Here is a 72,089-nt window from a genome sequence, read left to right on the forward strand (position 1 = left end):
CGCGAAAACCTGTGACGCCCACAATTTGGATGCTAGATGAAAAATTTGAACTGAAATGTATTGGTGTCGTCAATACCTATCGATTGATCCAAAAATAAATTTTCCACGCCCACTCTAACGCCCATAACGCTTAAATCTGTCTACCGCCGGTAGGTGGCGCATTTTAATTTCGCTTTGCTGCTTGCATATCTCCATTTCCCTTTGAGTAACGGGTATCTGATAGTCGAGGTACTCGACTATAGCGTTCTTCCTTGTTTTTACTACCTTTAAAGTTATATTTTTTAATGCAGATAACAACATATTCATACCAAAAGCCCATAGAGGTGTGCCATATCGAAATCCGAGTCCTTTTGACCAAGTTATGGGCCTTAAAGATGGAAAGAAGGCCCATTTCAGTAAACCTTCGCAAAATTAAAATCAATGACATAAAAACGGTCATATTTTTTACTACCTTTAAAGTAATATATTTTAATGCTTATAAAAACACAATCATTCCACAAGCCCGTAAAGGTATGCCATATCGAAATCCGAGTTCATTTGACCAAGTTATGGGCTTTTAAAGATGGAAAGAAGGCCAATTTCGGTTAACCTTCGAAAAATTCAAATCAAGACATAGAAACGGGTATATTTTTTACTACCTTTAAAGATATATATTTTAATGCAGATAAGAACATAATCATTCCACAAGCCCCTAAAGGTATGCCCTATCGAGATCCGAGTTCATTTCACCAAGTTATGGGCTTTTAAAGATGGAAAGAAGGCCCATTTCAGTAAACCTTCTCAAAATTAAAATCAATGACATAAAAACGGTCATATTTTTTACTTCCCTTAAAGTTATATATTTTAATGCAGATAACAACATAATCATTCCACAAGCTTATAAAGGTATGCCATATCGAAATCCGAGTTCATTTGACCAAGTTATGGGCTTTTAAAGATGGAAAGAAGGCCCATTTCTGTGAACCTTCGCAAAATAAAAATCAATAACATAAAAACGGTCATATTTTTTACTACCTTTAAAGTTATATATTTTAATGCAGATAACAACAAAATCATTCCACAAGCCTATAAAGGTATGCCATATAGAAATCCGAGTTCATTTGACCAAGTTATGGGCTTTTAAAGATGGAAATAAGGCCCATTTCAGTAAACCTTCGCATAAAAACGGTCATATTTTTTACTACCTTTAAAGTAATATATTTTAATGCTAATAAAAACACAATCATTCCACAAGCATATAAAGGTATGCCATATCGAAATCCGAGTTCATTTGACCAAGTTATGGGCTTTTAAAGATGGAAATAAGGCCCATTTCAGTAAACCTTCGCAAAATTAAAATCAATGACATAAAAACGGTCATATTTTTTACTATTTTTAAAGATATATATTTTAATACAGATAACAACAAAATCATCCAACAAGCCCGTAAAGGTATGCCATATCGAAATCCGAGTTCATTTGACCAAGTTATGGGCTTTTAAAGATGGAAAGAAGGCCAATTTCGGTTAACCTTCGAAAAATTAAAATCAATCCTAATTAAATTAAACCAAACAAATTAAATTAATATCTCACCCTGAAACGAATTGAAATTCTAAACTTTGAAACAACCGCCTTTATCTTACAAAAACCGTATATATATATGCTCTCTTAATTAAGATTATATACCATTGTTTAAACATTATTACTATTTTTATACCTATTACTTTATCATGAATTACTATTACTGAACTACTGTTAATTATGTTTTCTTTCCTTGAATTTATTATAAAAATGGAAGCTTAAATTCCAAAATTTACTGAACTCCGCTGATGTTTTCTCGGTCGTAGGGAACAAAAGGGGTCACCAGAGTCATGCTCTTGCGGCAGGTGATCATAGGTAGGGTGGGCAACATGCGAGCACAATAACACCCGTGTCTTCGCTGCATTAAGATTTCTCTCTTTCTTTTCTTTTCTTGAGTCTTTAAATTCTAATTCTTTCCGAATTTATTTATATTTCTTCCGGTTTAGTTAACTAACTTATAATTTTGTCGCAAGCACGCTCAATTCTTGGTCTGTTAATAATAATGTGTAGATGGTGTCAGGGTCAGTATAAAGCAAGAACAACACCCCCAAAGCCGACGAGTTAGTGCCGGACCCTAAAGCGTGCCCCGCAAGTACAGATCCTTCGATTCAAAACACTTCATTCGAACGTTACACGCTACAGCCCATAAAGGTATGCCATATCGAAATCCGAGTTCATTTGACCAAGCTATGGGCTTTTGAAGATGGAAAGAAGGTCAATTTCAGTTAACCTTCGCAAAATTAAAATCAATGACATAAAAACGACCATATTTTTTACTAACTTTAAAGTTATATATTTTAATGTAGATAACAACATAATCATTCCACAAGCCCATAGAGGTAAGCCATATCGAAATCCGAGTCCTTTTGACCAAGTTATGGGCTTTAAAGATGGGAAGAAGGCCCATTTCAGTAAACCTTTGCAAAATTAAAATCAATGACATAAAAACGGTCATATTTTTTACTACCTTTAAAGTAATATATTTTAATGCAGATAACAACATAATCATTCCACAAGCCCATAAAGGTATGCCATATCGAAATCCGAGCCCTTTTGACCAATTTATGGGCTTTAAAGATGGGAAGAAGGCCCATTTCAGTAAACCTTTGCAAAATTAAAATCAATGACATAAGAACGGTCATATTTTTTACTACCTTTAAAGTAATATATTTTAATGCAGATAACAACATAATCATTCTACAAGCCCATAAAGGTATGCCATATCGAAAACCGAGTCCTTTTGACCAAGTTATGGGCCTCAAAGATGGAAATAAGGCCCATTTCAGTAATCCTTCGCAAAATTAAAATCAATAGCAGAAAAACGGTCATATTTTTTACTACCTTTAAAGTAATATATTTTATTGCAGATAGCAACATAATCATTCCACAAGCCCATAGAGGTAAGCCATATCGAAATCCGAGTCCTTTTGACCAAGTTATGGGCTTTTAAAGATGTAAAAAAGGCTTATTTCTGTAAACCTTCGCAAAATTAACATCAATGACATAAATACGATCATATTTTTTACTACCTTTAAAGTTATATATTTTTATGCAGATAAGAACATAATCATTCCACAAGCCCATAGAGGTATGCCATATCGAAATCCGAGTCCTTTTGACCAAGTTATGGGCTTTAAAGATGGGAAGAAGGCCCATTTCAGTAAACCTTTGCAAAATTAAAATCAATGACATAAAAACGGTCATATTTTTCACTACTTTTAAAGTAATATATTTTAGTGCAGATAACAACATAATCATTCCACAAGCCCATAAAGGTATGCCATATCGAAATCCGAGTCCTTTTGACCAGGTTATGGGCTTTAAAGATGGGAAGAAGGCCCATTTCAGTAAACCTTTGCAAAATTAAAATCAATGACATAAGAACGGTCATATTTTTTACTACCTTTAAAGTAATATATTTTAATGCAGATAACAACATAATCATTCCACAAGCCCATAGAGGTAAGCCATATCGAAATCCGAGTCCTTTTGACCAAGTTATGGGCTTTTAAAGATGTAAAAAAGGCCAATTTCTGTAAGCCTTCCCAAAATTAAAATCAATGATATAAAAACGATCATAGTTTTTACTACCTTTAAAGTTATACATTTTTATGCAGATAAGAACATAATCATTCCACAAGCCCATAGAGGTATGCCATATCGAAATCCAAGTCCTTTTGACCAAGTTATGGGCTTTAAAGATGGGAAGAAGGCCCATTTCAGTAAACCTTTGCAAAATTAAAATCAATGACATAAAAACGGTCATATTTTTTACTACCTTTAAAGTAATATATTTTAATGCAGATAACAACATAATCATACCACAAGCCCATAAAGGTATGCCATATCGAAATCCGAGTTCATTTGACCAAGCTATGGGCTTTTAAAGATGGAAAGAAGGCCAATTTCAGTTAACCTTCGCAAAATTAAAATCAAGACACAAAAACGGTCATATTTTTTACTACCTTTAAAGTTACAAATTTTAATGCAGATAACAACATAATCATTCCACAAGCCCATAAAGGTATGCCATATCGAAATCCGAGTCCTTTTGACCAGGTTATGGGCTTTTAAAGATGTAAAAAAGGCTTATTTCTGTAAACCTTCGCAAAATTAACATCAATGACATAAATACGATCATATTTTTTACTACCTTTAAAGTTATATATTTTTATGCAGATAAGAACATAATCATTCCACAAGCCCATAGAGGTATGCCATATCGAAATCCGAGTCCTTTTGACCAAGTTATGGGCTTTAAAGATGGGAAGAAGGCCCATTTCAGTAAACCTTTGCAAAATTAAAATCAATGACATAAGAACGGTCATATTTTTTACTACCTTTAAAGTAATATATTTTATTGCAGATAGCAACATAATCATTCCACAAGCCCATAGAGGTAAGCCATATCGAAATCCGAGTCCTTTTGACCAAGTTATGGGCTTTTAAAGATGTAAAAAAGGCTTATTTCTGTAAACCTTCGTAAAATTAACATCAATGACATAAATACGATCATATTTTTTACTACCTTTAAAGTTATATATTTTTATGCAGATAAGAACATAATCATTCCACAAGCCCATAGAGGTATGCCATATCGAAATCCGAGTCCTTTTGACCAAGTTATGGGCTTTAAAGATGGGAAGAAGGCCCATTTCAGTAAACCTTTGCAAAATTAAAATCAATGACATAAAAACGGTCATATTTTTCACTACTTTTAAAGTAATATATTTTAGTGCAGATAACAACATAATCATTCCACAAGCCCATAAAGGTATGCCATATCGAAATCCGAGTCCTTTTGACCAGGTTATGGGCTTTAAAGATGGGAAGAAGGCCCATTTCAGTAAACCTTTGCAAAATTAAAATCAATGACATAAGAACGGTCATATTTTTTACTACCTTTAAAGTAATATATTTTAATGCAGATAACAACATAATCATTCCACAAGCCCATAGAGGTAAGCCATATCGAAATCCGAGTCCTTTTGACCAAGTTATGGGCTTTTAAAGATGTAAAAAAGGCTTATTTCTGTAAACCTTCGCAAAATTAACATCAATGACATAAATACGATCATATTTTTTACTACCTTTAAAGTTATATATTTTTATGCAGATAAGAACATAATCATTCCACAAGCCCATAGAGGTATGCCATATCGAAATCCGAGTCCTTTTGACCAAGTTATGGGCTTTAAAGATGGGAAGAAGGCCCATTTCAGTAAACCTTTGCAAAATTAAAATCAATGACATAAAAACGGTCATATTTTTCACTACTTTTAAAGTAATATATTTTAGTGCAGATAACAACATAATCATTCCACAAGCCCATAAAGGTATGCCATATCGAAATCCGAGTCCTTTTGACCAGGTTATGGGCTTTAAAGATGGGAAGAAGGCCCATTTCAGTAAACCTTTGCAAAATTAAAATCAATGACATAAGAACGGTCATATTTTTTACTACCTTTAAAGTAATATATTTTAATGCAGATAACAACATAATCATTCCACAAGCCCATAGAGGTAAGCCATATCGAAATCCGAGTCCTTTTGACCAAGTTATGGGCTTTTAAAGATGTAAAAAAGGCCAATTTCTGTAAGCCTTCCCAAAATTAAAATCAATGATATAAAAACGATCATAGTTTTTACTACCTTTAAAGCTATAAATTTTTATGCAGATAAGAACATAATCATTCCACAAGCCCATAGAGGTATGCCATATCGAAATCCAAGTCCTTTTGACCAAGTTATGGGCTTTAAAGATGGGAAGAAGGCCCATTTCAGTAAACCTTTGCAAAATTAAAATCAATGACATAAAAACGGTCATATTTTTTACTACCTTTAAAGTAATATATTTTAATGCAGATAACAACATAATCATACCACAAGCCCATAAAGGTATGCCATATCGAAATCCGAGTTCATTTGACCAAGCTATGGGCTTTTAAAGATGGAAAGAAGGCCAATTTCAGTTAACCTTCGCAAAATTAAAATCAAGACACAAAAACGGTCATATTTTTTACTACCTTTAAAGTTACAAATTTTAATGCAGATAACAACAAAATCATTCCACAAGCCCATAAAGGTATGCCATATCGAAATCCGAGTCCTTTTGACCAGGTTATGGGCTTTAAAGATGGGAAGAAGGCCCATTTCAGTAAACCTTTGCAAAATTAAAATCAATGACATAAGAACGGTCATATTTTTTACTACCTTTAAAGTAATATATTTTAATGCAGATAACAACATAATCATTCCACAAGCCCATAAAAGTATGCCATATCGAAATCCGACTTCATTTGAGTAAGTTATGGGATTTTAAAGATGTAAAGAAGGCCCATTTCTGTAAACCTTCGCAAAATTAAAATCAATGACATAAAAACGGTCATATTTTTTACTACCTTTAAAGTTTTATATTTTAATGCAGATAACAACATAATCATTCCACAAGCCCATAGAGGTATGCCATATCGAAATCCGAGTCCTTTTGACCAAGTTATGGGCTTTTAAAGATGGATAGAAGGCCCATTTCAGTAAACCTTCGCAAAATTAAAATCAATGACAAAAAAACGGTCACATATTTTTAATACCTTTAAAGTTATATATTTTAATACAGATTACTACAAAATCATTCCACAAGCACATAAAGGCATGCCATATCGAGATTGGAGTTCATTTGACCAAGTTATGGCCCATGTCAAAAAATCTTCGCAAAATTAAAATCAATGACATAAAAACCGTCATATTTTTTACTACATTTAAAGTTATATATTTTAATGCAGATAACAACATAATCATTCCACAAGCCTATAAAGGTATGCCATATCGAAATCCGACTTCATTTGACCAAGTTATGGGCTTTTAAAGATGGAAAGAAGGCCATTTTCAGTTAACCTTCGCAAAATTAAAATCAAGACATAAAAACGGTCATATTTTTTACTACCTTTAAAGTTATAAATTTTAATGCAGATAACAACATAATCATTCCACAAGCCCATAAAGGTATGCCATATCGAAATCCGACTTCATTTGACTAAGTTATGGGCTTTTAAAGATGTAAAGAAGTCCCATTTCTGTAAACCTTCGCAAAATTAAAATCAATGACATAAAAACGGTCATATTTTTTACTACCTTTAAAGTTATATATTTTAATACAGATATCAACAAAATCATCCAACAAGCCCGTAAAGGTATGCCATATCAAAATCCAAGTTCATTTGACCAGGCTATGGGCTTTTAAAGATGGAAATAAGGTCCATTTCAGTAAACCTTCGCAAAATTAAAATCAATGACATAAAAACGGTCATATTTTTTACTACCTTTAAAGTTACTTAAATGTAGATAACAACATAATCATTCCACAAGCCCATAAAGGTATGCCATATCGAAATCCGAGTTCATTTGACCAAGTTATGGGCTTTTGAAGATGGAAAGAAGGTCAATTTCAGTTAACCTTCGCAAAATTAAAATCAAGACATAAAAACGGTCATATTTTTTACTAGCTTTAAAGATATATATTTTAATGCAGATAACAACATAATCATTCCACAAGCCCATAAAAGTATGCCATATCGAAATCCGACTTCATTTGAGTAAGTTATGGGATTTTAAAGATGTAAAGAAGGCCCATTTCTGTAAACCTTCGCAAAATTAAAATCAATGACATAAAAACGGTGTAGTAGGATAAGTGTCTTGTATATATTTAAGTATAACTCTTTGTTGTAAATGTATATCAACAAGTATTTGAATGTAACGGCTAGCTGTTTAATAGTCGTTAGCATCTAAAGTATCTCCTGTTGTAAAGTGGCCAACCTGGCAACTCTAAAATGTTAAGTATCGATATTGATCGCAGCCAACTTCACGTAATCGTATGTAAAACCGACGCTATGTAAAACCAGCCAATTGCGAACAAGAAGTGAAGGAGAACAGTTCAGTGTAATAAAGTGTTTAATAAGTATAGCAGTTTATACTACTATAAACTTCAGAAGTGGTTCTGACCCATAAAATGGATCTAATTGATGTCCAAAAGTTCACGGTCGTCCAGCTCAAAAGGTGGTTGGCGGCATTAAACTTGCCGACGATCAGCAATAAGGCCGAACTGGCGGCACGACTAAATGGCTTGGACCCGCTAGTTCGTGGAACTCGCCCGGAGTCCCCACTGCCGCAGTACGCTGACAACGAGCTCCTGGCTGATCGGGCTCAGGAGTTAGAGCCGGAAGATGACTTGGGGGAGGATTTCTCTGCTGAGGATGCCAACCCTAGGTCGGAACTGATTCCTGCAGCGGCTTCAAGGCCCAAGGGAGACGAGTGGTTTGCTGTAGCCGAAGGAGTGTTGTCGCTACAACAAATACGCGCTGAAATCCAAGCTGGTAAGAAGGAGCTCCAGAACATTCTTGCACAAGTAAGAGCCGCGTCGCAAGCAGTTGGCAATGACGTCATCAACATGGCCGAAAACTGCAACCAAGCAGTGAGCAGCGAGGGAGTAAAGCGAGCAGTGCAAGGCGAAAACTTCGAGGAAGCAGTTGGCGGAAAAATACCAAGCACCGATGGAAGTGCTGATATCGATAGCGAAACCGATATCGATGTAAGAAACGGTGTTGAGCAACAACGAGTGGCAGTTGTAAACAAAGGACTAGAAGCGCCAAATATGTCACTTTCATTTGCCAAGGAAATCATCATGGATTTTGATGGATCTTCTTGTGCAAACATTTGGACCCAGCAAGTACGCAACATTGCTGAAATGTACAACCTGGATGCAGTGGGCATGAAGATGGTGATTGTGTCCAAACTGAAGGGTGTCGCTCAGCGCTGGTTGCATGCAAATGCAACGCGTATTATGGAGCCGGCAGAGAATCTTTTGGAACAGCTGATATTAGCATTCGGCGATAAGCTTTCAAAAGCAGAGGCACGACGCAAATTTGAAGATTTAAAGTGGCATCATTCCGAAAAGTTCGCGGTGTATTTTGAGGCAAAGACAATGCTAGCCAGCAGCATCAACATCGAACCGGACGAATTGGTTGATCAGATAGTCGAGGGAATACCAGCACAGAATTTGCGTGATCAAGCCCGGATCCAATGCTTCACAGATCCGATGCAAATTCTCCGTGCGTTTGCTGGTATCCGTTTGGACAAGCCAAAGGAGTTGGTGTCGAAGGAGCTGAACAGGAATAGGAGCGACAACGGAGGATTCCGCTGCGGTAATTGCAACGCCAGAGGACACATCGCTAAGGATTGTCGAAAGCCAGCAAGGGTGCCAGGATCCTGCTATGCTTGTGGCAAGTTCGGCCACTTCGTAGCCCAATGCGAGGAAAGGAAGGGAAATGCTAAAAATAAATATGTAAGGTGTATTAAAATTTATTTTGACAATCAAATTATATCTCCTATGGTTACAGCATGCATCTCAGACTCTGGCAGTCCAATTTCATTGATTAAATTATCTTTGTTGCCCAGGGAGGCCAAACTACATGAAGTTAAAGAACATTATTTTGGTATAAATAGAAGCCCATTACAAATCTATGGAAAAATTTTATGTTTTGTATTAAAAGAAAAAATAAAATGTTACTTCAATTTAACAGTTGTTGCCAATGAGTCTATGATGTATGATGTGGTTTTGGGTAGAAATTTCATGGATGCTTGCGATTTAAATTTAGATTTAAGAACTTTAAAGATGATAACTGTAGAAGATATATCAAAACATAACCCGACGAGTGCTACTAGTGATCTGTCGTTGCGCATTGCTGAAGTAAATCATAATATTGAGTGTTTAGATGACTATATAACCGAGAATGTTTTGGAATTGGCGACTGAAGCTGTAAAAGCGGAACATGCAGTCGTGAAAGATCATAATAAAAGAATAGGTCACAGGGCGATGATACAAAACAATGAAACAACGAGTCAAACAGTTACGAGACGAAACAATGAAACAATGAGTCAAACAGTTACGGGACGAAACAGTAAAACAATGAGTCAAACAGTTACGGGACGAAATAGTGAAAATGACGGTCAAACAGTTACGAGACGAAATAGTGGAAATATCGGTCAGACAGTTATGAGACTTAACAATGAAAAAACGGAATGTACAAATGTAAACAGGCAACTGGAAATTGACAATTTTGAAACCGAAATACTTAATATCGACTGTACAAACAACGAAACGATTGAATTTAACTGGGACAAAAGCACTACTTATCAAATACAATGTCGTTTCTTGAAAATAATTGAAAACAGTTATGTAAAAGCAACTAGACCTGAAAGGCCAATGATTAGAGCAGAAATGAAGCTATGCCTAGATAATGCAAAACCTTTCAGTTGTAGTCCTCGACGATTATCATATACAGAAAAGGATAAGCTTCAAAAATTACTAGACGAATATTTGAAAAGCGATATAATAAGACCAAGCGAATCAGAATTTGCATCTCCGATAGTATTAGTCAAGAAGAAAACAGGTGAAATTAGATTATGCATTGATTATAGGAAACTTAACAAAGCACTGCTAAAAGATAACTACCCACTGCCACACATCGATGATTTATTAGATAAATTAGTTGACAAAAAATTATTATCGAAGTTAGATCTTAAAAATGGATATTTTCATGTTTTTGTACATGAAGAATCTGTCAAATATACTTCATTCGTGACTCCACTAGGACAATTTGAATTTTTAAGAATGCCAATGGGTATCAAAAACGCACCGGCTGTTTTTCAACGCTTTGTTAATAAAATTTTTGATGACATGATTAGAAACAACAAAGTAGTAGTGTACATGGATGATATAATGGTCGCCAGCAAAGATATTAATGAGCATTTGGAAACATTAGAAGAAATTTTTAAAAGGCTTACACAGAACAGATTAGAACTTAGAATGGATAAATGTGAGTTTTTAAAATCAAATATAAAGTATTTAGGATTTTTGATTTCCGAGAATGGCATCAGGGCAGACGATAAGGGCATTGAAGCCGTAAAAAATTTTCCAGTTCCCTCCAAGGTACAGGCAGTACAAAGTTTTTTGGGACTTTCTTCATATTTTCGAAGGTTTATAAAGGATTTCTCTACAATAGCAAAACCTTTGTACGACCTGTTAAGGAAAGACAAACCATTTCAATTTGGTGAAGTAGAGATGAATTGTTTTCTCAGTCTAAAGGAAAAACTTATTGAGTCACCAGTACTAGCGTTATATAATTACAAAGACGATACAGAATTACATTGTGACGCCAGCGCTCTGGGATTTGGTGCAGTACTGTTACAAAAGAAAGATGATGGCAAGTTACACCCTGTATTCTATTTCTCTAAGCGTACTACAGCAGATGAGGCTAAATTACATAGTGTTGAACTCGAGACTTTAGCGGTTATTTATGCTCTTCGTAGATTTAGGATATATTTGCAAGGAAAGCATGTGAGACTAGTAACCGACTGTATTGCACTTAAGTTAACACTTAATAAGGCAGAACTTAATCCGAAGATATCGAGATGGGCCTTGGAGATGGAAAACTATGATCTTGAGATATGTCACAGGGCTGGAAACAAAATGCAACATGTGGATGCTCTCAGCAGGTATAATAATATTCTAATAGTAGAAACCAACAGTTTTGAAGAAAATTTAGTCATTTGTCAAGGAAAAGATTTAAGAATTAAGAAGCTTAAAACCGTTTTAGAGAAAGCAGAACTTAAATTATTTGAAATGAGAAATGGTGTAGTGTACAGAAAAGCAAATGGCAATAGAATACTGTTTTACGTGCCAGAAGAAATGGAAAATCAGGTACTATATAAATATCATAACGAAATAGGACATGTAGGAAGAGATAAAATGATGGACATAATTTCAAAAACGTATTGGTTTCCAAGCTTGAAAGAAAAGTGTGTTGCGCATATAGAAAATTGTTTAAAATGTGTAGCGTTTTCACCAAAATCAGGTAAAGGAGAAGGTTTTTTGAACAGTATTCCCAAGGGAAGCAAACCATTCGAGTTAATACACATTGATCATTATGGTCCAGTAGACTCATCGAGAGCAAAAAAGCATATTTTTGTGGTAGTCGACGGATTTACGAAATTTGTAAGACTCTATTCAACTAAATCAACAAGTACTAGGGAGGTAATAACGGCATTAAAAGATTACTTTAGGGCATACAGTCGTCCAAAATGTATAGTTTCAGACCGCGGTAGTTGTTTTACGTCTAAGGACTTCGAAGAATTCATGGAAGAGTATAATGTGAAGCATATCAAGATAGCCACAGGCTCACCTCAGGCAAATGGTCAAGTCGAAAGGATTAACAGGAGCCTTGGACCAATGATAGCAAAATTAGTTGATCAAAGTAAAGGTGTATACTGGGACAATGTTATAAATAAAATAGAACATGCTCTTAATAATACGTTGCACAGAAGTATAAGACAACTTCCGAGTAAAATGCTGTTTGGAGTAGAACAAAAAGGAAAGATTGTTGATGAACTTAAGGAAAAGCTAGAGGACATAAATGAAAATACAAAATTAGATAGTTTAGCACAAATAAGAAAAAAAGCTGCGACCCACCAAAAACAAGTTCAAGATTATAACGAAAAATTTATAATAAAAGACGTGTAAAGGCTAAAGGGTATAAAAAAGGAGACTATGTAATGGTGAAGAATTTTGACTCGACTGTTGGGACTGCTAGGAAACTGATTCCCAAACATAAGGGACCATATGTGATTGCAAAAGCGATGCGCAATGACAGGTTTTTATTAAAAGACGTCGAAGGGTTTCAATTAGCACGAAGTCCTTATCTAGGTGTTTGGAGTGCCCAAAATTTAAGACATTGGATAAAGAATAAAAATAAAAGTAAAAAACAAAAAAAAAAATAAAAATGTAAAGTATAACAAGACAATGAAACTTATGTAACCATAACCATAACCATAGATATAATAAGCATAACTTTTAAATCAATATATCTTGATCAGGTGATCAACCAGTCAGGATGGCCGAATTGTAGTAGGATAAGTGTCTTGTATATATTTGAGTATAACTCTTTGTTGTAAATGTATATCAACAAGTATTTGAATGTAACGGCTAGCTGTTTAATAGTCGTTAGCATCTAAAGTATCTCCTGTTGTAAAGTGGCCAACCTGGCAACTCTAAAATGTTAAGTATCGATATTGATCGCAGCCAACTTCACGTAATCGTATGTAAAACCGACGCTATGTAAAACCAGCCAATTGCGAACAAGAAGTGAAGGAGAACAGTTCAGTGTAATAAAGTGTTTAATAAGTATAGCAGTTTATACTACTATAACGGTCATATTTTTTACTACCTTTAAAGTTATATATTTTAATGCAGATAACAACATAATCATTCCACAAGCCCATAGAGGTATGCCATATCGAAATCCGAGTCCTTTTGACCAAGTTATGGGCTTTTAAAGATGGATAGAAGGCCCATTTCAGTAAACCTTCGCAAAATTAAAATCAATGACAAAAAAACGGTCACATATTTTTAATACCTTTAAAGTTATATATTTTAATACAGATTACTACAAAATCATTCCACAAGCACATAAAGGTATGCCATATCGAGATTCGAGTTCATTTGACCAAGCTATGGGCTTTTAAAGAAGGAAAGAAGGCCCGTGTCAAAAAATCTTCGCAAAATTAAAATCAATGACATAAAAACCGTCATATTTTTTACTACATTTAAAGTTATATATTTTAATGCAGATAACAACATAATCATTCCACAAGCCCATAAAGGTATGCCATATCGAAATCCAAGTCCTTTTTAAAGATGTAAAGAAGACAATTACATGGATATGGTCATATTTTTTACTACCTTTAAAGTTATACATTTTAATACAGATTACAACAAAATCATACACAAGCCCATAAAGGTATGCCATATCGAGATCCGAGTTCATTTGACCAAGTTAAGGGCTTTTAAAGATGGAAAGAAGGCCCATTTCAGTAAACCTTCGCAAAATTTAAATCAATGACATAAAAATGGTCATATTTTTTACTACCTTTAAAGTTATATATTTTAATACAGATTACTACAAAATCATTCCACAAGCACATAAAGGTATGCCATATCGAGACTCGAGTTTATTTGACCAAGTTATGGGCTTTTAAAGAAGGAAAGAAGGCCCATGTCAAAAAATCTTCGCAAAATTAAAATCAATGACATGAAAACCGTCATATTTTTTACTACATTTAAAGTTATATATGTAGGGGTAAAACGTATTCCCCTGAAGTTAAACACCAACACAAATCTGTACTTCTAGTCTTTTCTTTTATTTTATAATGTGGTATGTTCAGGATCACGGTCGGCGTTCAACTGCCCTCGCTCTCAGCTCACGATCCGCATCAACCCCCGATTCATTGAGAGAGTGATGAAATCGAGAGAGAGAGTTAGAGCACAGTGAGCGGCATCGTACAACAACAACAACTTATTCTTAGAACTTACACGAATGATCTAGAAGGAATACAATAACATACACATACATACATACTATGACGTAGCAATCCTGCTACAATTCGGCCGTCCTGACATTTTAAGATCCCCTGATCTTGTGTTAATTTACAATTGATTTCTTATATTTATCTTAGTTTCTACAATTTAGTTTTGTATTTACAAATTTTTAGATATATTTACAACTTTATTTCCGTTTTCCAATCCAATGCTTAATATTTTGGCTACTCCAGACACCTTGATAAGGGCAACGCGATAATTGAAAACCTTCAACATCTTTTATCAAGTATCTATCATTTCTCAAAACTTTATCTATAACATAAGGACCCTTGTGTTTAGGTATTAGCTTTCTTGCGACTCCTACTGAGCTATCAAAATTTTTTACCATAATATAGTCTCCCACTTTGTACTCCGAACTCTTTGTCCTTTTTCCATTATATCTCTGTTCGTTGTTTTTTTGTAATTTTCTTTGCGCTTCTGAACCATCTTTCCTAATTTTGTCTAAATCTCTAACATCACTAACATTATCTAATTCTTCTAACTTTTGTCTCAATTCATCAATAACTTTTCCTTTCTGCTCGATTCCAAACAACATTTTACTTGGCATTTGTGCTATGCTTCTTTGCTTCGTGTTGTTTAATGAAAACTCAACATCTTCCACAACTGTGTCCCAATGCATTTTCTCTTCTGGATCTGCTAATTTAGCTATCATTGGTCCCACAATCCTATTAATCCTTTCTACTTGTCCATTGGCTTGAGGTGACCCGGTCGCAATTTTTACATGTTTAATATTACATTCTTCCATAAATTTTCCGAAATCTTCCGACGTAAAACAGCTTCCCCTATCCGAAACTATACAAGTTGGTCTGCTGTAAGACCTGAAGTAGTCTTTCAATGCTATAATAACTTCCTTTGTGTTCGTCGTTTTTGTTGCATATAGCCTAACATATTTGGTAAATCCGTCTATAACCACAAAGAGATGTTTCTTTGCTCTTCGATTATCAACCGGTCCATAATGATCAATATGTATAATTTCAAATGGCACATTTCCTTTTGGTATACTGTGCAACAGTCCTTCCCCTTTCCCTGACTTCGGCGAATATGCTACACATTTTATACAATTTTCAATATGTCTAACCACTTTCTCTTTCATATTCGAAAACCAATACGTCCTAACAATAGCATCCATAACTTTATCTCTTTCTAAATGACCCAATTCATTGTGATATTTGTATAATATCTTTTCCTCCATTTCTTCTGGAACACAAAATAACAGCTTTCCATTATTCGACTTTCTATATATAACTCCATTCCTCATCTCAAACATTTTATCTTCCTCATTTTCTAACTTTTTTCTAACATCTTTTAATTTTTCATCTTTCGCTTGACAAATAATTAAATTATCTTCAAAGCTATTCGTTTCAACTACCATTATGTTTGTATTTCTACTTAACGCGTCAACATGTTGCATAAGTTTCCCCGATTTGTGGACTAATTCAAAGTCATACTCTAGCAATTCTAACGCCCACCGTGCAATACGGGGGTTTAACTCAATTCTATTTAACGTCAACGTCAGTGAGTTACAATCTGTGACTATTCTAAATCGTCTACCCTGCACATAAATTCTAAATCTTCTAAGAGCGTAAATTATTGCTAACGTTTCCAGTTCAAAACTATGATACTTTGCTTCGTCTTTTGTTGTTGCTTTCGAAAAATAAAATATTGGATGAAGCTTCTTATCCTCTTTTCTTTGCAGCAAAACTGCTCCAAAACCTTGTGCACTGGCGTCTGTATGCAATTCTACCTCGTCCTTGTAATAATATAATCCTAACACTGGAGCTTCCACCAACTTTTTCTTAAGCATTTCAAAACATTGCAATTCCTTTTCTTCAAATACAAATTCTTTATCCTTTTTTAACAACTCATATAGAGGTTTAGCGATCATCGAAAAATCTTTAATGAACCTTCTGAAATACGAACACAAACCCAGAAAGCTTCTAACACCGTGTACTTTGTCTGGAACGGGAAAATCTCGAACAGCTTCTATTCCTTTGTCATTAGCCTGTATTCCTTTGCTAGTTACCAAAAATCCTAAGTATTGTACACTTGCTTGTAGAAACTCACACTTGTCCATTCTCAATTCTAGTTTGTTCCTTGCTAATCTATCAAAAACTTCTCTAAGAACACTTAAATGTTCTTGCATTTCTTTACTCGCAATCATGATATCGTCCATGTATATAACTACCGTACCATCCATTATCATGGCTGCAAAAATCTTATTGATAAATCGTTGAAACACCGCTGGTGCATTCTTCAGCCCCATTGGCATCCGCATAAACTCAAATTGTCCTAAAGGCGTCATAAATGAGGTATTGTTCAGTCCCACGGTACTTGGTTCGTATGCACAGCTGATCGCCCTGCCAACTGAAGACGAAGGTCAGGAGATCTGGCAACCCGACAGAACGAGAGAGAAGGGCAGTGAGAACTACAAGCTTCAGCGACCGGAACAACATTGTCTTCTTTTATTTTGCTGTCCATTGCGACCCATTATTTTGTTAAAGTTAATTAATGAAGAAGAGTGAAGTGTACACATTATAAGCTAATGAATTAAAGGCTAAACTGTTATATTTGAACTTCAGTCGTTTAATTACTCCCAAGAGCCCTTCTTACAATGACAGCCGTACAGAGCTTTTTTTTGGCACGGCGTCACAACTGAACATGGTGGCCCATGAGGGGACTCTTGCTTGAAGTTTAAAAAGCTCAGTTTGATCTTTCAATTGTGGGTTATAATGCATAACACCCAGCACTCCATCTAACACAAATTGCGATCGTCTCCGTTTGTGCCCCCAACAAGTGCTCTCACACCGATAGAGCACAGTCACCAATACCAACACACCCGGTCGCCTGACAGCCCTTCTACACACACGGGTGCGGCAAGAAGGCCCGTTATAATTTCGCAACCAAGGAAAGTCTTCTACTCAAAGCGGAATCGAAAAACAGTACAGCCTGCGCTCACGCTACAGTCAACGTTACGTAACCTCAGGCATAAGTAAAAAAAGGGAAAGATCACGTGAGTACGGGTGCTTTTTATTTATCAAGCAGAGCTAGCTAGGTTCAAATAAATTGTTAAAAATTCTCATAATATGTCTGACCACGAAGCAGATGATTCGGCCTTAGCAGGTTTTATTACACTTCAAAAGGAGCGTCTTCAAAGTCTAACACGTCTGCAGCAGAACTATAAGAAGGATGCCGCGTCTCGAAAAACCGAAAGCTATTTCATGAAGCGCCTGCAGCAGATCGAGAGTTTAAACGCGGCTTTTGAGACCACCCATCAAGTAATCATCTGCACCGAGGGATATGTCAAAACGGACTATCACGCCAAGAAGATCGCCGTCAGTTTCGAGGATCTGTACATGGAAACCTATTGCCTTGTAGCTGAAGGCCAACGAATAAAGTTCCCAGTGACGCCGTCCTCAGCCTCGGCACCCACCGCCGTGTCGACGGTTGCCGACGCACGTGTCCACATGCCACAACTGCCAGTGCCCAAGTTTAGCGAAAACTGTGTGGACTGGCCTGGATATTATGACGCCTTCACTCGGTTAATTCATCAAAATGAGCGGCTGGACAATATTCAACGGTTTCATTTCCTCAAGGAATCTCTGCCAGCTGGTCGAGATTGCGATATTCGTCAAATTCCTTTGACGGCCGCTAACTATACGGTAGCATGGGACACACTAATTCAGCGCTATAACAATCCACTCGTGGTCTTCTCCAATCACAGGAACATGTTGTACCAGTTGCCAAGCCTAAGCAAGGAGAAGCCCGATGATATTCGATCTATGATCAGTGCAGTCAACGTCTGCGCAGTCGCCTTTAACACCATCAACGCGTCGTTGCAGAACGGGGATCACTGGCTCGCCCATTATTTGACTGCAAAATTACCGAAAGAGACGCACTCCGCCTGGGAACATAATCTCGGCAGTCAAACCCACATTCCCTCGTACAAGGATCTCGAACAGTTTCTCAACAACCGGTTAATCACCCTGGACGCCATTGAAAATAGAATCTGTTCGGGCACCAACCAATCTGGATCATCACTGGATCATCACCCCACAAAACGTATCTCGGTTCATAACATCCACGCGCAACCAAGCCCCCCTGTGCTTCGTTGCCCACACTGCAATGGTAATCATATCCTTTGTCGATGTCAGCAATTCCTTAGCTTGGATTGCTACCAACGTAAGGAGGTCGTGAGTAAGTCAAATCTATGCCTCAACTGCCTGAGCAAATCGCACATGCTGGCCCGCTGTTCAAGTGTAAAGAATTGCTACCACTGTGGACAACGCCACCATTCTTTACTTCATCCGGCCGCGGCGCCAAGCATCACTCAAGCCCCCCAACCTTACTCGCCGACCGTATCATCCAGTCAACCACATATCGCTTCGATTATGAACAACGACACCTCACCAGTTAGCCCTTTTGCTAATCCAAACCTCCAATGTTATTCTTCCTTAGCCTCCCATGCAACGCGACAGAATATCTTGCTAGCTACCGCACGGATTATTGTCTGCCACCCCCAGAGCCGCGCTCAAGCAACAATAACTGCCCTCATCGATCAGGGGTCGGAAGCTACAATAATCTCAGAGCATACCGTCCAAGCTCTCCAGCTTCCACGATGCAGAATCCGCGCTTCGATCGCCGGCGTCGGCCAAACTACTGGTCAACGGTGCAACTTTACGGCAAGATGCTGCATCCGAACGTCGCTAAACCCAACGTTCAATCTAGATGTCGACTCTGCGTACGTTATGAACTCGCTGACCTCACATCTACCAAACCAATCGTTTTCGCCTCAAAACTGGAAACACATCAACGGACTCCAGCTCTCGGATCCTTTATACTATCGCTCGAAACGCATAGATCTCATCATCGGAGCCGACCTCATGGCGGGTCTTATCCTTCCGGTAACCCGAATCGGAAATCCATACGAACCTATTGCACAAAATTCTCACTTAGGTTGGATGATACTCGGCAAGTTCCAGGAATCAATCCACACACTTAATATTCGCTGTCATCAAACCACGCTAGACACGGAATCGCTTTTGAAAATTTTTTGCGAAATAGAATCTGTCCCAAGCCGATCACTTCAATCTGACGAAGAGCGGTGGTGTGAGTCCTTCTTTAAGGAAACGCACACACGTCAAGCAAACGGTAGTTTTATGGTAAGACTACCTTTCAAATGGCATTTCGATCCCACAATGGCCCTAGGAAAATCGCATCAAGTCGCTTTAAACAGGTTTCTTCAATTAGAGCGGCGTTATGAACGGGATCCAGACAAATGGATTCGCTACAAGGAGGGAATCGAAGAATATTTTGAATTGGGACAAATCACACCAGCAGTCTCTAGTGAGAGATCAACCGTCAGTACCTCCAAAAAATCTTGTCGGGTTGAATCCTGCGTTCTTCCTCATCACGCTGTCTATAAAGAAGACAGTCTCACCACCAAACAGCGCATTGTATTCGACGCATCGGCAAAGACCTCAAACGGTCGATCTCTAAACGATGTATTGTCCGTAGGACCCACTCTCCAAAATGATCTCCCTGCAGTGTTGCTGAATTGGAGACAGTACCGGCATGTTTTCACCGCCGACATCCAGCGCATGTACCGCTGCATCGACGTACATCCGGACAACACGTAGTACCAGCGGATTTTATGGCGGTCGGCGGATGGAAACATCAAGGAATATTGCCTGTCAACTGTAACTTTCGGTACCGCTTCTGCACCATTCACCGCCATTAGAGTCGTTCGTCAACTTGCAGAGGATGAACGCGAAAATTATCCACTGGCAGAAGAGGTCTTAAAGCACGAAATCTACGTCGACGATATTCTTTCTGGTGATCACACTATCTCAGCAGCACAAAACAAGAGTTTACAAATCCAGAACGCTCTAAAATCCGCAAATATGGAATTGAGAAAATGGTCTAGTAACGACATAGCGCTTCTAGACAGCATTCCTTCATCAAACCGATGCAATCAAACGTCACGAAGCTGGGACAGCTCTGATACAGTCAAAACCTTAGGAATGCATTGGTTACCTAACCAAGACTGTTTCACCTACAAATTGCAAGCGAGCATTCCCACGGGTTCAACCAAAAGAGAAATTCTTTCGAGCATTGCCAGACTTTTCGATCCCTTAGGACTAATCGCCCCTATTCTCATTTCAGCAAAATTAATTCTAAAGGAAGTCACAATGGCACACCTCCATTCCGAGAACGATCGCAAGCACTTAGGGTGGGACGACCCAGTACACAGTTCTATCGCTAACAAATGGAAAAAGTTCCGTGTCAATCTGGAGGACATCATCAAAATCCGAATACCTCGCAGCGTACGGTATATGCCAGACTTTCGCCATGATATCCAGTTGCACGCTTTCTGCGACGGGTCCACTCACGCCTACGCAGCGGCGGTTTACATGCGTATACCCCAACCTGATTCATCGTTTTATACCACTCTCATCACTGCAAAATCCAAAATCTGTCCAACGAAACCCCTCACGATCCCGAGGACCGAGTTATGCGGCGCTGTGCTGGCAACCAAACTAACTAAATGGGTAGTAGCAAACAATTGTTGGAAAAAATCTCCGTTACATACTGGACGGACGCCACTATCGTTCTCCACTGGATCAAAGGAGATGTTACTAGATGGAAAACGTTCGTTGCCAATCGCGTTGCCTACATTCTGGACCACAGCGACTCAAACCAATGGAGACATGTTCCCACGGCAGATAATCCAGCAGACAGCGCCACGAGAGGACTATCCCCATCAGAAATCTCCATCTTTGATCTCTGGTGGCACGGACCATCATGGTTGAGGCAACACTCCAGTGAGTGGCCGGACACAGAGGTACCGAACATAAAGTTTGATGAGCAGTCCCTAGAAGCAAAATCTTTGCAAATTCGTTTGCACACCACCCAAGTAGACATTAATCTCATTGAGCGGCTTTCAACTTACACCAAACTCGTTCGAGTCATAGCATACATACTGCGCTTTTGTCACAACGCTCAATCGAAGAAAACCAGATCTTACAGTCAGCTGTCGCCAGAGGAACTGGACAATGCACTTCGCTGCGTCGTGAAAATAGTACAAGCCGAGACCTTTCAATCCGACATGCACGCGATCCTCGCAGAAAATCCTCTGCCTCCGAAGAGCACTCTAAGAAATCTCACTCCCTTTCTTGACGACGGCATCTTACGCGTTCGCGGTCGTCTCAAACATTCCAACCTTTCTTTCGATCGCAAACATCCAATCATCTTACCGCAGCGTCATTTCTTTACAGAGCTGGTAATTCAGAACTCCCATCACGCTACCCTGCATGGCGGCGCTCATCTTACTTTAGCCCACACGAGGTACAAATTCTGGATTCCAAATGGGAGACAAGCCGTCCGAACAATCCTTCGAAAATGCATCACGTGCTTCCGCGCGTCACCTAGCATCGGAAGTCAATTGATGGGCGACCTCCCGGTGCACAGAGTCAACCCACCAAACCGCCCATTCATTGCGAACGGCGTCGATTATACCGGGGCAATCGAAATCCAGGCAGCACGGCTTCGTGGGACAAGTACTTACAAAGGATACATTGCTATTTTCGTCTGCTTGGCTACGAAGGCACTTCACCTAGAAGCGGTTACCGGACTCTCGTCGGAACACTTCCTACTAGCACTACCGTCAAGCATCACCTGAAGAGGACTGTCGAAAGTCACAAGCAGACTTATGAGGAACTCGCAACGGTGCTTATCCGGATTGAAGCTTGCCTAAACTCTCGGCCACTTTGTCCGCTAACAGCGGATCCAGACGACTTAGAAGCTCTCACGCCGGCACATTTTCTCATTGGTGACAGCCTGCTCGCACCTGCCCATTGTCGCCCTCAAAACTCGTCGTTCCGTGAGCAATTTCTGTCTCATCAAAATTTGATCCGTCAGTTTTGGACGCAATGGAGCCGAGATTGGCTGTCCCATCTTCAAACTCGCCCAAAATGGTGTCAAGAAAAGGAGAATTTTAAAATCAACGAATTAGTACTCATGAAGGACGATCAACTGCCTCCATCGCAATGGTCGCTCGGTAGAATTACCAGTCTCCATCCTGGAAAGGATTCACTCGTTCGAGTTGTAACACTGAAAACAAAATCAGGCAGTCAAAAACGCTCCATCTCCAAGCTTTGTCGCCTGCCGATCTCATGCTAACATGAACCAGCTATTGCTCCCTTGGTAATCAATTGCATCCGTATGTTATTTCTCTTTCTCTTTGTCTAAGCCGCTTCGAGTACAAGGGAATTTATATCCAGAATCCTGAACAACACATGTATCACGCGGGTTTCGCATTGGCGGGCGGCATGTTCAGTCCCACGGTACTTGGTTCGTATGCACAGTTGATCGCCCTGCCAACTGAAGACGAAGGTCAGGAGATCTGGCAACCCGACAGAACGAGAGAGAAGGGCAGTGAGAACTACAAGCTTCAGCGCCCGGAACAACATTGTCTTCTTTTATTTTGCTGTCCATTGCGACCCATTATTTTGTTAAAGTTAATTAATGAAGAAGAGTGAAGTGTACACATTATAAGCTAATGAATTAAAGGCTAAACTGTTATATTTGAACTTCAGTCGTTTAATTACTTCCAAGAGCCCTTCTTACAATGACAGCCGTACAGAGCTTTTTTTGGCACGGCGTCACAACTGAACAGGTATATTTTATCAATTCACTATCCACAAACACATGAAAGTAGCCATGCTTTAAATCTTATTTCGAAAATATTGTTTTATTTACTAATGTATCTAATAAATCGTCAATCAAAGGTAACGGATAATTATCTTTCACCATAGTCTTGTTAAGCTTTCGGTAATCTACACATAGTCGTAAGTCGCCTGACTTCTTTTTAACTAACACTATTGGAGATGCATACTCAGATTCACTTGGTATTCGTTCCTTCACTTAAGTATTAGTCTAATATTACCTGTAATTTTTCTTTTTCTGTGTAAGCTAAACGTCTGGGCGAACAACTGAATGGTTTTGAGTCCTCTAATCTTAATTTCATTTCGCATCTGACTTCCGGTTCCTTTGGCCTTTCTTTATTTACATAACAACTTTCTACCATCCTAACAAACTGACACCTAACATTATAATTCACATGATAACCAACTTTGTATTCTACACTTTCATCCGTTAAATTTATATTAAATAATTCCTTTTCCACTAGATTTATTTCCGGCTCAATATAATTTTTATTCGTAACTTCTTCTTCATCTCTGATTTTACTAAAAATTTCTTTAATTGTTTCCCTGCTGTCCCTAATTCCATGATTAACATCGCTAAAAATTGTATTTTTATCCCTAACATTACTAACAACATCGCTAATTATTTGCTTTTCATCACTAACATCATCGCTAACTATCTGCTTTTCATCACTAACTTCATCGCTAACTATCTGCTTTTCATCACTAACATCAGAAGGATTTTCAATATTCTCAACTGTAACCATTTTCAAAGTGTCAAGGTTTAAATTTAGATTACAAGCATCCATAAAATCTCGCCCCAAGATTACATCATGACTCATAGATTCGTTTGCCACAATAACTAAATTAAAATGTACTTTACTTAAATTTTTCAAAACATAACATAATATTTTTTCATAAGTTTTCAGGTAACTTTTGTTTAAACCATAATACGAACTTAAAACTGGTAATTTCGAAATGTCTTCTGGCACTTTGGATATTTTAATAAATGAAATTGGGCTTCCTGTATCTATGAGGCATTCTGCAATTAACCTGGTTTTAGAATCGTTTACAAAATTAATTTCAACATATCTTACATATTTGTTTTCGCCCTCGTTCTTGTTCTTGTTCTTCAAGTATTTCGCAACAAAGTGTCCCATCTCACCGCACGCATAGCATGATCCTTTCTCCCGCTTTGACTTCCTGCACTCGTACGCCCAATGCCTTTTTGCATTGCAATTGAAACAACGAGTCTCCTTGCTGTCCTTGGGATCCGTTGATGTCGTCGGCCTGCCAACTCCATATAGCTTTGGCAAGCTTACATCCGCAAATGCTCTCTTTATGTGCCCAGTATCCATAAAGCATTGAATATGCGCCAGATTGCGTAGCCCTTGATTGGGGATACCTTCGATGATGCAGCTCAACATTTCATCTGCATCAATATTAATGCCCTGAGCAAGCATTATCTTGTCGTCGACATAACTCCCGAAAGTTTCGCTTTGCTTCCATTGGCGCCCTTCGAATTTGCGCCGTATCTCCAACTTCGATGATTTTTCTCCAAACGTTGAGATCAGCTCTGCCATTAGGTCATCCAACGGTAGCAACACGCGGTCTGAATTTGCGTGCAGCCACTCATAAGCTTTTCCCTTTATTCTGCTCAGCATTAGCATCTTTACGAATTTTCCTCTTATTCCATAAATGGTCGCGATATTTTGCACTTGAGTAGTCCATTTGCGGGCACACGACTCGCCTGAAAACTCACTCAATACCTGTGCTGCCATGCCCAACGAGACGTCAATGCTCTCATTAAAATTTTCCACCACCGCTTTACGTTCGCTGCTTTTTGCGTTTCTAGAATTTTCCCCAGCCTGGTTGTGCATGCCGTCTTCTGCGTAATTCTCGTTCCTTCCACCGCCTTCGTTTTGTTCGCCGCATTTTTCGTTGCTCCGTTTGCCTCTAATTCTGAGAATGCTGCCAGCCACTTCGTCATTCGCTGCACCATCTTCGCCGTTAGTTTCGCTGTCTTCTTCGATGTAGTTCTCAATGCCGCCGTCACTTTTGTCGCCGTCTTCTTCGTCGTAGCTCTGGATTCCGCCGTCTTTGCCGTTTCTTTTATCTCCGTCTTTGCCGTTACTTCTGTCGCCACCTTCTTTCTGGAAAATTCCGCCGAGAACTTACACGAATGATCTAGAAGGAATACAATAACATACACATACATACATACTACGACGTAGCAATCCTGCTACATTTTTTACTACCTTTAAAGTTAAATATTTTAAAGCAGATAACAACAAAATCATTCCACAAGCCCCTAAAGGTATGCCATATCGAGATCCGAGTTCATTGGACCAAGTTATGGGCTTTTAAAGATGGAAGGCCCATTTCAGTAAACCTTCGCAAAATTAAAATGAAGATATAAAAACGGTCATATTTTTTACTACCTTTAAAGAGATATATTTTAATGCAGATAACAACATAATCATTCCACAAGCCCATAAAGGTATGCCATATCGAAATCCGAGTTCATTTGACCAAGTTATGGGCTTTTAAAGATGGAAAGCAGGCCCATTTCAGTAAACCTTCGCAAAATTAAAGTCAATGACATAAAAACGGTCATATTTTTTACTACCTTTAAAGTTATATATTTTAATGCAGTTAACAACAAAATCATTCCACAAGCCCCTAAAGGTATGCCATATCAAGATCCGAGTTCATTTGACCAAGTTATGGGCTTTTAAAGATGGAAGGCCCATTTCAGTAAACCTTCGCAAAATTAAAATCAATGACATAAAAACGGTCATATTTTTTACTACCTTTAAAGTTAAATATTTTAATGCAGATAACAACAAAATCATTCCACAAGCTCCTAAAGGTATGCCATATCGAGATCCGAGTTCATTTGACCAAGTTATGGGCTTTTAAAGATGGAAGGCCCATTTCAGTAAACCTTCGCAAAATTAAAATCAAGACACAAAAACGGTCATATTTTTTACTACCTTTAAAGAGATATATTTTAATGCAGATAACAACATAATCATTCCACAAGCCCATAAAGGTATGCCATATCGAAATCCGAGTTCATTTGACCAAGTTATGGGCTTTTAAAGATGGAAAGAAGGCCCATTTCTGTAAACCTTCGCAAAATTAAAATCAATGACATAAAAACGGTCATATTTTTTACTACCTTTAAAGTTAAATATTTTAATGCAGATAACAACAAAATCATTCCTCAAGCTCCTAAAGGTATGCCATATCGAGATCCGAGTTCATTTGACCAAGTTATGGGCTTTTAAAGATGGAAGGCCCATTTCAGTAAACCTTCGCAAAATTAAAATCAAGACACAAAAACGGTCATATTTTTTACTACCTTTAAAGTTATATATTTTAATGCAGTTAACAACAAAATCATTCCACAAGCCCCTAAAGGTATGCCATATTAAGATCCGAGTTCATTTGACCAAGTTATGGGCTTTTAAAGATGGAAGGCCCATTTCAGTAAACCTTCGCAAAATTAAAATCAAGACACAAAAACGGTCATATTTTTTACTACCTTTAAAGTTATATATTTTAATGCAGTTAACAACAAAATCATTCCACAAGCCCCTAAAGGTATGCCATATCAAGATCCGAGTTCATTTGACCAAGTTATGGGCTTTTAAAGATGGAAGGCCCATTTCAGTAAACCTTCGCAAAATTAAAATCAATGACATAAAAACGGTCATATTTTTTACTACCTTTAAAGTTAAATATTTTAATGCAGATAACAACAAAATCATTCCACAAGCTCCTAAAGGTATGCCATATCGAGATCCGAGTTCATTTGACCAAGTTATGGGCTTTTAAAGATGGAAGGCCCATTTCAGTAAACCTTCGCAAAATTAAAATCAAGACACAAAAACGGTCATATTTTTTACTACCTTTAAAGTTAAATATTTTAATGCAGATAACAACAAAATCATTCCACAAGCTCCTAAAGGTATGCCATATCGAGATCCGAGTTCATTTGACCAAGTTATGGGCTTTTAAAGATGGAAGGCCCATTTCAGTAAACCTTCGCAAAATTAAAATCAAGACATAAAAACGGTCATATTTTTTACTACCTTTAAAGAGATATATTTTAATGCAGATAACAACATAATCATTCCACAAGCCCATAAAGGTATGCCATATCGAAATCCGAGTTCATTTGACCAAGTTATGGGCTTTTAAAGATGGAAAGAGGTCCAATTTCAGTTAACCTTCGCAAAATTAAAATCAAGACATAAAAACGGTCATATTTATACCCGTTACTCGTAGAGTAAAAGGGTATACTAGATTCGTCGGAAAGTATGTAACAGGCAGAAGGAAGCGTTTCCGACCCCATAAAGTATATATATTCTTGATCAGGATCACTAGCCGAGTCGATCTAGCCATGTCCGTCTGTCCGTCTGTCCGTCTGTCCGTCTGTATGTCTGTCTGTCCGGATGAACGCTGAGATCTCGGAAACTATGAGAGCTAGGCTATTGAGATTTGGCGTACAGATTCCTGAGCTTCTTACGCAGCGCAAGTTTGTTTCAGTAGACTGCCACGCCCACTCTAACGCCCACAAACCGCCCAAAACTGTAACTCCTACAGTTTTTATGCTAGATAGAAAATTTTAACTGAAATGTATTGTTCTCAACAATACCTATCGATTGACCTAAAAAAAAGTTTGCCACGCCCACTAAAACGCCCACAAACCGCGAAAACCTGTGACGCCCACAATTTGCATGCTAGATAAGAAATTTTAACTGAAATGTATTGGTGTCGTCAATACCTATCGATTGATCCAAAAATAAATTTTCCACGCCCACTCTAACGCCCATAACGCTTAAATCTGTCTACCGCCGGTAGGTGGCGCATTTTAATCTCGCTTTGCTGCTTGCATATCTCCATTTCCCTTTGAGTAACGGGTATCTGATAGTCGAGGTACTCGACTATAGCGTTCTTCCTTGTTTTTACTACCTTTTAAGAAATATATTTTAATGCAGATAACAACATAATCATTCCACAAGCCCATAAAGGTATGCCATATCGAAATCCGAGTTCATTTGACCAGGTTATGGGCTTTTAAAGATGGAAAGAAGGCCCATTTCAGTAAACCTTCTCAAAATTAAAATCAATGACATAAAAACGGTCATATTTTTTACTACCTTTAAAGTTAAATATTTTAATGCAGATAACAACAAAATCATTCCACAAGCCCCTAAAGGTATGCCATATCGAGATCCGAGTTCGTTTGACCAAGTTATGGGCTTTTAAAGATGGAAGGCCCATTTCAGTAAACCTTCGCAAAATTAAAATCAAGGCATAAAAACGGTCATATTTTTTACTACCTTTAAAGAAATATATTTTAATGCAGATAACAACATAATCATTCCACAAGCCCATAAAGGTAAGTCATATCGAAATCCGAGTTCATTTGACCAGGCTATGGGCTTTTAAAGATGGAAAGAAGGCCCATTTCAGTAAACCTTCTCAAAATTAAAATCAATGACATAAAAACGTTCATATTTTTTACTAACTTTAAAGTTATATATTTTAATGCAGATAACAACATAATCATTCCACAAGCCCATAAAGGTATGCCATATCGAAATCCGAGTTCATTTGACCAGGTTATGGGCTTTTAAAGATGGAAAGAAGGCCCATTTCAGTAAACCTTCTCAAAATTAAAATCAATGACATAGGTTAGGTTAGGTTAGGGCGGCTGTCGGACTATAGTCCGACACACTTAGACCTCAATGGGTCCGTTGTGATACCGCATGATCTCGTTTCTTCCTTCTCTAGGGTCCCGTTTCTAGTAGTTTCAGCCTGTATTAAGCTGATCAGCATGTCTTCCACCCGGAAGATTTAATAAAGGCACTTATGCTTTTGAGATTAATCTCCGATATTTCGGTAAGATCGTCGATGAAGGGGCTTCCTAAGTGTTTCAGTCTGAGTCTGCATAGGGCTGGGCAGAAGCAGAGAAGGTGTTCTACCGTTTCCACTTCTTCCTCATCCCTACAGCTTCTGCAGAAATCATTTTGCGGGGCTTTTAACCTGCCGGCATGCGCGCCAACAAGCCAGTGGCCTGTAAGAGCTCGGATCAGCATGCCACACTCTGTGCGGCTGAGCTTGAGTAAGTCCGAGGTTTTTTTGTTGTTTATCACAGGCCATGTCTGGTGAGAGATGCGACACTGTGGTGCGTTTTGCCAATGGGTGTTGGCTGGTGTGTTGAAGTGGTTTTTTATGTTTAGCTTGCAAGTAGCCATGGGCATACCGACATTTTCCTCTCCTGGTAGGAGAGGCTTGGTGGTGCCCTGCCTGGCTAATTCGTCCGCTATGCAGTTGCCTACGATAGTAAACTGATTTGCCATCTCGTGGAGAGATCTGCGACAGTCTGCTATTGTACGACAGTTGGTGTTTGTCGAGTAGATCGACTTAATAGCCGCTTGGCTGTCACTATAAATGTTTAGGTGTCCTTTTTGGAGGCTAAGGTTCCTTAAACATGTTAGTGCTTCTTTTATAGCGTGGACCTCCGCCTAAAAGACGCTACAGTGGTCCGGGAGCCTGAATGACTTCCTGATATCTAATTGTTCGGAGTATACACCTCCGCCTACGTGTCCTTCTAATTTGGAGCCATCTGTATAGAAACAGATTGCGTCCGTCGTGCCCGGTCGGCTCTGTTCCCATTCCTCTCTATCAGGAATCAGGGCCTCAAAGTGTGACTATATTCAATAGATTTGCATAGATCTGTGATTTTCGGAATCGATTTATCATGCTGGAGAATTTTAGCATGGCCATATAATTGGGCTTTCCATTGCCCTGTGTCCCTCAGTCGAATAGCTGCCGATTTGGCCCTTTCCATGCCTGCTAAGTCCAGGCTAGGGAGGTTCAAGATCGCATTCAGCGCTTCATTCGGGGTGGTTCGAAGGAGTCAGTATGCATTGTTTGTGTAAGGCGGTCCACCACAGAGCCACTCCGTACAGTAGGATTGGCTTGACTACCGCTGTGTATATCCAGTTAACTATTCTTGGGGACATGCCCCATCCTAGCCCGATTGCTTTTTTACAGGAGTAAAGTGCAATGGTCGCTTTATTGGTTCTCTCTTGGTTGTTTAAGCCCCATTTGAGGCGTTTATCTAGTACTAACCCCAAGTACCTGGCGTGATCGCTAAAGGAGAGATTACAATTGTTTAAAATGGGTGGGTTAAGTAGTGGAATTTTGTACCTATTTGTAAATAGAACAAGTTCTGTTTTCGAGGGATTTACCCCGAGTCCGTTCGCTATCGTCCATTCCGATAGCATTTTAAGTTTAGCGGTCATAAGATCGCAAAGTGTTTGTGAATATTTTCCATTAAAGATGATGGCGACGTCGTCTGCGTATGCCACGACCTTACAACCTCCTCCCTCCAGGATCCGCAGTAGTTTATTTACTGCGATATTCCACAAGAGGGGTGATAGTACACCTCCTTGCGGGGTGCCTCTGTTCACTAGTCTAGTCTGGGTTGAGGTCCCTAGTGTGGCTGTGACCATTTTGCTTATCAGCAATTTATGGATTAGCCTCACCATTGGCGGCTCAACCCCTAGTTCTGTGAGAGATTCTGTTATAGCGGTGGGAAGCACGTTATTGAAGGCTCCCTCTATATCCAGGAGGGCGATCAGTGTGTATTCCTTGATGTTGAGTGATTTCTCGATGCTGCTTACCACCAAGTGTAGCGCCGATTCGGTTGACTTACCTTTGGTGTAAGCGTGTTGTGCTTCTGATATTTGTGTCGGGTCTACGGTGGCCCTTATGTGTAGGCTTATCATTCTTTCAAAGCTCTTAAGCAGGAATGATGTAAGGCTTATTGGCCTAAAATCCTTTGCTGTGGTGTGAGTGGCCTTCCCTGCCTTGGGAATGAAAACCACCTTTGTTTCTTGCCATGCTGTTGGTAGTTCTCCTACCGCCAGGATGCATTGGAAGATTTTTTTCAACCAGTTTATGGCTGTTTGTCCTGCTTGCTGGATGTGAGCCGGTGTTATTCCGTCCGGTCCCGGCGATTTGTATGGTTTGAAACTATGAATGGACCATTTCATGTTGCGGTCTGATAGGAGTGGATCTATTTCGATTCCTCTCCTCTTTCAGGTGGATGACCTGCTTGTTGGCTCCCCGGGAAGTGAGCGTCTAGGAGCAGGTCCAAGGACTCTTTACTGGAGTCTGACCATGATCCATCTGCTTTTTGAAGATAGCCCAAAGGCGCGGCTGTCTTAGAAAGTATTTTCCTGAGCCTAGCGGCATCAGTTGTTTTTTCTATGTCAGAGCAGAAGGTCTGCCATGCCGTTCGTTTTACTCTTCTAATGGCCTTTTTGTAAGAGGCTAGTTCAAACTTGTAGTTCAGCCAATTGGTGTCCTCATTTCCCGCTTTTGCTCTGTTAAACAGGCATCTGCAGTTGGTTCTGAGGATAGATAGTTGTTGGGTCCACCAGGGCGGTTTTTTCCTTCCTCTTGGTTTCTCTGTGGGGCATGCCACTTTGAAGGCAGTGTTGCATGCCTCTGTGAACTTGTATACTGTTTCGTCCAGCTCATGTGGGTTTGTGATGCTTTCTGATGGTTCCATGGGGAGGATATTTGTCAGAACTTCTTTGTACCTGTGCCAGTCTGCTCGTCTGGGGTTGGCGAAGCTGACCGGCAAGGGCGAATCAAGGGACAATACGGTTTCTATGAATCTATGGTCCGAGAAGGAGTGCTCGTCAGAGACTGCCCAGTTTTTGACTGCGCCTACGAGTGAATCTGATACCAAGGTTAGATCTATGATCGTTTGGCAAGCTTTAGTTATGAAAGTAGGGGCATTGCCCCTATTGCATAAAAATAGGTTCGAATTTAGAATAAAATCAAAAAGAGACTCACCTCTGTCGTTGTTGTTAGGGCAACCCCACTGGGTGTGATGGGCGTTGGCGTCACAGCCTATTACCAATCCGTACTTGAGCTTTTCGCATTCCTCTGCTAGTCCTCTGACCAGCGCATCTGGGGGGTTTTCCTTCTCAAAGGCCAAATAGGCCGATAGAACCCTTATAGAGCCACTCTGCAGCTCCAGGCTTACTGCGGTGTTGTCTCCGTTGCTGTAATTGCGAAGTAGAAATATACTAAGATGCCTTTTGGCTAATATGCAGGTTCGAATTTTACCTTCTTTGGGGTCAAGCATAAGCTTGTATTCCTTTGTTCCTAGTCCAGCAACCTTGCCTCCTACAACCCAAGGTTCCTGTACGAGGACTAGGTCGGCTCCGCCTTCTGACAGGCGAAGCAGAAGTGCAGCAGACGCTGCTTTACTGTGGTGAAGGTTTATTTGTAGAAGTCTTAATGACATCTACAGCCTCAACCTCCACCACAGTGACGTCGGCCTCCTCTGTGTCGCTGAGGTCCACGTCCTCGATTGCCGGTCCGAGCGCACGCATCTCTCTGCTTAGCGACGAATCGGTAGAGTAGCCGTCTCCGGCCCACCAGGTGCCTCCAACTCCTCAGCAAGCACCTGCTCGGCTGGGTTGCCGGCAGAGCTGCTAGCGGCGTTGGAGTCGCCCTTATACACTTTGATGTGTATCGCACTGAACCCGAAGTTCAGCACTCCACGAGCAGTCTCGATCGGAGCTACTGACTCCTTGTTCAGGACCAAAACCGCCTGGTTGACATCCCCTTTATGCTCCTCCACCTTGACGACTTTCCAGTCCTTCGTGGGGAGGTGCGGGTTGCATTCTTGCAACATGAAGAGGATGTCCTCCGGCGTCTTGATCGCTGCTGGAAGCCAGATCCACCAGTCAAGCGCAACGATGTTCGCCCCTTCGTAAACCTCGCCGAGCTTGCTTGTCGCCTCTTTGTACATCTCAGCCGACCGCTGACTGTCGCATGCTACCACCTTGACACTGCCTACCGTTGCTTTCGGCGCAGATGCGCACGTAGCGGAGGCGTTTGCGGTTGGCTTTCTGCCACCCATCATCCCCAGTTTGGGATGCGGCCCTTTCTGGGCCGTGCTGGTATGGAAGGTGGAACCAGTGTTCGTCTTATCCATGGGTTTTTTAAGAGTACCCGTCTCTATGTTTTTTGTTACTTTGTCTTCTGTTTTTTGATCCATACTTTGGTCCCACGAGTTGCGGAGAAGGGGAAAGGTCAACCCGGGCAGAGATCCGCGATGCCCGGGTAAGGCGATACTTAGAGCAGGGGGTCGCCATGTCCCTGAGCACACCGTTTGAGACTGGGCTATTTTCGATCCGGGCCCCCAGCCAGGCTGACTCTTGGCACGGTCCGTATTACACCGTAGTCCGGCCCGGAGTGAGATGTTGTTTGGGAGGGGAGTTGGGTAGGTGTTGTGTTGGGAGTGGGTTTGTGTAAAGCAACTATTTAGATGCGGCTGAACAACTCGCATCGTCGGTATTGCTTCGTTGCAAAATACCCGCTGGCTGTCCGGGACTGTTTATTTACTGGGGTTTCCGTCCACGGTACCATGCTTGACTTATCCCACCAGCTTATTCATAGTTGACCTCGAGAGAGGTCGTCCGCTATCCGCAACCTGCGACCCGCTCGGTTGCCCCAGCTAGGCGACTTTGGAACCATCTCACAAGTTCCTCAGCCGAGTTTTTTTTTTTTTTTTTTTTTTTACTACCTTTAAAGTTTTATATTTAAATGGAGATAACAACAAAATCATTCCACAAGCCCCTAAAGGTATGCCATATCGAGATCCGAGTTCATTTGACCAAGTTATGGGCTTTTAAAGATGGAAGGCCCATTTCAGTAAACCTTCTCAAAATTAAAATCAATGACATAAAAACGGTCATATTTTTTACTACCTTTAAAATTATATATTTTAATGCAGATAACAACAAAATCATTCCACAAGCCCCTAAAGGTATGCCATATCGAGATCCGAGTTTATTTGACCAAGTTATGGGCTTTTAAAGATGGAAGGCCCATTTCAGTAAACCTTCGCAAAATTAAAATCAAGACATAAAAACGGTCATATTTTTTACTACCTTTAAAGAGATATATTTTAATGCAGATAACAACATAATCATTCCACAAGCCCATAAAGGTATGCCATATCGAAATCCGAGTTCATTTGACCAAGTTATGGGCTTTTAAAGATGGAAAGAAGGCCCATTTCAGTAAACCTTCGCAAAATTAAAGTCAATGACATAAAAACGGTCATATTTTTTACTACCTTGAAAGTTATATATTTTAATGCAGATAACAACATAATCATTCCACAAGCCCATAAAGGTATGCCATATCGAAATCCGAGTTCATTTGACCAGGTTATGGGCTTTTAAAGATGGAAAGAAGGCCCATTTCAGTAAACCTTCTCAAAATTAAAATCAATGACATAAAAACGGTCATATTTTTTACTACCTTTAAAATTATATATTTTAATGCAGATAGCAACAAAATCATTCCACAAGCCCCTAAAGGTATGCCATATCGAGATCCGAGTTTATTTGACCAAGTTATGGGCTTTTAAAGATGGAAGGCCCATTTCAGTAAACCTTCGCAAAATTAAAATCAAGACATAAAAACGGTCATATTTTTTACTACCTTTAAAGAGATATATTTTAATGCAGATAACAACATAATCATTCCATAAGCCCATAAAGGTATGCCATATCGAAATCCGAGTTCATTTGACCAAGTTATGGGCTTTTAAAGATGGAAAGAAGGCCCATTTCAGTAAACCTTCGCAAAATTAAGGTCAATGACATAAAAACGGTCATATTTTTTACTACCTTGAAAGTTATATATTTTAATGCAGATAACAACATAATCATTCCACAAGCCCATAAAGGTATGCCATATCGAAATCCGAGTTCATTTGACCAAGTTATGGGCTTTTAAAGATGGATAGAAGGCCCATTTCTGTAAGCCTTCGCAAAATAAAAATCAATGACATAAAAACAGTCATATTTTTTACTACCTTTAAAGAGATATATTTTAATGCAGATAACAACATAATCATTCCACAAGCCCATAAAGGTATGCCATATCGAAATCCGAGTTCATTTGACCAAGTTATGGGCTTTTAAAGATGGAAAGCAGGCCCATTTCAGTAAACCTTCGCAAAATTAAAGTCAATGACATAAAAACGGTCATATTTCTTACTACCTTGAAAGTTATATATTTTAATGCAGATAACAACATAATCATTCCACAAGCCCATAAAGGTATGCTATATCGAAATCCGAGTTCATTTGACCAAGTTATGGGCTTTTAAAGATGGAAAGAAGGCCCCTTTCTGTAAACCTTCGCAAAATAAAAATCAATTACATAAAAACGGTCATATTTTTTACTACCTTTAAAGTTATATATTTTAATGCAGATAACAACAAAATCATTCCACAAGCCCCTAAAGGTATGCCATATCGAGATCCGAGTTCATTTGACCAAGTTATGGGCTTTTAAAGATGGAAGGCCCATTTCAGTAAACCTTCGAAAAATTAAAATCAATGACATAAAAACGGTCATATTTTTTACTACCTTTAAAGTTAAATATTTTAATGCAGAAAACAACAAAATCATTCCACAAGCTCCTAAAGGTATGCCATATCGAGATCCGAGTTCATTTGACCAAGTTATGGGCTTTTAAAGATGGAAGGTCCATTTCAGTAAACCTTCGCAAAATTAAAATCAATGACATAAAAACGGTCATATTTTTTACTACCTTTAAAGTTAAATATTTTAATGCAGATAACAACAAAATCATTCCACAAGCCCCTAAAGGTATGCCATATCGAGATCCGAGTTCATTTGACCAAGTTATGGGCTTTTAAAGATGGAAGGCCCATTTCAGTAAACCTTCGCAAAATTAAAATCAAGACATAAAAACGGTCATATTTTGTACTACCTTTAAAGAGATATATTTTAATGCAGATAACAACATAATCATTCCACAAGCCCATAAAGGTATGCCATATCGAAATCCGAGTTCATTTGACCAAGTTATGGGCTTTTAAAGATGGAAGGCCCATTTTAGTAAACCTTCGGAAAATTAAAATCAAGACATAAGAACGGTCATATTTTTTACTACCTTTAAAGAGATATATTTTAATGCAGATAACAACATAATCATTCCACAAGCCCATAAAGGTATGCCATATCGAAATCCGAGTTCATTTGACCAAGTTATGGGCTTTTAAAGATAGAAAGAAGGCCCATTTCAGTAAACCTTCGCAAAATTAAAGTCAATGACATAAAAACGGTCATATTTTTTATTGCAGATAACAACATAATCATTCCACAAGCCCATAAAGGTATGCCATATCGAAATCCGAGTTCATTTGACCAAGTTATGGGCTTTTAAAGATGGATAGAAGGCCCATTTCTGTAAGCCTTCGCAAAATAAAAATCAATGACATAAAAACAGTCATATTTTTTACTACCCTTAAAGTTATATATTTTAATGCAGATAACAACAAAATCATTCCACAAGCCCCTAAAGGTATGCCATATCGAGATCCGAGTTCATTTGACCAAGTTATGGGCTTTTAAAGATGGAAGGCCCATTTCAGTAAACCTTCGCAAAATTAAAATCAATGACATAAAAACGGTCATATTTTTTACTACCTTTAAAGTTAAATATTTTAATGCAGATAACAACAAAATCATTCCACAAGTCCCTAAAGGTATGCCATATCGAGATCCGAGTTCATTTGACCAAGTTATGGGCTTTTAAAGATGGAAGGCCCATTTCAGTAAACCTTCGCAAAATTAAAATCAAGACATAAAAACGGTCATATTTTTTACTACCTTTAAAGAAATATATTTTAATGCAGATAACAACATAATCATTCCACAAGCCCATAAAGGTATGCCATATCGAAATCCGAGTTCATTCGACCAGGCTATGGGCTTTTAAAGATGGAAAGAAGGCCCATTTCAGTAAACCTTCTCAAAATTAAAATCAATGACATAAAAACGGGCATATTTTTTACTACCTTTAAAGTTATATATTTTAATGCAGATAACAACATAATCATTCCACAAGCCCATAAAGGTATGCCATATCGAAATCCGAGTTCATCTGACCAAGTAATGGGCTTTTAACGATGGAAAGAAGGCCCATTTCTGTAAACCTTCGCAAAATAAAAATCAATGACATGAAAACTGTTATATTTTTTACTACCTTTAAAGTTATATATTTTAATGCAGATAACAACATAATCATTCCACAAGCCTACAAACGTATGCCATATCGAAATCCGAGTTCATTTGACCAAGTTATGGGCTTTTAAAGATGGAAAGAAGGCCCATTTCATAAACCTTCGCAAAATTAAAGTCAATGACATAAAAACGGTCATATTTTTTACTACCTTGAAATTTATATATTTTAATGCAGATAACAACATAATCATTCCACAAGCCCATAAAGGTATGCCATATCGAAATCCGAGTTCATATGACCAAGTTATGGGCTTTTAAAGATGGAAAGAAGGCCTATTTCTGTAAACCTTCGCAAAATAAAAATCAATGACATAAAAACGGTCATATTTTTTACTACCTTTAAAGTTAAATATTTTAATGCAGATAACAACAAAATCATTCCACAAGCCCCTAAAGGTATGCCATATCGAGATCCGAGTTCATTTGACCAAGTTATGGGCTTTTAAAGATGGAAGGCCCATTTCAGTAAACCTTCGCAAAATTAAAATCAAGACATAAAAACGGTCATATTTTGTACTACCTTTAAAGAGATATATTTTAATGCAGATAACAACATAATCATTCCACAAGCCCATAAAGGTATGCCATATCGAAATCCGAGTTCATTTGACCAAGTTATGGGCTTTTAAAGATGGAAGGCCCATTTTAGTAAACCTTCGGAAAATTAAAATCAAGACATAAGAACGGTCATATTTTTTACTACCTTTAAAGAGATATATTTTAATGCAGATAACAACATAATCATTCCACAAGCCCATAAAGGTATGCCATATCGAAATCCGAGTTCATTTGACCAAGTTATGGGCTTTTAAAGATAGAAAGAAGGCCCATTTCAGTAAACCTTCGCAAAATTAAAGTCAATGACATAAAAACGGTCATATTTTTTATTGCAGATAACAACATAATCATTCCACAAGCCCATAAAGGTATGCCATATCGAAATCCGAGTTCATTTGACCAAGTTATGGGCTTTTAAAGATGGATAGAAGGCCCATTTCTGTAAGCCTTCGCAAAATAAAAATCAATGACATAAAAACAGTCATATTTTTTACTACCCTTAAAGTTATATATTTTAATGCAGATAACAACAAAATCATTCCACAAGCCCCTAAAGGTATGCCATATCGAGATCCGAGTTCATTTGACCAAGTTATGGGCTTTTAAAGATGGAAGGCCCATTTCAGTAAACCTTCGCAAAATTAAAATCAATGACATAAAAACGGTCATATTTTTTACTACCTTTAAAGTTAAATATTTTAATGCAGATAACAACAAAATCATTCCACAAGTCCCTAAAGGTATGCCATATCGAGATCCGAGTTCATTTGACCAAGTTATGGGCTTTTAAAGATGGAAGGCCCATTTCAGTAAACCTTCGCAAAATTAAAATCAAGACATAAAAACGGTCATATTTTTTACTACCTTTAAAGAAATATATTTTAATGCAGATAACAACATAATCATTCCACAAGCCCATAAAGGTATGCCATATCGAAATCCGAGTTCATTCGACCAGGCTATGGGCTTTTAAAGATGGAAAGAAGGCCCATTTCAGTAAACCTTCTCAAAATTAAAATCAATGACATAAAAACGGGCATATTTTTTACTACCTTTAAAGTTATATATTTTAATGCAGATAACAACATAATCATTCCACAAGCCCATAAAGGTATGCCATATCGAAATCCGAGTTCATCTGACCAAGTAATGGGCTTTTAACGATGGAAAGAAGGCCCATTTCTGTAAACCTTCGCAAAATAAAAATCAATGACATGAAAACTGTTATATTTTTTACTACCTTTAAAGTTATATATTTTAATGCAGATAACAACATAATCATTCCACAAGCCTACAAACGTATGCCATATCGAAATCCGAGTTCATTTGACCAAGTTATGGGCTTTTAAAGATGGAAAGAAGGCCCATTTCATAAACCTTCGCAAAATTAAAGTCAATGACATAAAAACGGTCATATTTTTTACTACCTTGAAATTTATATATTTTAATGCAGATAACAACATAATCATTCCACAAGCCCATAAAGGTATGCCATATCGAAATCCGAGTTCATATGACCAAGTTATGGGCTTTTAAAGATGGAAAGAAGGCCTATTTCTGTAAACCTTCGCAAAATAAAAATCAATGACATAAGAACGGTCATATTTTTTACTACCTTTAAAGTTATACATTTTAATGCAGATAACAACAAAATCATTCCACAAGCCCCTAAAGGTATGCCATATCGAGATCCGAGTTCATTTGACCAAGTTATGGGCTTTTAAAGATGGAAGGCCCATTTCAGTAAACCTTCGCAAAATTAAAATCAATGACATAAAAACGGTCATATTTTTTACTACCTTTAAAGTTAAATATTTTAATGCAGATAACAACAAAATCATTCCACAAGTCCCTAAAGGTATGCCATATCGAGATCCGAGTTCATTTGACCAAGTTATGGGCTTTTAAAGATGGAAGGCCCATTTCAGTAAACCTTCGCAAAATTAAAATCAAGACATAAAAACGGTCATATTTTTTACTACCTTTAAAGAAATATATTTTAATGCAGATAACAACATAATCATTCCACAAGCCCATAAAGGTATGCCATATCGAAATCCGAGTTCATTCGACCAGGCTATGGGCTTTTAAAGATGGAAAGAAGGCCCATTTCAGAAAACCTTCTCAAAATTAAAATCAATGACATAAAAACGGGCATATTTTTTACTACCTTTAAAGTTATATACAATATTTTAATGCAGATAACAACATAATCATTCCACAAGCCCATAAAGGTATGCCATATCGAAATCCGAGTTCATCTGACCAAGTAATGGGCTTTTAACGATGGAAAGAAGGCCCATTTCTGTAAACCTTCGCAAAATAAAAATCAATGACATGAAAACTGTTATATTTTTAACTACCTTTAAAGTTATATATTTTAATGCAGATAACAACATAATCATTCCACAAGCCTATAAACGTATGCCATATCGAAATCCGAGTTCATTTGACCAAGTTATGGGCTTTTAAAGATGGAAAGAAGGCCCATTTCATAAACCTTCGCAAAATTAAAGTCAATGACATAAAAACGGTCATATTTTTTACTACCTTGAAATTTATATATTTTAATGCAGATAACAACATAATCATTCCACAAGCCCATAAAGGTATGCCATATCGAAATCCGAGTTCATATGACCAAGTTATGGGCTTTTAAAGATGGAAAGAAGGCCTATTTCTGTAAACCTTCGCAAAATAAAAATCAATGACATAAGAACGGTCATATTTTTTACTACCTTTAAAGTTATACATTTTAATGCAGATAACAACAAAATCATTCCACAAGCCCCTAAAGGTATGCCATATCGAGATCCGAGTTCATTTGACCAAGTTATGGGCTTTTAAAGATGGAAGGCCCATTTCAGTAAACCTTCGAAAAATTAAAATCAATGACATAAAAACGGTCATATTTTTTACTACCTTTAAAGTTAAATATTTTAATGCAGAAAACAACAAAATCATTCCACAAGCTCCTAAAGGTATGCCATATCGAGATCCGAGTTCATTTGACCAAGTTATGGGCTTTTAAAGATGGAAGGCCCATTTCAGTAAACCTTCGGAAAATTAAAATCAAGACATAAGAACGGTCATATTTTTTACTACCTTTAAAGAGATATATTTTAATGCAGATAACAACATAATCATTCCACAAGCCCATAAAGGTATGCCATATCGAAATCCGAGTTCATTTGACCAAGTTATGGGCTTTTAAAGATAGAAAGAAGGCCCATTTCAGTAAACCTTCGCAAAATTAAAGTCAATGACATAAAAACGGTCATATTTTTTATTGCAGATAACAACATAATCATTCCACAAGCCCATAAAGGTATGCCATATCGAAATCCGAGTTCATTTGACCAAGTTATGGGCTTTTAAAGATGGATAGAAGGCCCATTTCTGTAAGCCTTCGCAAAATAAAAATCAATGACATAAAAACAGTCATATTTTTTACTACCCTTAAAGTTATATATTTTAATGCAGATAACAACAAAATCATTCCACAAGCCCCTAAAGGTATGCCATATCGAGATCCGAGTTCATTTGACCAAGTTATGGGCTTTTAAAGATGGAAGGCCCATTTCAGTAAACCTTCGCAAAATTAAAATCAATGACATAAAAACGGTCATATTTTTTACTACCTTTAAAGTTAAATATTTTAATGCAGATAACAACAAAATCATTCCACAAGTCCCTAAAGGTATGCCATATCGAGATCCGAGTTCATTTGACCAAGTTATGGGCTTTTAAAGATGGAAGGCCCATTTCAGTAAACCTTCGCAAAATTAAAATCAAGACATAAAAACGGTCATATTTTTTACTACCTTTAAAGAAATATATTTTAATGCAGATAACAACATAATCATTCCACAAGCCCATAAAGGTATGCCATATCGAAATCCGAGTTCATTCGACCAGGCTATGGGCTTTTAAAGATGGAAAGAAGGCCCATTTCAGTAAACCTTCTCAAAATTAAAATCAATGACATAAAAACGGGCATATTTTTTACTACCTTTAAAGTTATATATTTTAATGCAGATAACAACATAATCATTCCACAAGCCCATAAAGGTATGCCATATCGAAATCCGAGTTCATCTGACCAAGTAATGGGCTTTTAACGATGGAAAGAAGGCCCATTTCTGTAAACCTTCGCAAAATAAAAATCAATGACATGAAAACTGTTATATTTTTTACTACCTTTAAAGTTATATATTTTAATGCAGATAACAACATAATCATTCCACAAGCCTACAAACGTATGCCATATCGAAATCCGAGTTCATTTGACCAAGTTATGGGCTTTTAAAGATGGAAAGAAGGCCCATTTCATAAACCTTCGCAAAATTAAAGTCAATGACATAAAAACGGTCATATTTTTTACTACCTTGAAATTTATATATTTTAATGCAGATAACAACATAATCATTCCACAAGCCCATAAAGGTATGCCATATCGAAATCCGAGTTCATATGACCAAGTTATGGGCTTTTAAAGATGGAAAGAAGGCCTATTTCTGTAAACCTTCGCAAAATAAAAATCAATGACATAAGAACGGTCATATTTTTTACTACCTTTAAAGTTATACATTTTAATGCAGATAACAACAAAATCATTCCACAAGCCCCTAAAGGTATGCCATATCGAGATCCGAGTTCATTTGACCAAGTTATGGGCTTTTAAAGATGGAAGGCCCATTTCAGTAAACCTTCGCAAAATTAAAATCAATGACATAAAAACGGTCATATTTTTTACTACCTTTAAAGTTAAATATTTTAATGCAGATAACAACAAAATCATTCCACAAGTCCCTAAAGGTATGCCATATCGAGATCCGAGTTCATTTGACCAAGTTATGGGCTTTTAAAGATGGAAGGCCCATTTCAGTAAACCTTCGCAAAATTAAAATCAAGACATAAAAACGGTCATATTTTTTACTACCTTTAAAGAAATATATTTTAATGCAGATAACAACATAATCATTCCACAAGCCCATAAAGGTATGCCATATCGAAATCCGAGTTCATTCGACCAGGCTATGGGCTTTTAAAGATGGAAAGAAGGCCCATTTCAGAAAACCTTCTCAAAATTAAAATCAATGACATAAAAACGGGCATATTTTTTACTACCTTTAAAGTTATATACAATATTTTAATGCAGATAACAACATAATCATTCCACAAGCCCATAAAGGTATGCCATATCGAAATCCGAGTTCATCTGACCAAGTAATGGGCTTTTAACGATGGAAAGAAGGCCCATTTCTGTAAACCTTCGCAAAATAAAAATCAATGACATGAAAACTGTTATATTTTTAACTACCTTTAAAGTTATATATTTTAATGCAGATAACAACATAATCATTCCACAAGCCTATAAACGTATGCCATATCGAAATCCGAGTTCATTTGACCAAGTTATGGGCTTTTAAAGATGGAAAGAAGGCCCATTTCATAAACCTTCGCAAAATTAAAGTCAATGACATAAAAACGGTCATATTTTTTACTACCTTGAAATTTATATATTTTAATGCAGATAACAACATAATCATTCCACAAGCCCATAAAGGTATGCCATATCGAAATCCGAGTTCATATGACCAAGTTATGGGCTTTTAAAGATGGAAAGAAGGCCTATTTCTGTAAACCTTCGCAAAATAAAAATCAATGACATAAGAACGGTCATATTTTTTACTACCTTTAAAGTTATACATTTTAATGCAGATAACAACAAAATCATTCCACAAGCCCCTAAAGGTATGCCATATCGAGATCCGAGTTCATTTGACCAAGTTATGGGCTTTTAAAGATGGAAGGCCCATTTCAGTAAACCTTCGAAAAATTAAAATCAATGACATAAAAACGGTCATATTTTTTACTACCTTTAAAGTTAAATATTTTAATGCAGAAAACAACAAAATCATTCCACAAGCTCCTAAAGGTATGCCATATCGAGATCCGAGTTCATTTGACCAAGTTATGGGCTTTTAAAGATGGAAGGCCCATTTCAGTAAACCTTCGCAAAATTAAAATCAAGACATAAAAACGGTCATATTTTGTACTACCTTTAAAGAGATATATTTTAATGCAGATAACAACATAATCATTCCACAAGCCCATAAAGGTATGCCATATCGAAATCCGAGTTCATTTGACCAAGTTATGGGCTTTTAAAGATGGAAGGCCCATTTTAGTAAACCTTCGCAAAATTAAAATCAAGACATAAAAACGGTCATATTTTTTACTACCTTTAAAGTTTAATATTTTAATGCAGATAACAACATAATCATTCCACAAGCCCATAAAGGTATGCCATATCGAAATCCGAGTTCATTTGACCAAGTTATGGGCTTTTAAAGATGGAAAGAAGGCCCATTTCAGTAAACCTTCGCAAAATTAAAGTCAATGACATAAAAACGGTCATATTTTTTACTACCTTGAAAGTTATATATTTTAATGCAGATAACAACATAATCATTCCACAAGCCCATAATGGTATGCCATATCGAAATCCGAGTTCATTTGACCAAGCTATGGGCTTTTAAAGATGGAAAGAAGGCCCATTTCAGTAAAACTTCTCAAAATTAAAATCAATGACATAAAAACGGGCATATTTTTTACTACCTTTAAAGTTATATATTTTAATGCAGATAACAACATAATCATTCCACAAGCCCATAAAGGTATGCCATATCGAAATCCGAGTTCATCTGACCAAGTAATGGGCTTTTAACGATGGAAAGAAGGCCCATTTCTGTAAAGCTTCGCAAAATAAAAATCAATGACATGAAAACTGTTATATTTTTTACTACCTTTAAAGTTATATATTTTAATGCAGATAACAACATAATCATTCCACAAGCCTACAAACGTATGCCATATCGAAATCCGAGTTCATTTGACCAAGTTATGGGCTTTTAAAGATGGAAAGAAGGCCCATTTCATAAACCTTCGCAAAATTAAAGTCAATGACATAAAAACGGTCATATTTTTTACTACCTTGAAATTTATATATTTTAATGCAGATAACAACATAATCATTCCACAAGCCCATAAAGGTATGCCATATCGAAATCCGAGTTCATATGACCAAGTTATGGGCTTTTAAAGATGGAAAGAAGGCCTATTTCTGTAAACCTTCGCAAAATAAAAATCAATGACATAAGAACGGTCATATTTTTTACTACCTTTAAAGTTATACATTTTAATGCAGATAACAACAAAATCATTCCACAAGCCCCTAAAGGTATGCCATATCGAGATCCGAGTTCATTTGACCAAGTTATGGGCTTTTAAAGATGGAAGGCCCATTTCAGTAAACCTTCGCAAAATTAAAATCAATGACATAAAAACGGTCATATTTTTTACTACCTTTAAAGTTAAATATTTTAATGCAGATAACAACAAAATCATTCCACAAGTCCCTAAAGGTATGCCATATCGAGATCCGAGTTCATTTGACCAAGTTATGGGCTTTTAAAGATGGAAGGCCCATTTCAGTAAACCTTCGCAAAATTAAAATCAAGACATAAAAACGGTCATATTTTTTACTACCTTTAAAGAAATATATTTTAATGCAGATAACAACATAATCATTCCACAAGCCCATAAAGGTATGCCATATCGAAATCCGAGTTCATTCAACCAGGCTATGGGCTTTTAAAGATGGAAAGAAGGCCCATTTCAGTAAACCTTCTCAAAATTAAAATCAATGACATAAAAACGGGCATATTTTTTACTACCTTTAAAGTTATATACAATATTTTAATGCAGATAACAACATAATCATTCCACAAGCCCATAAAGGTATGCCATATCGAAATCCGAGTTCATCTGACCAAGTAATGGGCTTTTAACGATGGAAAGAAGGCCCATTTCTGTAAACCTTCGCAAAATAAAAATCAATGACATGAAAACTGTTATATTTTTTACTACCTTTAAAGTTATATATTTTAATGCAGATAACAACATAATCATTCCACAAGCCTATAAACGTATGCCATATCGAAATCCGAGTTCATTTGACCAAGTTATGGGCTTTTAAAGATGGAAAGAAGGCCCATTTCATAAACCTTCGCAAAATTAAAGTCAATGACATAAAAACGGTCATATTTTTTACTACCTTGAAATTTATATATTTTAATGCAGATAACAACATAATCATTCCACAAGCCCATAAAGGTATGCCATATCGAAATCCGAGTTCATATGACCAAGTTATGGGCTTTTAAAGATGGAAAGAAGGCCTATTTCTGTAAACCTTCGCAAAATAAAAATCAATGACATAAGAACGGTCATATTTTTTACTACCTTTAAAGTTATACATTTTAATGCAGATAACAACAAAATCATTCCACAAGCCCCTAAAGGTATGCCATATCGAGATCCGAGTTCATTTGACCAAGTTATGGGCTTTTAAAGATGGAAGGCCCATTTCAGTAAACCTTCGAAAAATTAAAATCAATGACATAAAAACGGTCATATTTTTTACTACCTTTAAAGTTAAATATTTTAATGCAGAAAACAACAAAATCATTCCACAAGCTCCTAAAGGTATGCCATATCGAGATCCGAGTTCATTTGACCAAGTTATGGGCTTTTAAAGATGGAAGGCCCATTTCAGTAAACCTTCGCAAAATTAAAATCAAGACATAAAAACGGTCATATTTTGTACTACCTTTAAAGAGATATATTTTAATGCAGATAACAACATAATCATTCCACAAGCCCATAAAGGTATGCCATATCGAAATCCGAGTTCATTTGACCAAGTTATGGGCTTTTAAAGATGGAAGGCCCATTTTAGTAAACCTTCGCAAAATTAAAATCAAGACATAAAAACGGTCATATTTTTTACTACCTTTAAAGAGATATATTTTAATGCAGATAACAACATAATCATTCCACAAGCCCATAAAGGTATGCCATATCGAAATCCGAGTTCATTTGACCAAGTTATGGGCTTTTAAAGATGGAAAGAAGGCCCATTTCAGTAAACCTTCGCAAAATTAAAGTCAATGACATAAAAACGGTCATATTTTTTACTACCTTGAAAGTTATATATTTTAATGCAGATAACAACATAATCATTCCACAAGCCCATAATGGTATGCCATATCGAAATCCGAGTTCATTTGACCAAGCTATGGGCTTTTAAAGATGGAAAGAAGGCCCATTTCTGTAAGCCTTCGCAAAATAAAAATCAATGACATAAAAACAGTCATATTTTTTACTACCTTTAAAGTTATATATTTTAATGCAGATAACAACAAAATCATTCCACAAGCCCCTAAAGGTATGCCATATCGAGATCCGAGTTCATTTGACCAAGTTATGGGCTTTTAAAGATGGAAGGCCCATTTCAGTAAACCTTCGCAAAATTAAAATCAATGACATAAAAACGGTCATATTTTTTACTACCTTTAAAGTTAAATATTTTAATGCAGATAACAACAAAATCATTCCACAAGCCCCTAAAGGTATGCCATATCGAGATCCGAGTTCATTTGACCAAGTTATAGGCTTTTAAAGATGGAAGGTCCATTTCAGTAAACCTTCGCAAAATTAAAATCAAGACATAAAAACGGTCATATTTTTTACTACCTTTAAAGAAATATATTTTAATGCAGATAACAACATAATCATTCCACAAGCCCATAAAGGTATGCCATATCGAAATCCGAGTTCATTCGACCAGGCTATGGGCTTTTAAAGATGGAAAGAAGGCCCATTTCAGTAAACCTTCTCAAAATTAAAATCAATGACATAAAAACGGTCATATTTTTTACTACCTTTAAAGTTATATATTTTAATGCAGATAACAACATAATCATTCCACAAGCCCATAAAGATATGCCATATCGAAATCCGAGTTCATCTGACCAAGTAATGGGCTTTTAACGATGGAATGAAGGCCCATTTCTGTAAACCTTCGCAAAATAAAAATCAATGACATGAAAACTGTTATATTTTTTACTACCTTTAAAGTTATATATTTTAATACAGATAACAACATAATCATTCCACAAGCCTATAAACGTATGCCATATCGAAATCCGAGTTCATTTGCCCAAGTTATGGGCTTTTAAAGATGGAAAGAAGGCCCATTTCATAAACCTACGCAAAATTAAAATCAATGACATAAAATCGGTCATATTTTTTACTACCTTGAAAGTTATATATTTTAATGCAGATAACAACATAATCATTCCACAAAGCCCATAAAAGTATGCCATATCGAAATCCGAGTTCATTTGACCAAGTTATGGACTTTTAAAGATGGAAAGAAGGCCTATTTCTGTAAACCTTCGCAAAATATAAATCAATGACATAAGAACGGTCATATTTTTTACTACCTTTAAAGTTATATCTTTTAATGCAAATAAAAACAAAATCATTCCACTAGCCTTTAAAGGTATGCCATATCGAGATCCGAGTTCATTTGACCAAGCTATGGGCTTTTAAGGATGGAAGGCTCATTTCAGTAAACCTTCGCAAAATTAAAACCAATGACATAAAAACGGTCATATTTTTTACTACCTTTAAAGTTAAATATTTTAATGCAGATAACAACAAAATAATTCCACAAGCCCCTAAAGGTATGCCATATCGAAATCCGAGTTCATTTGACCAAGTTATGGGCTTTTAAAGATGGAAGGCCCATTTCAGTAAACCTTCGCAAAAATAAAATCAAGACATAAAAACGGTCATATTTTTTACTACCTTTAAAGAGATATATTTTGATGCAGACAACAACATAATCATTCCACAAGCCCATAAAGGTATGCCATATCGAAATCCGAGTTCATTTGACCAAGTTATGGGCTTTTAAAGATGGAAAAAGTCCCAATTTCAGTAAACCTTCGCAAAATTAAAATCAAGACATAAAAACGGTCAAATTTTTTTACTACCTTTAAAGAAATATATTTTAATGCAGATAACAACATAATCATTCCACAAGCCTATAAAGGTATGCCATATCGAAATCCGAGTTCATTTGACCAAGTTATGGGCTTTTAAAGATGGAAAGAAGGCCTATTTCTGTAAACCTTTGCAAAATAAAAATCAATGACATAAGAACGGTCATATTTTTTACTATCTTTAAAGTTATATCTTTTAATGCAAATAACAACAAAATCATTCCACAAGCCCCTAAAGGTATGCCATATCGAGATCCGAGTTCATTTGACCAAGCTATGGGCTTTTAAAGATGGAAGGCTCATTTCAGTAAACCTTCGCAAAATTAAAACCAATGACATAAAAACGGTCATATTTTTTACTACCTTTAAAGTTAAATATTTTAATGCAGATAACAACAAAATAATTCCACAAGCCCCTAAAGGTATGCCATATCGAAATCCGAGTTCATTTGACCAAGTTATGGGCTTTTAAAGATGGAAGGCCCATTTCAGTAAACCTTCGCAGAATAAAAACGGTCATATTTTTTTACTACCTTTAAAGAGATATATTTTGATGCAGACAACAACATAATCATTCCACAAGCCCATAAAGGTATGCCATATCGAAATCCGAGTTCATTTGACCAAGTTATGGGCTTTTAAAGATGGAAGGACCATTTCAGTAAACCTTCGCAAAATTAAAATCAAGACATAAAAAAGGTCATATTTTTTACTACCTTTAAGGAGATATATTTTAATGCAGATAACAACATAATCATTCCACAAGCCCATAAAGGTATGCCATATCGAAATCCGAGTTCATTTGACCAAGTTATGGGCTTTTAAAGATGGAAAACAGGCCCATTTCAGTAAACCTTCGCAAAATTAAAGTCAATGACATAAAAACGGTCATATTTTTTACTACCTTGAAAGTTATATATTTTAATGCAGATAACAACATATTCATTCCACAAGCCCATAAAGGTATGCCATATCGAAATCCGAGGTCATTTGACCAATTTATGGTCTTTTAAAGATGGAAAGAAGGCCCATTTCTGTAAACCTTTGCAAAATAAAAATCAATGGCATAAAAACGGTCATATTTTTTACTACCTTTAAAGTTATATATTTTAATGCAGATAACAACAAAATCATTCCACAAGCCCCTAAAGGTATGCCATATCGAGATCCGAGTTCATTTGACCAAGTTATGGGCTTTTAAAGATGGAAAGAAGGCCCATTTCTGTAAACCTTCGCAAAATAAAAATCAATGCCATAAAAACTGTTATATTTTTTAATACCTTTAAAGTTACATATTTTAATGCAGATAACAACATAATCATTCCACAAGCCTATAAAGGTATGCCATGTCGAAAGCCGAGTTCATTTGACCAAGCTATGGGCTTTTAAAGATGGAAAGAAGGCCCATTTCATAAACCTTCGCAAAATTAAAATCAATAACATAAAAACGGTCATATTTTTTACTACCTCGAAAGTTATATATTTTAATGCAGATAACAACATAATCATTCCACAAGCCCATAAAGGTATGCCATATCGAAATCCGAGTTCATTTGACCAAGTTATGGGCTTTTAAAGATGGAAAGCAGGCCCATTTCAGTAAACCTTCGCAAAATGAAAGTCAATGACTTAAAGACGGTCATATTTTTTACTACATTTAAAGTTATATCTTTTAATGCAGATAACAACAAAATCATTCCACAAGCCCCTAAAGGTATGCCATATCGAGATCCGAGTTCATTTGACCAAGTTATGGGCTTTTAAAGATGGAAGGCCCATTTCAGTAAACCTTCGCAAAATTAAAACCAATGACATAAAAACGGTCATATTTTTTACTACCTTTAAAGTTAAATATTTTAATGCAGATAACAACAAAATAATTCCACAAGCCCCTAAAGGTATGCCATATCGAAATCCGAGTTCATTTGACCAAGTTATGGGCTTTTAAAGATGGAAGGCCCATTTCAGTAAACCTTTGCAAAATTAAAATCAAGACATAAAAACGGTCATATTTTTTACTACCTTTAAAGTTAAATTTTTAATGCAGTTAACAACATAATCATTCCACAAGCCCATTAAGGTATGCCATATCGAAATCCGAGTTCATTTGACCAAGTTATGGGCTTTTAAAGATGGAAAGTAGGCCAATTTCAGTTAACCTTCGCAAAATTAAAATCAATGACATAAAAACGGTCATATTTTTTACTACCTTTAAAGTTAAATTTTTAATGTAGATAACAACATAATCATTCCACAAGCCCCTAAAGGTATGCCATATCGAAATCCGAGTTCATTTGACCAAGTTATGGGCTTTTAAAGATGGAAAGAAGGCCCATTTCTGTAAACCTTTGCAAAATAAAAATCAATGGCATAAAAACGGTCATATTTTTTACTACCTTTAAAGTTATATATTTTAATGCAGATAACAACAAAATCATTCCACAAGCCCCTAAAGGTATGCCATATCGAGATCCGAGTTCATTTGACCAAGTTATGGGCTTTTAAAGATGGAAAGAAGGCCCATTTCTGTAAACCTTCGCAAAATAAAAATCAATGCCATAAAAACTGTTATATTTTTTAATACCTTTAAAGTTACATATTTTAATGCAGATAACAACATAATCATTCCACAAGCCTATAAAGGTATGCCATGTCGAAAGCCGAGTTCATTTGACCAAGCTATGGGCTTTTAAAGATGGAAAGAAGGCCCATTTCATAAACCTTCGCAAAATAAAAATCAATGACATAAAAACGGTCATATTTTTTACTACATTTAAAGTTATATCTTTTAATGCAGATAACAACAAAATCATTCCACAAGCCCCTAAAGGTATGCCATATCGAGATCCGAGTTCATTTGACCAAGTTATGGGCTTTTAAAGATGGAAGGCCCATTTCAGTAAACCTTCGCAAAATTAAAACCAATGACATAAAAACGGTCATATTTTTTACTACCTTTAAAGTTAAATATTTTAATGCAGATAACAACAAAATAGTTCCACAAGCCCCTAAAGGTATGCCATATCGAAATCCGAGTTCATTTGACCAAGTTATGGGCTTTTAAAGATGGAAGGCCCATTTCAGTAAACCTTCGCAAAATTAAAATCAAGACATAAAAACGGTCATATTTTTTACTACCTTTAAAGTTAAATTTTTAATGCAGATAACAACATAATCATTCCACAAGCCCATTAAGGTATGCCATATCGAAATCCGAGTTCATTTGACCAAGTTATGGGCTTTTAAAGATGGAAAGTAGGCCAATTTCAGTAAACCTTCGCAAAATTAAAGTCAATGACATAAAAACGGTCATATTTTTTACTACCTTTAAAGTTAAATTTTTAATGCAGATAACAACATAATCATTCCACAAGCCTATAAAGGTATGCCATATCGAAATCCGAGTTCATTTGACCAAGTTATGGGCTTTTAAAGATGGAAAGAATGCCCATTTCAGTAAACCTTCGCAAAATAAAAATCAATGACATAAAAACTGTTATATTTTTTACTACCTTTAAAGTTATATATTTTAATGCAGATAACAACATAATCATTCCACAAGCCTATAAAGGTATGCCATATCGAAATCCGAGTTCATTTGACCAAGTTATGGGCTTTTAAAGATGGAAAGAAGGCCCATTTCAGTAAACCTTCGCAAAATTAAAGTCAATGGCATAAAAACAGTCATATTTTTTACTACATAAAAACGGTCATATATTTTACTACCTTTAAAGTTATATATTTTAATGCAGATAACAACATAATCATTCCACAAGCCCATAAAGGTATGCCATATCGAAATCCAAGTTCATTTGACCAAGTTATGGGCTTTTAAAGATGGAAAGAATGCCCATTTCTGTAAACCTTCGCAAAATAAAAATCAATGACATAAAAACTGTTATATTTTTTACTACCTTTAAAGTTATATATTTTAATGCAGATAACAACATAATCATTCCACAAGCCCATAAAGGTATGCCATATCGAAATCCAAGTTCATTTGACCAAGTTATGGGCTTTTAAAGATGGAAAGAATGCCCATTTCTGTAAACCTTCGCAAAATTAAAATCAATGACATAAAAACGGTCATATTTTTTACTACCTTTAAAGTTAAATTTTTAATGCAGATAACAACATAATCATTCCACAAGCCTATAAAGGTATGCCATATCGAAATCCGAGTTCATTTGACCAAGTTATGGGCTTTTAAAGATGGAAAGAATGCCCATTTCAGTAAACCTTCGCAAAATAAAAATCAATGACATAAAAACTGTTATATTTTTTACTACCTTTAAAGTTATATATTTTAATGCAGATAACAACATAATCATTCCACAAGCCCATTAAGGTATGCCATATCGAAATCCGAGTTCATTTGACCAAGTTATGGGCTTTTAAAGATGGAAAGTAGGCCAATTTCAGTTAACCTTCGCAAAATTAAAATCAATGACATAAAAACGGTCATATTTTTTACTACCTTTAAAGTTAAATTTTTAATGCAGATAATAACATAATCATTCCACAAGCCCATAAAGGTATGCCATATCGAAATCCAAGTTCATTTGACCAAGTTATGGGCTTTTAAAGATGGAAAGAATGCCCATTTCTGTAAACCTTCGCAAAATAAAAATCATTGACATAAAAACTGTTATATTTTTTACTACCTTTAAAGTTATATATTTTAATGCAGATAACAACATAATCATTATACAAGCCTATAAAGGTATGCCGCATCGAAATCCGAGTTCATTTGACCAAGTTATGGGCTTTTAAAGATGGAAAGAAGGCCCATTTCATAAACCTTCGCAAAATTAAAGTCAATGACATAAAAACGGTCATATTTTTTACTACCTTTAAAGTTAAATTTTTAATGCAGATAACAACATAATCATTCCACAAGCCCATTAAGGTATGCCATATCGAAATCCGAGTTCATTTGACCAAGTTATGGGCTTTTAAAGATGGAAAGAAGGCCCATTTCATAAACCTTCGCAAAATTAAAGTCAATGACATAAAAACGGTCATATTTTTTACTACCTTGAAAAATATACATTTCAATGCAGATAACAACATAATCATTCCACAAGCCCATAAAGGTATGCCATATCGAAATACGAGTTCATTTGACCAAGTTATGGGCTTTTAAAGATGGAAAGAAGGCCTATTTCTGTAAACCTTCGCAAAATAAAAATCAATGACATAAAAACGGTCATATTTTTTACTACCTTTAAAGTTATATCTTTTAATGCAGATAACAACAAAATCATTCCACAAGCCTTTAAAGGTATGCCATATCGAGATCCGAGTTCATTTGACCAAGTTATGGGCTTTTAAAGATGGAAGGCCCATTTCAGTAAACCTTCGCAAAATTAAAACCAATGACATAAAAACGGTCATATTTTTTACTACCTTTAAAGTTAAATATTTTAATGCAGATAACAACAAAATAATTCCACAAGCCCCTAAAGGTATGCCATATCGAAATCCGAGTTCATTTGACCAAGTTATGGGCTTTTAAAGATGGAAGGCCCATTTCAGTAAACCTTCGCAAAATTAAAATCAAAACATAAAAACGGTCATATTTTTGACTACCTTTAAAAAGATATATTTTAATGCAGATAACAACATAATCATTCCACAAGCCCATAAAGGTATGCCATATCGAAATCCGAGTTCATTTGACCAAGTTATGGGCTTTTAAAGATGGAAAAAATCACAATTTCAGTAAACCTTCGCAAAATTAAAATCGAGACATAAAAACGGTCATATTTTTTTACTACCTTTAAAGAAATATATTTTAATGCAGATAACAACATAATCATTCTACAAGCCCATTAAGGTATGCCATATCGAAATCCGAGTTCATTTGACCAAGTTATGGGCTTTTAAAGATGGAAAGAAGGACCATTTCAGTAAACCTTCGCAAAAATAAAATCAATGACATAACAACGGTCATATTTTTTACTACCTTTAAAGTTATATATTTAAATGCAGATAACAACATAATCATTGCACAAGCCCATAAAGGTATGCCATATCGAAATCCGAGTTCATTTGACCAAGTTATGGGCTTTTAAAGATGGAAAGAAGGCCAATTTCAGTTAACCTTCGCAAAATTAAAATCAAGACATAAAAACGGTCATATTATTAACTACCTTTAAAGAAATATATTTTAATGCAGATAACAACATAATCATTCCACAAGCCCATAAAGGTATGCCATATCGAAATCCGAGTTCATTTGACCAAGTTATGGGCTTTTAAAGATGGAAAGAAGGCCAATTTCAGTTAACCTTCGCAAAATTAAAATCAAGACATAAAAACGGTCATATTATTAACTACCTTTAAAGAAATATATTTTAATGCAGATAACAACATAATCATTCCACAAGCCCATAAAGGTATGCCATATCGAAATCCGAGTTCATTTGACCAAGTTATGGGCTTTTAAAGATGGAAAGAAGGACCACTTCAGTAAACCTTCGCAAAAATAAAATCAATGACATAAAAACGGTCATATTTTTTACTACCTTTAAAGTTATATATTTAAATGCAGATAACAACATAATCATTCCACAAGCCCATAAAGGTATGCCATATCGAAATCCGAGTTCATTTGACCAAGTTATGGGCTTTTAAAGATGGAAAGAAGGCCAATTTCAGTAAACCTTCTCAAAATTAAAATCAAGACATAAAAACGGTCATATTATTAACTACCTTTAAAGAAATATATTTTAATGCAGATAACAACATAATCATTCCACAAGCCCATAAAGGTATGCCATATCGAAATCCGAGTCCTTTTGACTAAGTTATGGACTTTTAAAGATGTAAGGAAGGCCCATTTCAGTAAACCTTCGCAAAATGAAAGTCAATGACATAAAAACCGTCATATTTTGTACTACATTTCAGTAAACCTTTGCAAAATTAAAATCAAGACATAAAAACGGTCATATTTTTTACTACCTTTAAAGAGATATATTTTAATGCAGATAACAACATAATCATTCCACAAGCCCATAAAGGTATGCCATATCGAAAGCCGAGTTCATTTGACCAAGTTATGGGCTTTTAAAGATGGAAAAAATCCCAATTTCAGTAAACCTTCGAAAAATTAAAATCAAGACATAAAAACGGTCATATTTTTTACTACCTTTAAAGAAATATATTTTAATGCAGATAACAACATAATCATTCCACAAGCCCATAAAAGTATGCCATATCGAAATCCGAGTTCATTTGACCAAGTTATGGACTTTTAAAGATGTAAAGAAGGCCCATTTCAGTAAACCTTCGCAAAATTGAAATCAATGACATAAAAACGGTCATATTTTTTACTACCTTTAAAGTTATATATTATAAATAGGCCCATTTCAGTAAACCTTCGGAAAATTAAAATCAATGACATAAAAACGGTCATATTTTTTACTACCTTTAAAGTAATATATTTTAATGCTAATAAAAACATAATCATTCCACAAGCCCGTAAAGGTATGCCATATCGAAATCCGAGTTCATTTGACCAAGTTATGGGCTTTTAAAGATGGAAAGAAGGCCAATTTCAGTTAACCTTCGCGAAATTAAAATCAAGACATAAAAACGGTCATATTTTTTACTACCTTAAAAGAAATATATTTTAATGAAGATATCAACATAATCATTCCACAAGCCCATAAAGGTATGCCATATCGAAATCCGAGTTCATTTGACCAGGTTATGGGCTTTTAAAGATGGAAAGAAGGCCCATTTCAGTAAACCTTCTCAAAATTAAAATCAATGACATAAAAACGGTCATATTTTTTACTACCGTTAAAGTTATATATTTTAATGCAGATAGCAACATAATCACTCCACAAGCCCATAAAGGTATGCAATATCGAAATCCGAGTTCATTTGACCAAGTTATGGGCTTTTAAAGATGGAAAGAAGGCCCATTTCTGTGAACCTTCGCAAAATAAAAATCAATAACATAAAAACGGTCATATTTTTTACTACCTTTAAAGTTATATCTTTTAATGCAGATAACAACAAAATCATTCCACAAGCCCCTAAAGGTATGTCATATCGAGATCCGAGTTCTTTTGACCAAGTTATGGGCTTTTAAAGATGGAAGGCCCATTTCAGTAAACCTTCGCAAAATTAAAATCAATGACATAAAAACGGTCATATTTTTTACTACCTTTAAAGTTAAATATTTTAATGCAGATAACAACAAAATCATTCCACAAGCCCCTAAAGGTATGCCATATCGAAATCCGAGTTCATTTGACCAAGTTATGGGCTTTTAAAAATGGAAGGCCCATTTCAGTAAACCTTCGCAAAATCAAGACATAAAAACGGTCATATTTTTTACTACCTTTAAAGAAATATATTTTAATGCAGATAACAACATAATCATTCCACAAGCCCATAAAAGTATGCCATATCGAAATCCGAGTTCATTTGACCAAGTTATGGACTTTTAAAGATGTAAAGAAGGCCCATTTCAGTAAACCTTCGCAAAATTAAAGTCAATGACATAAAAACCGTCATATTTTTTACTACATTTTAAGTTATATATTTTAATGCAGAGAACAACATAATCATTCCACAATCCCAAAGAGGTATGCCATATCGAAATCCGAGTCATTTCGACCAAGCTATGGGCTTTTAAAGATGGAAAGAAGGCCCATTTCAGTAAACCTTCGCAAAATTGAAATCAATGACATAAAAACGGTCATATTTTTTACTACCTTTAAAGTTATATATTATAAATAGGCCCATTTCAGTAAACCTTCGCAAAATTAAAATCAATGACATAAAAACGGTCATATTTTTTACTACCTTTAAAGTAATATATTTTAATGCTAATAAAAACGTAATCATTCCACAAGCCCGTAAAGGTATGCCATATCGAAATCCGAGTTCATTTGACCAAGTTATGGGCTTTTAAAGATGGAAAGAAGGCCAATTTCAGTAAACCTTCGCAAAATTGAAATCAATGACATAAAAACGGTCATATTTTTTACTACCTTTAAAGTTATATATTTTAAAACAGATAACAACATAATCACACCAAGAGCCCATAGAGGTATGCCATATCGAAATCCGAGTCCTTTTGACCAAGTTATGGGCCTTAAAGATGGAAAGAAGGCCCATTTCAGTAAACCTTCGCAAAATTAAAATCAATGACATAAAAACGGTCATATTTTTTACTACCTTTACAGTTATATATTTTAATGCAGATAACAACATAATCATTCCACAAGCCTATAAAGGTATGCCATATCGAAATCCGAGTTCATTTGACCAAGTTATGGGCTTTTAAAGATGGAAATAAGGCCCATTTCAGTAAACCTTCGCAAAATTAAAATCAATGACATAAAAACGGTCATATTTTTTACTACTTTTAAAGTAATATATTTTAATGCTAATAAAAGCACAATCATTCCACAAGCCCATAAAGGTATGCCATATCGAAATCCGAGTTCACTTGACCAAGTTATGGGCTTTTAAAGATGGAAAGAAGACCAATTTCGGTTAACCTTCGCAAAATTAAAATCAAGACATAGAAACGGTCATATATTTTACTACCTTTAAAGATATATATTTTAAAGCAGATAACAACATAATCATTCCACAAGCCCCTAAAGGTATGCCATATCGAGATCCGAGTTAATTTCACCAAGTTATGGGCTTTTAAAGATGTAAAGAAGGCCCATTTCTGTAAACCTTCTCAAAATTAAAATCAATGACATAAAAACGGTCATATTTTTTACTACCCTTAAAGTTATATATTTTAATGCAGATAACAACATAATCATTCCACAAGCCCATAAAGGTATGCCATATCGAAATCCGAGTTCATTTGACCAAGTTATGGGCTTTTAAAGATGGAAAGAAGGCCCATTTCTGTGAACCTTCGCAAAATAAAAATCAATAACATAAAAACTGTCATATTTTTTACTACCTTTAAAGTTATATATTTTAATGCAGATAACAACATAATCATTCCAGAAGCCTATAAAGGTATGCCATATCGAAATCCGAGCTCATTTGACCAAGTTATGGGCTTTTAAAGATGGAAAGAAGGCCCATTTTAGTAAAACTTCGCAACATTAAAGTCAATGACATAAAAACGGTCATATTTTTTACTTCCTTGAAAGTTATATATTTTAATGCAGATAACAACATAATCATTCCACAAGCCTATAAAGGTATGCCATATCGAAATCCGAGTTCATTTGACCAAGTTATGGGCTTTTAGAGATGTAAAGAAGGCCAATTTCAGTTAACCTTCGCAAAATTAAAACCAAGACATAAAAACGGTCATATTATTAACTACCTTTAAAGAAATATATTTTAATGCAGATAACAACATAATCATTCCACAAGCCCATAATGGTATGCCATACCGAAATCCGAGTCCTTTTGACTAAGTTATGGACTTTTAAAGATGTAAGGAAGGCCCATTTCAGTAAACCTTCGCAAAATTAAAGTAAATGACATAAAAACCGTCATATTTTGTACTACATTTCAGTAAACCTTTGCAAAATTAAAATCAAGACATAAGAACGGTCATATTTTTTACTACCTTTAAAGAGATATATTTTAATGCAGATAACAACATAATCATTCCACAAGCCCATAACGGTATGCCATATCGAAATCCGAGTTCATTTGACCAAGTTATGGGCTTTTAAAGATGGAAAGAAGGCCAATTTCAGTTAACCTTCGCAAAATTAAAATCAATGACATAAAAACGGTCATATTTTTTACTACCTTTAAAGTAATATATTTTAATGAAGATAACAACATAATCATTCCACAAGCCCATAAAGGTATGCCATATCGAAATCCGAGTTCATTTGACCAGGTTATGGGCTTTTAAAGATGGAAAGAAGGCCCATTTCAGTAAACCTTCTCAAAATTAAAATCAAAGACATAAAAACGGTCCTATTTTTTACTACCCTTAAAGTTATATATTTTAATGCAGATAACAACATATAACTCCACAAGCCCATAAAGGTATGCCATATCGAAATCCGAGTTCATTTGAAAGAAGGCCCATTTCTGTGAACCTTCGCAAAATAAAAATCAACAACATAAAAACTGTCATATTTTTTACTACCTTTAAAGTTATATATTTTAATGCAGATAACAACATAATCATTCCAGAAGCCTATAAAGGTATGCCATATCGAAATCCGAGTTCATTTGACCAAGTTATGGGCTTTTAAAGATGAAAAGAAGGCCCATTTCAGTAAACCTTCGCAAAATTAAAGTCAATGACATAAAAACGGTCATATTTTGTACTACCTTGAAAGTTATATATTTTAATGCAGATAACAACATAATCATTCCACGAGCCCATAAAGATATGCCTTATCCAAATCCGAGTTCATTTGACCAAGTTATGGGCTTTTAAAGATGGAAAGAAGGCCCATTTCAGTAAACCTTCGCAAAATTAAAGTCAATGACATAAAAACGGTCATATTTTTTACTACCTTTAAAGTTATATCTTTTAATGCAGATAACAACAAAATCATTCCACAAGCCCCTAAAGGTATGCCATATCGAGATCCGAGTTCATTTGACCAAGTTATGGGCTTTTAAAGATGGAAGGCCCATTTCAGTAAACCTTCGCAAAATTAAAATCAATGACATAAAAACGGTCATATTTTTTACTACCTTTAAAGTTTAATATTTTAATGCAGATAACAACAAAATCATTCCACAAGCCCCTAAAGGTATGCCATATCGAAATCCGAGTTCATTTGACCAAGTTATGGGCTTTTAAAAATGGAAGGCCCATTTCAGTAAACCTTCGCAAAATCAAGACATAAGAACGGTCATATTTTTTACTACCTTTAAAGAGATATATTTTAATGCAGATAACAACATAATCATTCCACAATCCCATAAAGGTATGCCATATCGAAATCCGAGTTCATTTGACCAAGTTATGGGCTTTTAAAGATGGAAAAAATCCCAATTTCAGTAAACCTTCGCAAAATTAAAATCAAGACATAAAAACGGTCATATTTTTTACTACCTTTAAAGAAATATATTTTAATGCAGATAACAACATAATCATTCCACAACCCCAAAGAGGTATGCCATATCGAAATCCGAGTCATTTCGACCAAGCTATGGGCTGTTAAAGATGGAAAGAAGGCCCATTTCAGTAAACCTTCGCAAAACTGAAATCAATGACATAAAAACGGTCATATTTTTTACTACCTTTAAAGTTATATATTTTAATACAGATAACAACAAAATCATCCAACAAGCCCACAAAGGTATGCCATATCAAAATCCGAGTTCATTTGACCAAGTTATGGGCTTTTAAAGATGTAAAGAAGGCCCATTTCAGTAAACCTTCGCAAAATTAAAGTCAATGACATAAAAACCGTCATATTTTTTACTACATTTAAAGTTATATATTTTAATGCAGATAACAACATAATCATTCCACAATCCCAAAGAGGTATGCCATATCGAAATCCGAGTCATTTCGACCAAGCTATGGGCTTTTAAAGATGGAAAGAAGGCCCATTTCAGTAAACCTTCGCAAAATTGAAATCAATGACATAAAAACGGTCATATTTTTTACTACCTTTAAAGTTATATATTTTAATACAGATAACAACAAAATCATCCAACAAGCCCACAAAGGTATGCCATATCAAAATCCGAGTTCATTTGACCAAGTTATGGGCTTTTAAAGATGGAAATAAGGCCCATTTCAGTAAACCTTCGCAAAATTAAAATCAATGACATAAAAACGGTCATATTTTTTACTACCTTTAAAGTAATATATTTTAATGCTAATAAAAACATAATCATTCCACAAGCCCGTAAAGGTATGCCATATCGAAATCCGAGTTCATTTGACCTAGTTATGGGCTTTTAAAGATGGAAAGAAGGCCAATTTCAGTAAACCTTCGCAAAATTGAAATCAATGACATAAAAACGGTCATATTTTTTACTACCTTTAAAGTTATATATTTTAATACAGATAACAACATAATCATACCAAGAGCCCATAGAGGTATGCCATATCGAAATCCGAGTCCTTTTGACCAAGTTATGGGCCTTAAAGATGGAAAGAAGGCCCTTTTCAGTAAACCTTCGCAAAATTAAAATCAATGACATAAAAACGGTCATATTTTTTACTACCCTTAAAGTTATATATTTTAATGCAGATAACAACATAATCATTCCACAAGCCCATAAAGGTATGCCATATCGAGATCCGAGTTCATTTGACCAAGTTATGGGCTTTAAAGATGGAAGTCCCATTTCAGTAAACCTTCGCAAAATTAAAATCAATGACATAAAAACGGTCATATTTTTTACTACCTTAAAAGAAATATATTTTAATGAAGATAACAACATAATCATTCCACAAGCCCATAATGGTATGCCATATCGAAATCCGAGTTCAGTTGACCAAGTTATGGGCTTTTAAAGATGGAAAGAAGGCCAATTTCAGTAAACCTTCGCAAAATTGAAATCAATGACATAAAAACGGTCATATTTTTTACTACCTTAAAAGAAATATATTTTAATGCAGATAACAACATAATCATTCCACAAGCCTATAAAGGTATGCCATATCGAAATCCGAGTTCATTTGACCAAGTTATGGGCTTTTAAAGATGTAAAGAAGGCCAATTTCAGTTAACCTTCGCAAAATTAAAATCAAGACATAAAAACGGTCATATTATTAACTACCTTTAAAGAAATATATTTTAATGCAGATAACAACATAATCATTCCACAAGCCCAAAGAGGTATGCCATACCGAAATCCGAGTCCTTTTGACTAAGTTATGGACTTTTAAAGATGTAAGGAAGGCCCATTTCAGTAAACCTTCGCAAAATTAAAGTCAATGACATAAAAACCGTCATATTTTGTACTACATTTCAGTAAACCTTTGCAAAATTAAAATCAAGACATAAGAACGGTCATATTTTTTACTACCTTTAAAGAGATATATTTTAATGCAGATAACAACATAATCATTCCACAAGCCCATAAAGGTATGCCATATCGAAATCCGAGTTCATTTGACCAAGTTATGGGCTTTTAAAGATGGAAAGAAGGACAATTTCAGTTAACCTTCGCAAAATTAAAATCAATGACATAAAAACGGTCATATTTTTTACTACCTTTAAAGTAATATATTTTAATGAAGATAACAACATAATCATTCCACAAGCCCATAAAGGTATGCCATATCGAAATCCGAGTACATTTGACCAGGTTATGGGCTTTTAAAGATGGAAGGCCCATTTCAGTAAACCTTCTCAAAATTAAAATCAATGACATAAAAACGGTCATAATTTTTACTACCCTTAAAATTATATATTTTAATGCAGATAACAACATTATCACTCCACAAGCCCATAAAGGTATGCCATATCGAAATCCGAGTTCATTTGACCAAGTTATGGGCTTTTAAAGATGGAAAGAAGGCCCATTTCTGTGAACCTTCGCAAAATAAAAATCAATAACATAAAAACTGTCATATTTTTTACTACCTTTAAAGTTATATATTTTTATACAGATAACTACATAATCATTCCACAAGCCTATAAAGGTATGCCATATCGAAATCCGAGTTCATTTGACCAAGTTATGGGCTTTTAAAGATGGAAAGAAGGCCCATTTCAGTAAACCTTCGCAAAATTAAAGTCAATGACATAAAAACGGTCATATTTTTTACTACCTTGAAAGTTATATATTTTAATGCAGATAACAACATAATCATTCCACGAGCCCATAAAGGTATGCCTTATCCAAATCCGTGTTCATTTGACCAAGTTATGGGCTTTTAAAGATGGAAAGAAGGCCCATTTCAGTAAACCTTCGCAAAATAAAAATCAATGACATAAAAACGGTCATATTTTTTACTACCTTTAAAGTTATATCTTTTAATGCAGATAACAACAAAATCATTCCACAAGCCTCTAAAGGTATGCCATATCGAGATCCGAGTTCATTTGACCAAGTTATGGGCTTTTAAAGATGGAAGGCCCATTTCAGTAAACCTTCGCAAAATTAAAATCAATGACATAAAAACGGTCATATTTTTTACTACCTTTAAAGTTTAATATTTTAATGCAGATAACAACAAAATCATTCCACAAGCCCCTAAAGGTATGCCATATCGAAATCCGAGTTCATTTGACCAAGTTATGGGCTTTTAAAAATGGAAGGCCCATTTCAGTAAACCTTCGCAAAATCAAGACATAAGAACGGTCATATTTTTTACAACCTTTAAAGAGATATATTTTAATGCAGATAACAACATAATCATTCCACAATCCCATAAAGGTATGCCATATCGAAATCCGAGTTCATTTGACCAAGTTATGGGCTTTTAAAGATGGAAAAAATCCCAATTTCAGTAAACCTTCGCAAAATTAAAATCAAGACATAAAAACGGTCATATTTTTTACTACCTTTAAAGAAATATATTTTAATGCAGATAACAACATAATCATTCCACAATCCCAAAGAGGTATGCCATATCGAAATCCGAGTCATTTCGACCAACCTATGGGCTTTTAAAGATGGAAAGAAGGCCCATTTCAGTAAACCTTCGCAAAATTGAAATCAATGACATAAAAACGGTCATATTTTTTACTACCTTTAAAGTTATATATTTTAATACAGATAACAACAAAATCATCCAACAAGCCCACAAAGGTATGCCATATCAAAATCCGAGTTCATTTGACCAAGTTATGGGCTTTTAAAGATGGAAATAAGGCCCATTTCAGTAAACCTTCGCAAAATTAAAATCAATGACATAAAAACGGTCATATTTTTTACTACCTTTAAAGTAATATATTTTAATGCTAATAAAAACATAATCATTCCACAAGCCCGTAAAGGTATGCCATATCGAAATCCGAGTTCATTTGACCAAGTTATGGGCTTTTAAAGATGGAAAGAAGGCCAATTTCAGTAAACCTTCGCAAAATTGAAATCAATGACATAAAAACGGTCATATTTTTTACTACCTTTAAAGTTATATATTTTAATACAGATAACAACATAATCATACCAAGAGCCCATAGAGGTATGCCATATCGAAATCCGAGTCCTTTTGACCAAGTTATGGGCCTTAAAGATGGAAAGAAGGCCCTTTTCAGTAAACCTTCGCAAAATTAAAATCAATGACATAAAAACGGTCATATTTTTTACTACCCTTAAAGTTATATATTTTAATGCAGATAACAACATAATCATTCCACAAGCCCATAAAGGTATGCCATATCGAGATCCGAGTTCATTTGACCAAGTTATGGGCTTTAAAGATGGAAGGCCCATTTCAGTAAACCTTCGCAAAATTAAAATCAATGACATAAAAACGGTCATATTTTTTACTACCTTAAAAGAAATATATTTTAATGAAGATAACAACATAATCATTCCACAAGCCCATAATGGTATGCCATATCGAAATCCGAGTTCAGTTGACCAAGTTATGGGCTTTTAAAGATGGAAAGAAGGCCAATTTCAGTAAACCTTCGCAAAATTGAAATCAATGACATAAAAACGGTCATATTTTTTACTACCTTAAAAGAAATATATTTTAATGCAGATAACAACATAATCATTCCACAAGCCTATAAAGGTATGCCATATCGAAATCCGAGTTCATTTGACCAAGTTATGGGCTTTTAAAGATGTAAAGAAGGCCAATTTCAGTTAACCTTCGCAAAATTAAAATCAAGACATAAAAACGGTCATATTATTAACTACCTTTAAAGAAATATATTTTAATGCAGATAACAACATAATCATTCCACAAGCCCAAAGAGGTATGCCAAACCGAAATCCGAGTCCTTTTGACTAAGTTATGGACTTTTAAAGATGTAAGGAAGGCCCATTTCAGTAAACCTTCGCAAAATTAAAGTCAATGACATAAAAACCGTCATATTTTGTACTACATTTCAGTAAACCTTTGCAAAATTAAAATCAAGACATAAGAACGGTCATATTTTTTACTACCTTTAAAGAGATATATTTTAATGCAGATAACAATATAATCATTCCACAAGCCCATAAAGGTATGCCATATCGAAATCCGAGTTCATTTGACCAAGTTATGGGCTTTTAAAGATGGAAAGAAGGCCAATTTCAGTTAACCTTCGCAAAATTAAAATCAATGACATAAAAACGGTCATATTTTTTACTACCTTTAAAGTAATATATTTTAATGAAGATAACAACATAATCATTCCACAAGCCCATAAAGGTATGCCATATCGAAATCCGAGTACATTTGACCAGGTTATGGGCTTTTAAAGATGGAAGGCCCATTTCAGTAAACCTTCTCAAAATAAAAATCAATGACATAAAAACGGTCATAATTTTTACTACCCTTAAAATTATATATTTTAATGCAGATAACAACATTATCACTCCACAAGCCCATAAAGGTATGCCATATCGAAATCCGAGTTCATTTGACCAAGTTATGGGCTTTTAAAGATGGAAAGAAGGCCCATTTCTGTGAACCTTCGCAAAATAAAAATCAATAACATAAAAACTGTCATATTTTTTACTACCTTTAAAGTTATATATTTTTATACAGATAACAACATAATCATTCCACAAGCCTATAAAGGTATGCCATATCGAAATCCGAGTTCATTTGACCAAGTTATGGGCTTTTAAAGATGGAAAGAAGGCCCATTTCAGTAAACCTTCGCAAAATTAAAGTCAATGACATAAAAACGGTCATATTTTTTACTACCTTGAAAGTTATATATTTTAATGCAGATAACAACATAATCATTCCACGAGCCCATAAAGGTATGCCTTATCCAAATCCGAGTTCATTTGACCAAGTTATGGGCTTTTAAAGATGGAAAGAAGGCCCATTTCAGTAAACCTTCGCAAAATAAAAATCAATGACATAAAAACGGTCATATTTTTTACTACCTTTAAAGTTATATCTTTTAATGCAGATAACAACAAAATCATTCCACAAGCCTCTAAAGGTATGCCATATCGAGATCCGAGTTCATTTGACCAAGTTATGGGCTTTTAAAGATGGAAGGCCCATTTCAGTAAACCTTCGCAAAATTAAAATCAATGACATAAAAACGGTCATATTTTTTACTACCTTTAAAGTTTAATATTTTAATGCAGATAACAACAAAATCATTCCACAAGCCCCTAAAGGTATGCCATATCGAAATCCGAGTTCATTTGACCAAGTTATGGGCTTTTAAAAATGGAAGGCCCATTTCAGTAAGCCTCTGCAAAATGAAGACATAAGAACGGTCATATTTTTTACTACCTTTAAAGAGATATATTTTAATGCAGATAACAACATAATCATTCCACAATCCCATAATGGTATGCCATATCGAAATCCGAGTTCAGTTGACCAAGTTATGGGCTTTTAAAGATGGAAAGAAGGCCAATTTCAGTAAACCTTCGCAAAATTGAAATCAATGACATAAAAACGGTCATATTTTTTACTACCTTTAAAGTTATATATTTTAATACAGATAACAACATAATCATTCCACAAGCCCATAAAGGTATGCCATATCGAAATTCGAGTTCATTTGACCAAGTTATGGGCCTTTAAAGATGTAAAGAAGGCCCATTTCTGTAAACCTTCTCAAAATTCAAATCAATGACATAAAAACGGTCATATTTTTTACTACCCTTAAAGTTATATATTTTAATGCAGATAACAACATAATCAATCCACAAGCCCATAAAGGTATGCCATATCGAAATCCGAGTTCATTTGACCAAGTTATGGGCTTTTAAAGATGGAAAGAAGGCCCATTTCTGTGAACCTTCGCAAAATAAAAATCAATAACATAAAAACTGTCACATTTTTTACTACCTTTAAAGTTATATATTTTAATGCAGATAACAACATAATCATTCCAGAAGCCTATAAAGGTATGCCATATCGAAATCCGAGTTCATTTGACCAAGTTATGGGCTTTTAAAGATGGAAAGAAGGCCCATTTCAGTAAACCTTCGCAAAATTAAAGTCAATGACATAAAAACGGTCATATTTTTTACTACCTTTAAAGTTATATATTTTAATGCAGATAACAACATAATCATTCCACAAGCCTATAAAGGTATGCCATATCGAAATCCGAGTTCATTTGACCAAGTTATGGGCTTTTAAAGATGTAAAGAAGGCCAATTTCAGTTAACCTTCGCAAAATTAAAATCAAGACATAAAAACGGTCATATTATTAACTACCTTTAAAGAAATATATTTTAATGCAGATAACAACATAATCATTCCACAAGCCCAAAGAGGTATGCCATACCGAAATCCGAGTCCTTTTGACTAAGTTATGGACTTTTAAAGATGTAAGGAAGGCCCATTTCAGTAAACCTTCGCAAAATTAAAGTCAATGACATAAAAACCGTCATATTTTGTACTACAGTTCAGTAAACCTTTGCAAAATTAAAATCAAGACATAAGAACGGTCATATTTTTTACTACCTTTAAAGAGATATATTTTAATGCAGATAACAACATAATCATTCCACAAGCCCATAAAGGTATGCCTTATCGAAATCCGAGTACATTTGACTAGGTTATGGGCTTTTAAAGATGGAAAGAAGGCCCATTTCAGTAAACCTTCTCAAAATTAAAATCAATGACATAAAAACGGTCATATTTTTTACTACCCTTAAAGTTATATCTTTTAATGCAGATAACAACAAAATCATTCCACAAGCCTCTAAAGGTATGCCATATCAAGATCCGAGTTCATTTCACCAAGTTATGGGCTTTTAAAGATGGAAGGCCCATTTCAGTAAACCTTCGCAAAATTAAAATCAATGACATAAAAACGGTCATATTTTTTACTACCTTTAAAGTTTAATATTTTAATGCAGATAACAACAAAATCATTCCACAAGCCCCTAAAGGTATGCCATATCGAAATCCGAGTTCATTTGACCAAGTTATGGGCTTTTAAAAATGGAAGGCCCATTTCAGTAAACCTCTGCAAAATGAAGACATAAGAACGGTCATATTTTTTACTACCTTTAAAGAGATATATTTTAATACAGATAACAACATAATCATTCCACAAGCCCATAAAGGTATGCCATATCGAAATTCGAGTTCATTTGACCAAGTTATGGGCCTTTAAAGATGTAAAGAAGGCCCATTTCTGTAAACCTTCTCAAAATTCAAATCAATGACATAAAAACGGTCATATTTTTTACTACCCTTAAAGTTATATATTTTAATGCAGATAACAACATTATCACTCCACAAGCCCATAAAGGTATGCCATATCGTATGCCATTTTTACTACCTTTAAAGTTATATATTTTAATGCAGATAACAACATAATCATTCCACAAGCCTATAAAGGTATGCCATATCGAAATCCGAGTTCATTTGACCAAGTTATGGGCTTTTAAAGATGTAAAGAAGGCCCATTTCAGTTAACCTTCGCAAAATTAAAATCAAGACATAAAAACGGTCATATTATTAACTACCTTTAAAGAAATATATTTTAATGCAGATAACAACATAATCATTCCACAAGCCCAAAGAGGTATGCCATACCGAAATCCGAGTCCTTTTGACTAAGTTATGGACTTTTAAAGATGTAAGGAAGGCCCATTTCAGTAAACCTTCGCAAAATTAAAGTCAATGACATAAAAACCGTCATATTTTGTACTACATTTCAGTAAACCTTTGCAAAATTAAAATCAAGACATAAGAACGGTCATATTTTTTACTACCTTTAAAGAGATATATTTTAATGCAGATAACAACATAATCATTCCACAAGCCCATAAAGGTATGCCATATCGAAATCCGAGTACATTTGACTAGGTTATGGGCTTTTAAAGATGGAAAGAAGGCCCATTTCAGTAAACCTTCTCAAAATTAAAATCAATGACATAAAAACGGTCATATTTTTTACTACCCTTAAAGTTATATCTTTTAATGCAGATAACAACAAAATCATTCCACAAGCCTCTAAAGGTATGCCATATCAAGATCCGAGTTCATTTGACCAAGTTATGGGCTTTTAAAGATGGAAGGCCCATTTCAGTAAGCCTTCGCAAAATTAAAATCAATGACATAAAAACGGTCATATTTTTTACTACCTTTAAAGTTTAATATTTTAATGCAGATAACAACAAAATCATTCCACAAGCCCCTAAAGGTATGCCATATCGAAATCCGAGTTCATTTGACCAAGTTATGGGCTTTTAAAAATGGAAGGCCCATTTCAGTAAACCTCTGCAAAATGAAGACATAAGAACGGTCATATTTTTTACTACCTTTAAAGAGATATATTTTAATACAGATAACAACATAATCATTCCACAAGCCCATAAAGGTATGCCATATCGAAATTCGAGTTCATTTGACCAAGTTATGGGCCTTTAAAGATGTAAAGAAGGCCCATTTCTGTAAACCTTCTCAAAATTCAAATCAATGACATAAAAACGGTCATATTTTTTACTACCCTTAAAGTTATATATTTTAATGCAGATAACAACATTATCACTCCACAAGCCCATAAAGGTATGCCATATCGAAATCCGAGTTCATTTGACCAAGTTATGGGCTTTTAAAAATGGAAAGAAGGCCCATTTCTGTGAACCTTCGCAAAATTAAAGTCAATGACATAAAAACGGTCATATTTTTTACTACCTTTAAAGTTATAAATTTTAATGCAGATAACAACATAATCATTCCACAAGCCTATAAAGGTATGCCATATCGAAATCCGAGTTCATTTGACCAAGTTATGGGCTTTTAAAGATGTAAAGAAGGCCAATTTCAGTTAACCTTCGCAAAATTAAAATCAAGGCATAAAAACGGTCTATATATTTATATATTTTATATATATATATATTTTAATGCAGATAACAACATAATCATTCCACAATCCCATAAAGGTATGCCATATCGAAATCCGAGTTCATTTGACCAAGTTATGGGCTTTTAAAGATGGAAAAAATCCCAATTTCAGTAAACCCTCGCAAAATTAAAATCGAGACATAAAAACGGTCATATTTTTTACTACCTTTAAAGAAATATATTTTAATGCAGATAACAACATAATCATTCCACAAGCCCATAAAGGTATGCCATATCGAAATCCGAGTTCATTTGACCAAGTTATGGAAAGAAGGCCCATTTCTGTGAACCTTCGCAAAATAAAAATCAATAACATAAAAACTGTCACATTTTTTACTACCTTTAAAGTTATATATTTTAATGCAGATAACAACATAATCATTCCAGAAGCCTATAAAGGTATGCCATATCGAAATCCGAGTTCATTTGACCAAGTTATGGGCTTTTAAAGATGGAAAGAAGGCCCATTTCAGTAAACCTTCGCAAAATTAAAGTCAATGACATAAAAACGGTCATATTTTTTACTACCTTTAAAGTTATATATTTTAATGCAGATAACAACATAATCATTCCACAAGCCCAAAGAGGTATGCCATACCGAAATCCGAGTCCTTTTGACTAAGTTATGGACTTTTAAAGATGTAAGGAAGGCCCATTTCAGTAAACCTTCGCAAAATTAAAGTCAATGACATAAAAACCGTCATATTTTGTACTACATTTCAGTAAACCTTTGCAAAATTAAAATCAAGACATAAGAACGGTCATATTTTTTACTACCTTTAAAGAGATATATTTTAATGCAGATAACAACATAATCATTCCACAAGCCCATAAAGGTATGCCATATCGAAATCCGAGTACATTTGACTAGGTTATGGGCTTTTAAAGATGGAAAGAAGGCCCATTTCAGTAAACCTTCTCAAAATTAAAATCAATGACATAAAAACGGTCATATTTTTTACTACCCTTAAAGTTATATCTTTTAATGCAGATAACAACAAAATCATTCCACAAGCCTCTAAAGGTATGCCATATCAAGATCCGAGTTCATTTGACCAAGTTATGGGCTTTTAAAGATGGAAGGCCCATTTCAGTAAGCCTTCGCAAAATTAAAATCAATGACATAAAAACGGTCATATTTTTTACTACCTTTAAAGTTTAATATTTTAATGCAGATAACAACAAAATCATTCCACAAGCCCCTAAAGGTATGCCATATCGAAATCCGAGTTCATTTGACCAAGTTATGGGCTTTTAAAAATGGAAGGCCCATTTCAGTAAACCTCTGCAAA

At 35.7% G+C, this 72,089-nt stretch overlaps 2 protein-coding genes across 2 annotated transcripts; both read left to right on the plus strand.

The window, feature by feature from the left end:
* The first annotated feature begins 17,631 nt into the window (after nt 1-17,631).
* LOC139355092 (uncharacterized) lies at nt 17,632-20,184 on the plus strand. Its single transcript, XM_070999411.1, has one exon. The coding sequence runs from the start codon at nt 17,632-17,634 to the stop codon at nt 20,182-20,184; it is 2,553 nt and encodes an 850-aa protein (XP_070855512.1).
* A 908-nt stretch (nt 20,185-21,092) lies between these two features.
* LOC139355093 (uncharacterized) lies at nt 21,093-23,085 on the plus strand. Its single transcript, XM_070999412.1, has 2 exons — nt 21,093-21,892; nt 22,797-23,085. Exons 1-2 carry the CDS (start codon nt 21,093-21,095, stop codon nt 23,083-23,085), a joined length of 1,089 nt encoding a protein of 362 aa, XP_070855513.1.
* The last annotated feature ends 49,004 nt before the right edge of the window (nt 23,086-72,089 follow it).

This window comes from Drosophila suzukii, unplaced genomic scaffold (genome assembly GCF_043229965.1).
Source record: "Drosophila suzukii unplaced genomic scaffold, CBGP_Dsuzu_IsoJpt1.0 scf_8, whole genome shotgun sequence".
NCBI classification, from domain to species: Eukaryota; Metazoa; Arthropoda; class Insecta; order Diptera; family Drosophilidae; genus Drosophila; species Drosophila suzukii.

What these genes read in the sequence shown, in the direction of transcription:
- LOC139355092 (XM_070999411.1), top strand. Translation starts at nt 17,632, where the DNA reads ATGTCTGACCACGAAGCAGATGATTCGGCCTTAGCAGGTTTTATTACA.
- LOC139355093 (XM_070999412.1), top strand. Translation starts at nt 21,093, where the DNA reads ATGGGTAGTAGCAAACAATTGTTGGAAAAAATCTCCGTTACATACTGG. An exon ending in CTTACTTTAGCCCACACGAG is followed by an intron (nt 21,893 to 22,796) that starts GTACAAATTCTG and finishes TCTTTGTCTAAG; the next exon opens with CCGCTTCGAGTACAAGGGAA.